We start from the raw sequence: 72089 nt of genomic DNA on the forward strand, positions 1-72089 counted from the left end.
AAGATGAGAGAGCGTCGTAATGAGCGCCGATTCAAACACCTCAAGGAGCTACTCAAGGGACACTTCAGGGACTCGGATACCCCGGACTCCACTTCTTTTACCAGTACAGGGAGCCATGATGGTCCTGACTGTAGAGATACTGCCACCAGCCCACCCCTGTTCCTGACAGACGGCACCGAGGACGGTGCAAAGCCTTAAGTGTGGGGAGGTCGGTCAAGACCTGACTTCCGGAGGTAATTTCTTTTCCCTAGCACCAATAATTAGGATATTTTAGTTAGATTTTCTTTCTTTTATAGAATAGAATAAATTGCATAGATTAGGATAGTTGCATGCATGTTCTACTTGATTGAAAAGACAATAAGTTTCTTTAAGACTCTATCTTTGGAACAAAATTTCACTAATTTTTCAAAATTTTATGATAAATTTGCTTGAGTTGTATTTGGAACATGACATTTGAGCTAAAGAACACACAACCTGTGAAAGATTTGAGCCTTTATGGTTACATTATTTAACCATAATTATTTCATTCTTGTGTGTTTACTTCTCTATAATTGTAATCTATATTTTGTTTTATCTTATATGTCCAATATTTATTATATTTGCATGTTTGCACATGATTGAGGCCATTATTTGTTTAAATTCACTTATCTAAATTAAGCCTACCCTTTTCAATTACCTTTGTTAACCACTTTGAGCCTTTAAATCCCATATGTTCTATATTTTACCACATTACTAACCTTAAGCTGAAAAACAATTGTATATCCCAAATTGAATCTTTGGTTAGCTTAAGATAGAATTGTGTGTGCTAGTTAAGTATGGAAAATTGTGGGAACAAAAGTTGTTAAGGGAATGTGTCATGAGAATTTAATGAGAATTTGGATACCTATAAGAATTAAAAATCTATGTGCATTGATAAGTTATATTTATTTTAATGTCAACAAAAAAAATATTTTATATAATAAGGGGACAAAAATTACCCCAATGTTAAATTCATAATTCAAAGATCAATGCACATATGATAGAATCAAATAAAAAGTTGATACATGAGTATGGATAGAAAAAGGGAGTTCTGGGTAGCTAGGTATGAACTTTAAGATTACATTAAAAATATATAGGTTGGGTTGAAGCTTGGGTTAATTAAAGATTCAATTTATTAGCTCACTTGACCAAATGTATACCCCTACCTGTACCTTAGCCCCATTACAACCTCGAAAAGACCTCATGATGTTTGCATTGGTATATTAACTGTTGTTGATTGGTTAGGAGAAGAACAAAAGTTAGAAAGCATGATTAGAGAAGGATAGAGTGATTACCCTATACACTAGAGATTAGAGCGTACATACATTATCAGTGAGGGTTCAATGCTTGAATTTTCATGTTCCCTGCTTTCATGAGCTATCTTCTTGCACTTTTATCTGTTTTATTGTATAATGATAGATTTAGTGGAATTTGATTTGTAATTGTTTTGAAGAGCTTATTTACTTTTGATCAAGTGGGCAAGAATCATATAGTTGCATTTATTTATATATATATAGGCTTGCATTGCATTTCATGAGTTTCTACATGTTCATACTTATTTCCTTATCTCCTTCAATTAAGCATAAGGACATGCTAATGTTTAAGTGTGGGGAGGTTGATAAACCACTATTTTATGGTTTATATTGTGTTTAATTGTGTGGTTTTATCATGATCCTTACCCACTTATTCATTAAATTAGCATGAAATCATAATTCCTTCCTGAAATTATAACATGTTTGAAAACTGTTTCCTAGAGACTTTAATTATGTAATTTTAATTCCCCTTTATTCCATTCGATGTCGTAATCTGTGTGTTGAGTGTTTCAGACTTTATAGGACATGAACGAGTTGGAGATTGGAAAGAAAGCTAGCAAAAATGGAAGGAACACAAGAATTTGAGGAGATAACCAGCGAGAAGTGACGCAGTCGCATGGCTCACACGACCGCGCAAAGGAGAGCAAATCGCAGTGACGCGGCCGCATGACTCACGCGGCCGCGCGGATTGGAAAAGATCAAACGACGCTGTAGCGTAGACGACGCGAACGCGTGGCAAGGAAAAGCGTGAATGACGCGTCCGCATGGATGACGTGATCGCGTGACATGTGCGATCTGCATAATCTGCAGATTTTGCTGGGGGCAATTTTGGACCTTATTTCGACCCAGTTTTCGGCCCGGAACAGCAGACTAGAGCCAGAGAATATACAGAAACAAAAGACAACATTCATTCTAGACAGTCAGAAGTTTTAGATCTAGTTTTACTCCCTTAGGTTTCTCTCTCTAGGTTTAAGAATTTTAATTTTCAATTGGTCTTAGCATTGGAACATTGAGAAGAGTTATTTCCTCATCAAGACTTCGTCATTCTAGTTCGTTCTCTTAACTTGGTTTTATTCTTCCATGTTCTTTACTTTGTTCAATTTTGTCATTTGAATACTTTCATGATTTTAACTTATTTCTTCCAATTTAATTTATTTTTCATTCCAATAATCATGTCTTCTTTTAATTCCCTTTCATGTGTTATGGATTTATTATTTACAATGAGTGAGTAGTTCCCTCACTTGATGGGGAGTTGATTGAAAGGAACTTTTGAGTTGGAAGGATCGAAAGAAAAATTGTAATTGGGTTAACTGTTGGATTGTTATCTAATCACTAACACCAATCCCTTTAAACTAAGTGGGTTGCAACTCGTGAACAGATCTAGCATTCCAACTTGTTTGACTTTCCTTTACCTAGTAAAGGATAACTAAACAGAAATACCATCAATTATAAATTAATCTTGAAGTCATCCCATCAATGATAGAGATTCCAACTAATCAACTCCCAGTCAAGGCTTTTATTCATATTATTTGAATTTTCTCAATTTAATTTTCCACCTACTTAACTCAACTTCTTGGAATATATGATTAATAAAATAGCACACTTTTCTGCAACTCGTTGGGAGATGACCTGGGACTTAAACTCCCAGTAATTTTTAATTTAACTCTCTGTGACATATTTCTAAATTGATAGGCAGATTTTTGATGAGTTAAGAACTATACTTGCAACGTAACTATTTTAATAATTTTTAATTCACCAACTTCTGCGTCTCATCAGGTTGCTAGCAGCCATGGATCTCTTGGAACCCTAAGAGCTCTGGATACCATAAAAGAGTAAAAAAAGAAAAAAAAATACATAGCAAGTGATGCAGAGGAAGCAATGTACTACCAATTGAGAAGAAAATGCCTTTCAATGAATTACTAAAAGTGAGTTTTGATACACTACAGTTACATTCCACTTGAAAGACTTATATAGAATGGTAAAAGTCTTTTCACAAGAACTATACACACAATACACAACTAGTTATCAGCTTTTAACAATTTCTTGAACTTTCTTGATCAGCCTATGACCTTGGGCTTTTTTACCTGCCTCAACAATTTTGACAATTATTGGTCATCAAAAATAATTTGTTAAAAAAATTTTGAGAATATATTTTTTGTAATACTTATTAACTGTCAAAAATATTATTTATTTTGACACTTATTGATCATAAAAAATATTTAAAAAAATTTACAATCATTAACTGTAAAATATACTATATATAATAGATATTTTTTAACAATTTTTTACCATAAAAAAATTCAATCATATTTTGTTTAAGGTTTCACCTATTATTAATTTTTTAAATGAAAATAACTATAACAATAGACAAAACGAAAATATAGTTTACACAAATAAATCTCACACTTTATCATATGTTAAGGAACACATTTAGTAAGATATGATGTAGAATTTACACAAATGAATCTCACACTTTATCAAATGGAAATACAAAAAAGATATATATCTCTCATATCCTTAAAATATATAGAGTGGAGTCATTATTTTACTTTGTAACTTATTGGACATCACCCTCTTAGCAAAAGTCATCATACCACAAACAAGTAGAACTCTAAACTTGTAAACTCTTCTATTGGTTTCGATGTGAGATTATTAACTAAATATTTAATGGTCATTATATAAATTAGTGATTATAAATAATTTAAACAAAAGTGTAATACTACTGATAAAATTAAAGCCTCAAAGTTGATGCCAATCGCAAATCATTTTGTTTTGTGAATAATCTTTTAAACTATGATTTGATTAAAGTAGAGTAAAGTGTGCAAACATGAATGCTTATTATTTTCTATTTTGAGAAATATTAAGAAAGAATAAGTAAGAAATGAAGTTTCAATTAGCAAATAAATGTGATTCAGTTTCTTTTAATGATAATGATGATGATCAGGTTCCTAGATAAAACGGCGATTGTTTCAGAAAAGCCAAAGGCACATACATGAAAAGTGTGCCCAGTACTTAGAAGAAGTGAAGATCCTAATAAGAATGCTACCAATATAGTTGATCAATTAAAATGCCACTAAACACAATGAAAATTTGCCAAATGTGATCATAAATATGCTCAAAATTCTTTAAGTTTAACAAAGAGTAAGCCTCAATAATAAAAAATATTTACCTCAATTAGTTGACCTTGTTTCTTTAACAGTATTTTAAAAGTTATTAATAAAATTGTTTGACGTATAATAAACAACCAAGCAAATAAGCAATAATCATTAATATAAATTAATATATTATAGAAATTCAGTATCTCATATATATATATATATATACAAAAACTCAAAATAAAGCTAGATATTCTATTTGATGTGAACTTTTGATTTAAAAAAAAAACAAACACTTAGTATACAAAAATTGAAAAAAATTTGAAAGATTAAAAGTCAAATTAGATAAAACATAAAATGAAGAAAACTCTGAAATAGAACAAACAATAGCCTTGTATCACCAAATTACAGAGTTATCTTTTTCTTATTTTTTTATTATGAATAAAAAATAAAAAATCAAACAGAAAAGAGCAAAAATTTTTTCAAAATTACCAACCAATTTACATAAATTAGATATGAGGAATAAATTCAAGAACAATTAGGTATGACAAATAAATAAAAAGCTACGTATTATAGAATAGATCAATAAGAAGTCAAATAAAAAATATAAATATTAAAAAATTATTTTAAATTTTTAATTTGTTTATGGACAATACATATATTAATTATAATCACAAATTATATTATTTCAAATTAAATGACTTATATAATAGTGATCTCATTTATTGTTATAAATGCTAAATTGAATAAATCATAATTACTTTTGATTTGGAATTAAATGAGAATAAAACCAGATATTATCTTTTGTTCCTTAGATAATTATCTTTTGAATTTTAGATATATTATCTTTTGGATTTTAGATACTATTTTATTTGGACTTTGGGGTTTAATAGGTACCATGCTCAAATATAAATAGTGTCTTCAGGGTTTGGTCTCCAATATACCAAAGCTGCCTTTGTCGTTCTTTCCGCATCAGAAGAGTTACAATTCAACTCTAGGGATAGAGAAGGCTTTGGTTGAGGAAGATCGAAAGAACTACAAGATACAAATTCTTCCATCAATTTTTGACTTTTATAAGTAAAAGTACGCTCTCGCATTATGATATATTTTTGGTGATTTAATATAGATGATCTAAATTATTAAAATAATTTATTCTAACAAATGATATCAGAATCATTCATAATTTAATCATCGAAAATACTCGATTTTATTTTATTGGATCAATATATATATATATGCGTTGTTTACGTTACATCCGAAATTGTTGCACGCTTAATGAAATTGTTTCCCTTATGTATGTGCATTAATATACGTATATATATATTTATTAAAAAAAAAGGGCAACACAAAGTCACAAACGACACTGTATATGTATATAACCTTTCACAGTATACAATACGAAATCACTTTAAAGGTTAATGTTGTATGAGTTGAAGTATTTTATATATATATATATAACGATGCTCATAAATTGATTATTTATATTCGGTCTCTACCTCTTGTTAAATTGATAGAATATTATTGAGTTATAATTGTTTCAGATTTAATTTTGTGTCTTTAATTTGGTATAAAATTAATTAATTATCTTTTTAGAATATAAGGATTAATATGTATATGTCACTTATGTGAATATTAATTGATCTAAAAGGAGATTTATATTTGACTAAATTATGTGTACATATTAATAAAAAAAATTAATTGTTACATAAGAAAATAGTAACAATTTAGATTATTATACACATCTATTTTATAAAGATTTGATTTTGTAATAAATTGATTGAACGTTATGCTACCAAATTAGCCTCTTTTGTGAAAATTGATTTATCCAAAAACATTAGGAATATGGTGATATATAATTCATGCGAATATTGGTCAGCCCAAAGGAAGGTCTATATTTGGCCGAATTATATACAAATATTGATGGTAAACACATGTTTGGGTAACTAATTAAGAATAAAGTAATGCTTATTATTTATGCAGACAATAATCGACCCAAAGGAAGTTTATTGTTTGGCCAAATAATAAGCATTGCACACTTTTGTTTATTTTCTATTAATTATGCGGTCAATAATCGGCCCAAAGGAAGGTTATTATTTGGCCAATTAATAGAAAATATATGCAGTAATAAATAGGTTGCGAAAATTAAGTTTCTATGTGCGCATTAAGTCGATCCAAAGAAATGCTTAATGTATGATAGGAGTTTTGACAATATTTGATTACTGCAATGATAGTATCACTTACAGTTAATTTTTCTATCCAAAGATTGAAAATTAATGTTGTTCTAGATATCTCAATATGGATTTTTCCCATTATTTAACTAATATTTACTGCATTGTTCTTTTTTGTTCTAATAAAAAAACTATGACTTCATCTACCAATGTTTCTACGCAATAACAGTATTCTTATGCTGAATAGTTCAAACTTTAAGGTTTGGAATGATATCGTGGAGATTGTCCTCGGTTATATGAATCTGGATATAGCTCTTCGAGAGGAGAAATCCACTTCCACTCCGGAAAATCTCAATGAGGTTAAAATAGAGAAGTGGGAGAGATCCAATCAAATGAGCATTATGATCATGAAGCGCTCAATTCCTGAGGCGTTTCGGGGCTCAATTACTGAGGATAAATATGCTAAATAATTTCTAAAAGATGTTGAAAAATTCTTTGTTAAGAATGAAAGGGCGGAGACAAGTAGACTTTTGAGCAAACTTGTCTCCATGAGGTATTAAGGTAAAGGAAATATAAGAGAGTACATTATGAAAATGTCTTATCTTGCTTCAAAATTGAAAGCACTAAAGTTAGAGTTGTCTGAAGACTTACTCGTGCATTTCATTTTGATCTCCCTTCCTGCACACTTTGGGCAATTTAAAGTGAGTTATAATACTCTGAAGGACACTTGGTCATTAAATGAGTTTATATCTCACTGTGTGGAAGAAGAAGAGAGACTATAGCAAGATAAGACTGAAAGTGCTCACATGGCTTCATCTTCTCAGTATAAAAGAAAGCTTGATACTACTGTGGATATGCCTTCTCAGTAGAAAAAAGGCTAAGAAACAGGATCAAGTTTCAACTTGTTTCTTCTGTAAGAAGGTGGGACACATGAAGAAGAATTGTACCAAATATGCCACTTGGTGTGTAAAGAAGGGGTTGCATGTGGAGCTGACTGCCAAGTGATGCTAAAAGATACATCTATATGGCAGACGGCAATATAGTTACAGTCGAAGCTATAGGAACCTTTAGATTATGTTTTATGAGTGGATTTTACTTGGATTTATTAGAGACATTTTATGTATCATCATTTAGACGGAATTTGGTTTATGTTTTTTGTTTGGACAAATCAGGTTATTTTTGTTCATTCGGAGACAATAAAGTCAGTCTCTTTTATAATTCGAATAATATTTGCTCTGGTCATTTGGTGAATAATCTATATAGGCTTGAATTAAATTCCTATAATAATGAAATACTGCAAATGGGTACAAAGCGAAAACTAAATGAGAATTCGGCATCATTATGGCACAAACGCCTAGGTCACATCTCTAAATAGAGAATTCAGAGGCCCGTGTCAGATGGAATTCTTGGACCCCTAAATTTTGCAGACTTTGAAGTCTGCATTGAGTGCATAAAGGGAAAAAGGACAAACGAAAGAAAATTAGGTACCAAGAGAGCTAAAGATGTCTTAGAACTAATACATACCGATATATGTGGCTCATTCCCTACTGTTTCTTGGAATTGACAACGGTATTTTATTATGTTCAGAGATGATTACTCTCGTTACAGGTATCTATATTTAATTCATGAAAAGTCGCAAGCCTTGGATGTTTTCAAGTCTTTCAAAGGTGAAGTTGAACCTCAACTTGGAAAGAAAATTAAAGCTGTCAAATCTAATCATGGTGGTAAATACTACAGAAAATATGACGGTTCAGGTGAGCAACATCCCGGTTCTTTTGCTCTTTTTCTAGAGGAGTGTGGTATTGTTCCGCAACACACCATGCCAGGCAAACCTAGCATGAATGGTGTTGCAAAGCGAAGGAACCAAACTCTTAGGAAATGGTGAGAAGTATGACACTACAAGGATTTTGCTCATTTGTGGCGGTTTTTTTTTTCTGTTTATGGCGGTTTCAAACCCCCACAAAAAGGATCGTGGCAGTTTCAAAAACTCCAAAAATTTGAGGTGCCACGAGCTTCTTTGTGGCGGTTTTTCACAACCCCCACAATTTCATTCAGTGGTGGTTTTCTATACCTTTTGTGGGGGTTCTGTGCTTGCGTTTTATGGCAATTCTTGGTTAATCATTGTGGCGGTTTAGAACCCCCATAAAAAATTTTTAATTTAAAAAAAATACATTAATGTGGGTTTCAACCTCCACAAACATGTCAATACTAGTCTGAAACAATTAATCTAGATACTAGAATTACATTATTATACTACTAATCAATTATTAGTCTGAAACAATATTAGTATGCAGCAAACTAACATTCTGCAGACCTCATTAGTTAATAAAATTATGCCTTTGAATCATCACATACAATTAAAAGATGTGAAAAAGAAGCAATAGGCAGACCTGTAGATTCATAGGACCTTTTAACATCTCACGACATTGGATGCTACAAGATTCAGGTCGATTTAGCATATTCTCAAACACCTCTATCTCTGGAAGATGAACTTGAAGATCCAAGATCTATTGAAACCATGAATTTCTTAATATGATATAAAGCTCAAAGTTAACATCATATTACTTTTCCTTGACTTATTAAGTTACCTTCCATCTTTTTTTTTTCTTTTTTTTTTTGGATGGGCCATAGAACGATAAACAAATTTAACAAAACCAGAGTAAGGTTTTTATTACCTCTGATTTTAACTTGTAAAGAATGTTAAACTCTAAGACAGTAGGATGTCTCGCAGAGATACACTTTCTAACACTGTTCAGCCATGTCTGTCAAGCCTCAAACAAACAAAAATAATATTAGTGTCTAAACAAACTTATCAGTAAAGTAATGAACAGAGATTAAACATGGGAAAATAAAAGTAATATGTGTCAAACTATCTGGTGGCAATGCCTACCTTAATCAAAGAAATCCTCCCTTATAATTTTCTACTCTCTTTCATGTAGATGGGCAAGCCACAAGCTCTGGAGTATAAAAGTTCCAACTTAGACATCTGGAATGAATAATATTAATCAAACTGAATGGAGTGGAAAGAAAAATTAATGTCATAATATGTTATTACAACTAGCAAAAACATGAGCTTTAAAGAGATACATTTATTGTCAATATGAAGTAATGAAGGCATATGAATAGTCTAGATTCTAGGACAAAGTACCTTTGAACACCTCGATAAAGCAGTATCAATATCCTGAACTAATAACCTCGCTTCTTCAGTGTATTCCTGCAAGAACAAAAGTTTTTATTGTACAAATCCAATTTACAGAAAGTTACAATAAACACCAAAAACACTATAGAGCTTCTCAGCCAAAAGATAGCATACAGCTTATTCAAGTGAAAAGGCACCTTCAATTTATGATAATTAGGCTCATTGCAAGGTGGAGGATTAAATCTCAATAACTCATCAATGAATTCTAAATGAACTTTCTTTACAGTTGAGTCTTGATACCAAAACTCAATTTTTGTTATGCAATCTCTTATCCCTTCTGCCCACTTCTGAGCTTCAATCAAGGTCTTCACCATATCTCGAACCTATATCCCAAAATAAAGCTGGACTTAGTTGTGTACAATGCATAATAATTTTGAAGTAATACATCATCAACAACAACGAGAACTCACAGAGTCCATCTCAGAACCAGCCCAAAGAAACTGCTTACCTTTCCTTAATGTAGTAACAAATGCATTGCTCAGAAATAGATTCTGAAGAATCGTACTAGATTGCAGAAGCCATTCTGTAGCAAGTTGATTTAAATTAACGGAGATACCTTTCACCTACATGCATTCGAGATCTCAGATTTAAAACAAGAAATATTATTTATGAATAACAAGACAAACATCATGTTGTCTAACTTTATTTAAGAAATGCAAAACTTTGTTGACAATCAACTAGGTGGTCGTTGTTAGGGAGGATAACAACATACCACTTTCAAGAGAACAGCTAAGTCAAAGGTATGGAAGTATAAAGACAGCATATCTTTTGATTACAGAAACATAACCAAATCTTACTCTTGCAAACTGGATTATAATTTAACAAGATTGAAAAAAAACTAAAAAAACTAAATATATAACCTTTTTGGTCAAAGCACCCTGAGAAGAAGATTGCCTTCTAACACTTCTACATTCAGCCTTGTCATCGGAATTAAATTCTTCCATGGAAAAGGCCAAGTCAAACAATTCTACAAGTGAATGACGGTAGAGAAGATACAGCTTCACAGTCTTACACTCACAAAGGTGTTCCGAGTGCTGCACAATAAAAACCGAATTTAGCCAATTGAAATGTCACCATCAGTGAGTTAACAAGGTGAAAGAATGGCTTCTCCAAAAAATACTTTTAGATTTTTCATCTAAGAGTACGAGCTAAGCTTTAGTATAAGTGTAATGCATGATTATTCCCCGCAGCCAGCAACCTGCAGAGCTGCCATAACTACCCCACCTACTATAACTAAATTAGCATGTTGATTACTATCAGATCTATGTGGCCAATGAGTCATGGCTATCTTGGTATTCCACCTCTGTGCTAGGTTTTGTTTTACCTTGTAAATTACAAATAAATTGATTTTTCAATGACTGGGACCCTTTTCAAAATATTGTCCATCTATCTTTACTTATCTTACATCTCTAGTTCCTGTAAAGCAAATAAATCATGTACCTACAACTACCATGTGCTTATAAATGTGAATAATTAGGTTCTACTAGATAATAGAATCAGATAAAGCTGGTTAATTCTTTTTGACAACTTTCAACATACAAGTGAAAGGATGGAAAAAGCAATAGAAGTTGAAGAGTAGAAGAAGTAATAACACAGTGAAATTCAAGAACCCCAAGGCATACCTTCTCAAATGCACTGGCTTAATTACCAGGAACACTGTACCAGCACTTTGGCTCTCCCCTAGAACAAAATTGAAATTAGGACCAGATTCGTAAGGAAAAAGTACATGATTTTCGGTAGAAACGTTTAAAAATGTCAAGGAATTACAACAATAGTAACAAAATGTTAAGGAATTGCTGCAATACTAACCAGATGTGTAGACTTCTAGGCATAAAGCCATACCAGTACTGTAGAATATATTACCCTCTTCTATGTATATATTATTCCCAGAAAGAAAGGGAAAAAAATAAAGTGTATGATAACTTTTCTATCAAAGAACTATTATATATAGAGATGCTTTTCAATTTATTGAGATTACAAGTCACAGACAATGAACATAAATATGTCAAGTCCGACAATCTTCTAGAGTTAACTTTATTAAGTTCTGAAACCAACCATTTGAAGGTGGATTGCTCCATATCTTGTGAATCTTGATTGAAAAAAACTTTAAGATTTCCAAGTTTGGAATTTCTACCTGTAGGAAAGAACCACACACAAACCTTGTTACTCTATTTGGAATCATAGGTCTTAAAATGATAAATACATATTATTTTAAGTTGGAAGAAAGCCATACATTTTCATTAAAGAGAGAAAATAAAGTTGTGGCATTTTGTCCATCCGTTGCTGGGACAATTTCCCTTCTAAAAAACAAGGTATTTTGGAAAGATTTGTTGAATGAACCTTGCCACCGCATAAGAATATTCACAAGTACAATGAAATCTCAACCATCTCCATAACAGCAACCAACTTTCACAACTCACAAGAAAATGAATTTCTTCTCTAAAAATCCCTAATAGAACTCGGTCATAAATCGCTGCAAGCCATCAAAATGTGTAAAACCCTCAATATAAAGAAATAAACGAGAAAGGAATAAGAGGCATAACCTGCTAACATAGAAGACAGAGACATGACGATGGCAGAGGAGAGACAGAGATCAGCCACAAAATGCAAACACACAAATTCTATTTATCATTTGAGGTATTTTCGGAATCAATTAGCAGGCATGCCATCATATCATAGAGAACAATCTAATCAATAATCACACTTACTAAAACAACTGAATGAAAAATAGAAAACACAAAGATTGAAGAATAGAAAATCACTAAAGTTTGAAAGAAAAATAAGAAGAAATAAAAGATCAATTCGAAGGGAATCGAAGATAACACATTTTCTAGTAGGCGAATCAGATCAGAGAACAAAGAAATCAAAAATAGAGAACAAAAAAAAACTTGAAAACAAATCTGATTTGAGAGAAAGAGCGTTTTTATTTACCTCTTTGAAAGAGCCTGAACTTCTTCCACTGTGAACTAGCCTCAATGCAAACAACAAAAAGCGATAATTAGAAAAAGAATTCGAAAAGAGAGAGAGAGAGAGAGAGAGAGAGAGAGTGTAGTGGATGAATGTGTGAACCTGGCCTTTATTCATAATTCCAGCGGGCGACGGTTGACGGAGGAAACTTGGCGGCAAGCCAGCAACGGCGGCAAGGAGATGAATGGCGGTGGCAATGGAATCGTGATTCTAGGGTTTCAGACTCTCCCTTGTTCTCTCTCTCGAATAACTCTTTCCATTTTTTTATTTTTGATATGGGCTTGGTAAATATTTGTTTGGGTTGGATTTTTTATAATTAATTGGGTTGAAAAGTGAAAACAAACCGTGGGAGTTTTTGTTAACTCTTTAAAATTGTTACAAATAAAATATATTGTGGAGGTTTTAATAACTCTCACTAAAAAACTTCCACAAACAAATAAAAATTTTGTAGTGTGATTAGTCATTCTTCCTTGCCTGAATTATTCTGGGGAGAAGTCTTAAAGACCGTAGTGTACATCTTTATTAGGGTGCCAAGCAAAATAGTTAATTAACAAAAACCCCATATGAAATTTGGACTGGGAAAAGGCCCAGTATAAAGCATTTGCATATTTTAATTTTCTAATTTTTTTGTGGACAATACATATATTAATTATAATTACAAATTATGCTATTTCAAATTAAATGACTTATATAATGGTGATCTCATTTATTGTTATAAATGTTAAATGGAATAAGTCATAATTACTTTTGATTTGGAATTAAATAATAATAAAATCAGATATTATCTTTTGTTTCTTAGATAATTATCTTTCGGATTTTAGATATATTATCTTTTGGACTTTAAATACTATTTTATTTGGGTTTTAGGGTTTAATAGGTGCCATACTCAAATATAAATAGTGCCTTCAGGGTTTCGGTCCCCAATATACTAAAGCCGCCTTTGTCGCTCTTTCCCCATCAAAAGAGTTATAATTCAGCCCTAGGGATACAGAAGGCTTTGGTTGAGGAAGATTGAAAGAACCAGATCTAATCTTCCATCAATTTCTGACTTTTATGAGTAAAGGTACGCTTTCACATTATGATATATTTTTTGGTGATTCAATATGGATGATCTGGATTATTAAAATAATGTATTCCAACAATAAATTAAGGAATAGATTTGAGAATACTTGCCTTAATACGTATTAGTAAGAAGCTTGAATAAAAAAAAATTTGAAATCTAAAACATCAAACAAAAATTAAATCAAAATTATGAAGGAATAAAAAATTTTGAGAGAGGAAGAAAAAATACCTAACTGGACGAAGTTAATTTTGGAGCTGAAGAATGAGATGAGGTCTTGAAACTGGAGAATAAACTGAGATTTTGAATATGAAGAATGAGTAGTGTGATCTTAAATTGAGATTTTAAATATGAAAAATGAGCAGTGTGATTTCAAACTGAAAGTAGTGTGATCCCAAAATTGACGGAGTTAAGTGAAAAAGAGAAATAGTAGAGTAAATTAAAATAAATAACCGTTAAAATTGAGGAGTAATTTTTTACGGTCAAATTATTTATTAAAAAAATAAAAAAATTAACATTTTTAATATTTATCAAAAATATATATTACTTTTTATATTTAACTATAATTATTAAAAAATATTAACATAGCTTTTTTTTTGTAATGAACTTTAAATACTTTTAAAAGTCTCTTCTAAAATATTTTAAATTATGAGATAGCTTTTAAGATCCTTGAAAGACTTCAGATTTAGATGAAAATATGAGGTATTTACATATTTGCGACAACGATAAGGATTGACCTCTTAATAACTATAATATATAATAAGCATGAAATATAAAGAGTTAAGAATTTAGAAGATAGATGTACACGATGATATATACTGGCTCAATTGAAATGCCTACATCTAGTCTTCATTAAGAAAACTCGAGAATTTTGCTATTAAAATAAAAAAAATATTAGATAAACAAGTTATTTTTGTAATTAAACTTAAATAAGTATTTTCTTTTTCTTTTTTTACGTGTTTTCTCCTACTTCTTCAATTGATTTTTATTGTGGCAATGAACTATTAAAACAACTTGATTACTAAAATGATTTGGTTATATAGTATCCTCGTAAAATAAGTATACATCCGAAATAAATAAAAAATTCTAGACTTGTTTTAAAATAGAATATTTATTTCATAATCTTTACCAAAATTATGAGCTAACACATACACACAACAATACATTATAGCAAACTTGTTTTTTTATATGAAAAAGTCTAGGGCCAGCAATTTTTTTAAATTCTGTCCAACATGTAGCTAGCAAAGAAAAATGAGCCATTTGATGAAATCTCACACCAATCTCACACCATTAAAATTATTATTAATTAATGGCTATTTGATGGCTATAAATTATAAGAGTTACTGGTCCTAACACTTCTCCTTTTATATAGAAGTTCATGACTTTTATTTAATACAGAAAGCATAGGCGTCAATGTGTCATCACATCCCTACTTCCTAGTTACCGTAAAAGTTTAAATGAAATACATTAATCGCTCAAATTTAGGTAATGAAGATATGGCTTCTATGGCACTGCCTAGTGGCCAGGTCGCATCTACTGAAGCATCTTCATATTCAATTTGCTTTGCAACTGTAATCTCTTGCCATGGATGTATTCCTGCCAAGAAATGAAATTATCAACAAATACTGGAAGATAAAATATATAATGTTTCGCACAATGGTAAATTATAGTAATATTTGCTTATGCTAAACATTTAAGTAATGTTAGAAAACCAATACTATAATAGCCAATTTCAACAATACAATAGTGTGTTATTAAATAAGTTTATTATGAAGTTCACTAAAGATGAGTTTTTGTTGAGTTTGAATTTTAGATTTTTTATTTTTTTTGAGTTTCGCATGTTTTTATTTTTAAAAGTTTTAGATGTTTTTTGTGTTGAGTATTAGCTGTAATATTAATTGTGTAATGTTAGTTGTATAATATTAGCTCTCAAAATTTTCTCCAGACATTATTAAATAGAATAAATGGTTAAATTTGTCTTTAAAGAATCACTCGTTTTTTAAATTGGTTTTCGAAAAATTTCTTTTAATTAAATTCATCTTTCAAAGATTTTTAGTTAATCACATTAGTCCTTTTGTCATTTTCTTTATTGACGACGTCAAAATTTGTTGATGTAGTATATTAAGTGATACTACAACACAACACCTAAGAATTCTAATTGACTGTTAATATATAAGTTTATGAAATTAGATCAAATTAAAACCTAATTGAAGAGGGACCTTGAGGCATTAAAATTTTTTTATTTGATCTAATTTCATAAATTTATCATGTTAACTGCTAATTAGAACTACCGTATGTATATATTGTGGTGTTACTTAATGTTTCATATCAGCAAACATATAATTAGCAACAAAAGTAGCATAAAACTAAGGAATAATATGACTAATTAACTTAAAAAAATTTTAATGATAAATTTAATTAAAAAAATTTTAAAAATTAATTTAAAAAATAAATAATCTTTTAAAAATTAATTTTATCATTTATTCTTATTAAATATGAGACACCTTCATTTAAAATGTGCATTGGCTAATTAACTTAGATCACTTTGCTGACATGTGGCGAAGCCTCCTACCACTAATAGATCAATATAAAAGTCAAAAGCACTTAAAAATATAGAGAATTTTATAATATTTATTATTTGGTGTCTAATTTTTATTTATTTTTATATTTTTAAAATTAAATATTAACTTTTTTAGTAAGTTAGACACTATTTTTTAAGTACTATAACAATTACCTAAAAATATTTTGAGATTCTAATATAAAGCATTAATGATATAAATGGAGTAATCGAATTCGGTCAGAGTTATTAGTTGCTTGTCGGTTTTCTAGCTTAGTTACACAGAATCTAGTAACCATATTAATTAACAACCAAAATAATATATATAACTCACCAAATCCCTCAACGAGCAATGTATATTGGTAGGTGAGATCCATGCAGACATAGGGAAGTTTGGCAATGGTCGTAATAGGATAAATAGATGCAGCATCTTCATATTTTGTATTACATGCTCTCTTAGCTGCAACTTTGTAATCCACCGGAATAACTTTCGAATTGGATTTATTCGGATCAACTATACCCGTCTACAAAAATGATAATGTAATGTTTGCATATGATAATCAACAATAAATGAGATATTTATGTAGATGAGAGTATTTAGACAATTGAGGGAGAAATGAAGACCGATAAACTAATAGAATTGAAGTTTTATCCAACATAAGAAGATGACATTAGTTTTTATTTTTATTTTGCTGAGAAAATATTTGCATTGGTCTCCAATAAACTTCAAATAGATCGAACACTTTGATTTTTAATAAATTTTTATTACTATAAAAAATACCAAAAATTACTCTCATTTTTAAAGAGAAATTGTAATATGCGTGATAGATGAATAAATAAATTCTTAACCCAATTTTATGATAAGATAATTAAATAAAAAATATCATTATAAAAAAAGTCAAAGCGATTTTTTTTTTACCTACCTCTGATGCCGTATAAAAGAAAGACGTAGCAACATAGAGATTTTTTTGTCCATTGCCACCTCCACCATTCCATATTCCACCAAAAGTGCAATCTTTATTATATGGACATGCTGCTTCTAATTTGAGGGCCTCACGAACTATATGCCTACATTTTTCAAAGCTGGACCCTGAACTTGGTGCATATGCCCTATACTCATTTTCTGAGTATGTGTATGTCCCTTCAAAATAATAATTTGTTGCATATCATTACACTAAACAAATAATAATAATAATAATAATAATAATAATAATAATAATAATAATAATAATAATAATAAGGGTTAAGGTGATTGGTTAAGATTTTAAAATTGGAAAGTTTAAAGCATTTTTAATTTGAAAAAATATCTATTATCTATTATCTATTTCTAATTTTACAACCAAAATGTGTCACATTCTACTTTCTCATTGTAATTGGAATCAAATATTTCCTTCCAAAATTAAAGAATTCTCCTCTACTCCTTACTAATTTTACAACCAAAATGTGCCATATGTCATTCTCTCATTGTAATTGAAATTAAATCTTTTCTTTTAAAATTAAGGAAATTTCTTCTCTTCGTTATACTAATTTTACAACCAAAATGTGCCATATGTATGTCACTCCCTCATTGCAATTGAAATCAAATCTTTCCCTCCAAAATTAAAGATGTCTCCTCTCTTCTTTTCTCTATCTCTCTCATTTCTTCAACCACTCTATCTATTTTATATATCAATATCAATATCAATGACTAATTACTAATTTGACAATTAAAATGTGCAACATGACATTCTTTAATTGCATTAAAATTAAAATTGAAATATTAAAATTGAAATTGAAATATACCTATATAATGTATCATATATTACTATCTAATTTAATAATCAAATATGTCACATGACACTCTCTTATTAAAATTGAAAGAAAATATTTTTCTCCAAAATTAATAAACTCCCTCCTAAATTCTCTCATCCACCTCTCTCCATTTTTCTATTTCTCTCTACCATTTTCACTCTATATATAATTTATATTTTATATTAGTAATTTGACAAATCAAAATATGTCATCCGATATTTTTTTATTACAATTAAAATAAAAAAAATTTTCTTTCAAAATTAACAAACTCTCACTCTCACTCTCATTCTTCATCTTTATCTTTCTCTCTCTTTTCTCTCATTCTCTATTTTTTCTATTTTTTTATTTTATAGAAAACAAAATTAACAACATAATATAATTCAAATAAAAAATTAGACTTTTTCATATAAAAATAATAACTAAAAATTTTGTTATTTGATTTTTTATCTACATAGACCTTGATTTTTTTAGTCAGAGACTTTTGTCAACCTACGATTTTTTTTTATAAAAGTAGTTTAATTCTATAAATCTTATGTGCCATGCATAATCTATACAGTGAGAACAAAATGGATCGTAATTTTAAAAAATTTATATTCCCATAATATTATTACGGATAAAAATACTAGTTTCTACTATTTGAAAGTAGTAGCTAGAATAATACAAATTTTGCTAAGGCTAGACACTGAACAAAAAATTTTGCTAAGACAAGACAGATTTTTTCAAACAATACATTATTTGTTTTAGGTCACATTTTAAAATTATATTCATAGATAAAAAAAAAAAAAACTGTGATCTTTGATATAATTACTGCTTTTGAACAAATGTCATAGTTTTCACTTTTCAGCCGTAGTCAACACCAATATGACCATAGCTCAATAGTCACGATTTTTTAAACAAAGATTACGGTTCTTCTTTTCTTACAAAATAAAAAATCTAATCATTGATCAAGGACCACGGCTTATAACCATTTCCTTAGCTTGGTTATAGGTTAGAGTAAAAGTGCACATGATAAGCTAGAAAGTTGTATATATACAATAATATATTACCATCAAAGCCCGCTAAAACGCAAGGGTTAGCAGAATTATGAGTGATATTCAGAATCTCTGCACGAGCAGCATCACTACCATAGCGCAAGTAGCTGAAATTAAAGAAATATTTTTAAACCAATAAATGCATTAGCCACAATATTACAAACTAAAAAAATCTTATATTTGAAAATATTTTTCTCAATATACAAAGAGAGATTTTCATTTTCTCTTAATCAATTTGAATTAGTCATGTGGTTAACTCACTCGTTGGTTTAAATAAATGTCACATACAGTAATATATTGGTAGTCTTTCACCTGCCGAGCCAAAAATAAGAAGAAAACATGCCTGTGAACATAGAGGTTATATTCGGTTTCTTTAAGAATGACATTTTTAATGTATGGGTCCTGTCCATCTGGTGGTAATGGTGCATTTTGAGCTGCGTCCTTTGAAACAGCATATGCCATTTGAATTGATGCACCTCCAAGATCAACCACTCCCACCGTTCTTGAATACTCGTTTCCCAAGTTTTCCAATAGATAGTTAAGTGTCACCTATACATACATCAAAAGTTAGATTCAAATCTTATCTTTTATTGATAAATTTAAAATATAGAATTTAATACAACATTTTAAAATAATAAAAAAAATAATAAATAACCATTTTGCTATTCGAAAAATTCTAATTTTAATAAAATAGATTTTTATATTTATTTTTAACAAAATAATTTTTTAAATATTTATTTTGTTTGACAAAATAATTTAATTATTCAAAATAATAAATTGATGATTAAGTCATTTTGTCAAACATAGTAGATATTAAAAGGTTCATTTTGTGAAAAAAATAAATATAAAAAATTATTTTATCAGAATTAGAATCTTTTAAATATTAAAATAATTATTTACTTTAATAGAAATTTATTCATCATAATTGATCTTGAATAGTGCATTATACATGTAATTGTATATCTAAGTATCTAACCACACCGACTTAAAAGAGTGTGGCAATATGCATATTAGCATATATTTTTAGGGAAAGTATGAGAAGCCAATGTAATATTTATACAATGTGTATAATAGAGATTTAGGGAGTATTAGAGATATAATCATTAGTGTTACTTTTTTTTCATCAGCTAAAGTTTTTGGGATGAATGGTATCATGACATTGTATTAGAGCGCTAGATTCAAAAGGTCAAGAGTTCGATACATTTTGAAAAGATGTTTATTATCGCTAGTACTTGTATGGTTATTCTAGATAATATGAAAAATGTTCATTTGTAATTCAATAGTCTATTATACACATTATACAAATAGTCTATTGTCTCCCTGGCGGAATCTATATTTTTATTATGGTATAACATTGAATATCCTATAATACAACACTATTATCTTCCACTAAAAGGAAGTGAAGCTCACCCGAAGAGATAAAGAAGGGTCAAACTAGAAATTCAACAAAAACTTATACGACATCGATGTAATCAATTATTTATATATATTTGGGAAAGGATACATGATTTTTTTTTCAAGTATTGTTGTCTTTTTCTCTCAAATATCAAATTATCCTCTCCCCGCACTTGGCCTTGTTTGGTAATGAGTTGAGATTTTTTTTCCCCTCAAATATCTCTATATATATATATATATATCATACCCATTAACAAATGTTTTATATAGTATTTTTTTATTACAAACATTCCATAAAAATAAAAACTAACAAAAAATTTAGGTATTATATATTTATTGAACAATTTATATAAATAAAATAAATAAATCTCAAAATTACATGAATACAATCATTAAAAATAAGTCTTTTGAATTCGATGCTGGTTGCCGCAATTTATAAACAGATAGAACTAATATGTATATCAATTGAAGTTGATTGTCAAGTAGAGTGACAAATTCATAATAAATAAAAAAATTTAAATATAAAATAAAAAATTTTATGATTATTTTTTATTTTTTTATTTTTGTTAATTTTTTTATGATATTGTATCATTTTATCATTATTATTATTATTATTATTATTATTATTATTATTATTATTATTATTATTATTATTATTATCTTTTTACAATATCAATTATTGATCCATTAATAAGTAGAACAAATTAAACAAAAAACCTAACTATAAGTAATAATAATAATAATAATAATAATAATAATAATAATAATAATAATAATAATAATAATAAATTATAGTATACTAAAGAAGATAACTTTTGTTAAGTGTAAACTATAGTAAAAATATAGCCATTTACATAAATACATAATTGCACATACATGTAATAGATTCTCAATATATAGTTATATTTATCTAATTTTAATATCTACTTATTTTATTTATATGAATTATTTTATATTTATATAAATCAAATTATATTTTTAATAAAATAATTAATTATAAAAATAAATAATTTTTTATAGGATAATTAAAATGTCATATCAAAATAATTAATCTTTTCTATATTTAATATAGTAATCAAACTTTTTATATATATTAAATTTGTAGTTTTATTATAACTAATTTAACAATAAACTAACGTATTTATTGTCAACTAACAATAACTCAAATGACATAATCTTTTCATTTTTACCTAAATGTGTACATATAAAAAAGACTTGGGTCCATTGGCATTATCGGTATTAACTACATTACTGTGTTTATCTTTAATTTATGACCTCTAAAATATCTTTTTTTTTTTTTCAAAAGTTGTAACCATTTAATTGGGTAAAATAGAATAAAAATTATTTTTATTAATAATAATAATAATAATAATAATAATAATAATAATAATAATAATAATAATAAAAGTATTTCTAAATTTAAAATGGCTAAATAAACATCAATATAAAATAAATTAAAAATTATTCAAATATAAATTTATATTAGATTTTCAATTTTTAAAATATAATTAAGCTAATTAATTTGAAAAACCAAAAATAAAAGCACAAGAATTTTTTGATTATTTACCAAATATAAAGTAGTGTTAGCTCGCTTGTTCATGCTTTTGATAAAAAAAAAAAAAGTAGAAACCTCCTCTTTTAATGAATATTAATTACCATAACTACCCTTATTATTACCTGAGTTAAATTAAACGAACAACATATTATTAAGAAAGGGTAAACTACCATTTCTATCCATAAAAGTTGAAAACGCTGACATATCTATCTATAGAAAATGAAAATTACCATTTGTACCTATAAAAAATAGTTTTTACAAGAAAAATTATTCAAACCCTAAAAAATTAAATAAAATTTATAAACTACCCTTCTCTTCACCACTACCACTATCATCTCCTCCCCCCTCCTCTCTCTCTCTCAATATTCTGAGCGACCCAATCCCAACATCAACCACATTACCGCTCAATACCACCGTCTCACCCTCCTCCTCAACCATCACCCTAACCCTTTCGGCCGCACACTCCTCATCGATGTCGATCGTGACTCAACAGCACCACTACCATCACCATCAGCCATCACTGCTGTTAACTTCACCACCTGAATGGATTGGGTTTTTTCTGTACACACATTCAAAGGCTGCGACTTTTTTAAGGGTTAATCGAAAACACTCATCAGCAAAGTTAAGATCTATGACTCTAACCTTGAATCCTCCAAGCTTTCGCCATTGATTTCATTGTCTCCCTCAAGAACTCTAGTGTCGCCAACATCAGCTCCGACATCTCCACTGCACACTCCTTGCTCTCCATCCGCATCCTCCCCTTCCTACCCGCCATCTCCGTCGTCGCCATCACCGTCGGCAATACCTCACCACCACCGTTGACACGAGTATGGCAACGCCGGCGCTAACGGAACATTTGAGTGGCTGCGCGAAGTGAGGATCGTCGATGGGGTCTATGAAGGCGCACTTGCGTTTGAGGGTGGAGTTCCAGTGGTTCTTAATGGCATTATTGGTTCTGTCGAAAAGGAGTCGGACTATGGTGGCCCACTTGTTGCCGAACCGAGCGTGAATTCTGATTATGGTGTCATCCTCTTTGAGAGTGAAAGCCAGATGCTCCACTTATGGGGAGAGCTGGCTACACCATCAGAGCCTGTAAGATTTGTCCTAGCGGAACATTGAGAGAGAGAGAGAGAGGAGGGGAGAGGAGATGATAGTGGTAATGGTGGAGAGAAGGGTAGTTTAGGGATTTTATTTAATTTTTTAAGATTTGAATAATTTTGCTTGTAAAAATTATTTTTTATAGGTACAAATGATAATTTTCGTTTTTTATGGGTAGATATGTCAGCGTTTTCAACTTTTGTGAATAAAAATAATAGTTTACTCGTTAAGAAAAATAAACTTGGCATGAAACAAAACTTCAAATATATATATAGTTTGGTAGCTAGTAATCTTCAAATATATATATAGTTTGGTAGCTAGTAATTAAGTAATCATACCCACATATAAGAACCTTCTTGGGTTCCATCAATAACAGTTACTGCATCAGATTGAACGTTCAGGTTACTTCTTGTCCTGAACATATCCCTAACCTTCAAGACATACATGAATATGAAGGTTAAATTAATTAAAATTCGAAGATTTAATTAATTAATTAATTATAATTGTATTGTACTGATAACGAAGAACTCGTGATGCTTAGTTACCGCTTGCAATATTCTTTCAGCAGTATCACCCTCCAACAACCTTAAACCTGCAGTTGCCTTTATTTGCAACATAAAAAAAAAAAAAAAATTGAGAAGGCATGGTATAATATTTTTTAAATTATAATAACCCCTCAGATAACATATTTTAATAACGTAACCTAATCTCTTTGTTAATAATTGGATCATATATACTATTATATTCACCAATTATTTTGACGTCTTTTAATTATATTATCGGTCCCGCTACGTTACCAACAGTATTTCTGCCAATTTCTACCAACTCTTATTTATAGTTGTGTTTAATGGAAGTGTCTTTGTAAATGTATCTAATAAAAATATCTTTTTATGGCTGTGTTTAATAGAAGTATCTTTATAGATATATTTTCTGGATGTATTTCTTTATATATGTGTTTAAAATATAATAATTAATTATTGTTAGTAATAAATTGACAGATAATATGTTGGTACCCTATACTTTTCCTAGTACTATTTATTAAATTAGGTAATCATCTACTGATTTAATTTTTAGCCAAAAATTCGTTTCAACATTATGGTTGGCCGTGTAGCAAATTCTTGCCTACTTTTATTTTAATCTTTAATCTAGTATGCATAAGATATACCTTTGGCATGATCAATTAGATTTCAAATTAAGAGAGTCTATTTTGAGATCCAAGATGCAAAAATTATTTAAAAAAAAAAAAGAGTAGAAATTGATACCCCAAGCCTAAGGGGTGTTTTGGGTTGGAGTTGCAGTGGAATAATATCTTGTGCTTCGTCTAAAAGTGGAATCAGAGATTCTGCAGCTTCTTCTGGATTATCTGCATATGCACTCAAACCGGGTTTGATCTACACCACACAGTACGATGTTTATTAATTCATAAAGTAATTAGAGAAATCAATACTATACTAATCAAATTCAACTAATATTATAGCAGACGGTTAAACAAGTTTCTTTCAATTGAGTTTCGAATATTGTTGTTTTTAAGAATCTTGAATATTTTTTCCTTGTGAATGCATACTACAACATTAGCTTTGCAATGTTAACTTTTAAGACTTTCTCTTACTTTTATATATTTATTTGATTTACTATCATGGTGAAAAATTGTTATGTTTCATTTTTCAAGCAGTAAAAATAAGATTCTAAAAACTGAATCAATCATTTAACTGTTAGAAATAAAATTTAAAATTTAAAGATTCAATCAAAGTTTAATAGAGATTAAATTAAATATAATAAAATAATATATTTATATATATAATATATATTTTTTTAAAATGATTTTTTATATTTTATTATTTTGAATTGACTAACCATTAAAAATCATCGCACCGATTTTTTTGACTGATTATTTAGATTTTTAACTAGTTTTTTATCAATTAGTTTTTTATTCAGAACTATGAGGGGAAGATACATAGATAGATATAGAGAGAAAGAAAGAGAGCGCGTGAGAGAGAAAAAAATTATTATTATTATTTTTTTTTTACCAAAGATAGGAGACTCGAACCCGCAACCTCTTAATTGAGTATGGAGAGACTATGCCATTTGAGCTATTACTCATCGGCAAAATTTGGAAAGATAGGAGACTCGAACCCGCAACCTTTTAATTGAATATGAGGAGTCTATGCCATTTGAGGAGAAAAAAAAATATCTTATTGTTTAGGAAAATGGTCTTTGTATCTTATGTGCACTTCTTTTCTTTTGTATATCAATTATTTCAATATAAAATAAGAACATACAAAAAAATACATAAGAAAACAGAGCATATAATATTACTTAGGGATAAGTATTGTTTTGGTCCCTCACGTTGAGGGTCGGAATCGAATCCGTCCCCAATCTAATTTTCGATTTAAAATCACCCTTAACGTTTTTTTTTCGTATTAAAATCGTCCTTTTTAATTTTTATTTCTAAACTACCCTTCCTTTTTAATAAAATTTAAAAAATTAAAAATAAAAAAAAAATAAAACACGGTTGGGGTGGGGGAAGGGGAGACAAGAAGGGTGAGACCAGGGGTGGGGTGGGGGTGGCGGGAAGGGAAGACAGGGAGGGGGAGATCGGGGGTGGGGGTGGGGGTGGATGGTGGTGGGAAGGGGAGACCGGAGGGTGGGGGAGGGGGGAAGGGGAGATCGGGGGTGGGGGTGGGGGTGGCGGGAAGGGGAGACGGGGAGGGGGAGACCAGGGGTGAGGTGGGGGTGGATGGTGGTGGGAAGGGGAGACCGGAGGGGTGGGGGAGGGGGGAAGGGGAGACCAGGGGTGGGGGTGGCGGGAAGGGGAGACGGGGAGGGGGAGACTGGGGGTGAGGTGGGGGTGGGATAGGAGTGGATGGTGGTGGGAAGGGGAGACCGGAGGGGTGTGGGAGGGGGGAAGGGGAGACCGGAGGGTGGGGGAGGGGGAAGGGGAGACGGGGAGGGGGAGACCGGGGGTGGGGTGGGGGTGGATGGAGGGGGAAGGGGAGACCGGAGGGTGGGGGAGGGGGAAGGGGAGACCGGAGGGGTGGGGAGGGGGAGAAGGGAAGGGGTTTTATTTTTTTTTTTAATTTTTTAAATTTTATTAAAAAGGAAGGGTAGTTTAGGAATAAAAATTAAAAATGACGATTTTAATACGAAAAAAAAACGTTAAGGATGATTCTAAATCGAAAATTAAATCGGGAACGGGTTCGATTCCCACCCTCAACGTGAGGGACCAAAATAATACTTATCCCTATTACTTACTACATATTAATACTTATGTAATATGACTGTTATTATTACTCAACTTACCCCAACAAAATAGTGTAATAAATTTCTTAATTTTAAACTTTGGGAGAAGAAAAAAGAGAAAGAAGAAAAACACAATGAAATTTAGTCATCACTACCTTCTTATAAAACTCAATTTCATTGCCAATATGAAGGAGGTTGAGATTCTGGTCAAAATGGAAGACATGAACACGAGATCCAGAGCTACCAGCATCAAAGATGACAGCATAAGAAGTAACATTACCATCATTATTATCATTGGATTTCTGTTTTGGTAGTATCTTACGATTAGTAAAGAAAATGTTGTTAATCCTCAGGGATTGAGAGGAACAGAATGATGGCATCAATAAGAATAAAAATGTGAAGAGGCTTTTGAGATCCATCATTGATGAAATATAATTTCAATTTGCACTCTCATGGGGTAGTCTCTACTCTCTACCTCTATATATATAGCTCGAGTAACTTAGCTTCCACGTGCGAATATATATACTGGTGCCATTGTTCTATATTAAATAAGAGGGAATAATAATAATTACAAAAAAAGTTGATCATGTAAATCTAAAGTTTAGATGTATAATTTGTAATCTTTTAAAATATTTTTTATTTTATTATTTTAAATCAATTAACTGCTAAAAATTAAATCATATAAATTAATTTATCAATTTTTGATCAATTTGTTTATATGTATAGTCAACTCATAAACTAATTAATTGAGATTTTTTAAGTTTAACCTCAACTTATTTATGAATAATGTTAAATTCGACTCACAAACTCATAGATTCAGTTTGTCAAATTATTAATAAATTGATTTTAAACTAACTTAACTCATTTCAAACTCTACGCTTAATATCTAATAATTTTTTTATCTTGTGAAATATTGATGTTTCTTATAAGTAAAAGTTACTCTTCAATATGTTTACGTTCATTATATATCTGTTTTAGATTTTAAGAGTAATTTCATCAAATAATATTTATATGACTTATGTTTATTAAAAATATTTAATTTATTTAACAAACAGATCTTGTTTATTTTAGATAAAATATATTCTAATAAGTGCCCAGGCCAGTTACAAATAATAAAATATAATGAATAAAAACAAAATACTAAAAGCTAATATATATATATATATATATATATATATATATAAATGGAGGATGATTATACTCAGATTTTGTTTTTATTTTATATAAATTATTACAGGTATAGAATTTTACCGATTTGTACATAAACCGCTGTTGAGTGTTGTGGATTATGTAAAAAATGAATCATAATATAAACTGTGACAGAATGTAGTAATTTATGGAAAAACAAAATTAACTTGTAAATCATGTCAGGATGCAGGAATTTATGCATAAAATTTAATCCGTGATTGATTGTAATGGTTTATGAATGAAAATTGTTTTATAAATACGGGTTCAACTTAAATTATGAGGATAAGTCACATGAACAATATAAATGGCTTCTAATATTATATTAATTTCCTAAATCTATTATAAAATATAAGTTATATATATAAATACCATTAAAATATTGGATGTACATTAAAGTGGATTAATGACAAAACAAAAAATATAAATTATATAAATTCTTTTAATTTAATAATCTAATAATATATTTTAAGTCTATATATTTAAATATTATTAGTTAATTAATAACAAAAAATAATAAATTTTTACTTACTTTTTAATATTTTTGTATATATAAACCACTAAGAGATAAAAAAATATTAAATTTTTTTAATTAATAAATACTCATTAAAAAAATTTAGTAAATCTTTTTAATTAACGAATACTCATTAACAGATTTGATTAACAAGTATTCATTAAATCTTTTTAATAATTAACGAGTGTTTATATATAATATGCTTGCTCAAAAAATTTAAGAATAAAAATTTTGGATTGGCTTTCATTTTTTTATCTTTTAATAGTTCACATATATTGAAAAATATTAGAAGATAAGTAAATTTTTTTATTTTTTATTATTAATTAGTTAATAATATTAAAAAGTGTGGACTTAAAATATATTATTAGATTATTAGATTAAAAGAATATATATATATCTTATATTTTTTTTGGGTCATTGTGAGTCCCACCACTCTAATAAACACTCAAAGTTTTGATGGTATTTATATAGTTTATATTCTATGGTAAATGGAATTAGATGAATTTGATTTATGAAATTAGTTTAGCATCGTCAATTTACTTTGACTTTATCAAATCTCTAAATCGAAGTAACTAGCTTCGAATTATATTACGGATACTCTTTATTGATAAATCGAATTTAAGTTATTTTAATTTATCGCTGCACATACTATAGATTCGATTTACATAGAATAAATGTAAATCGAATTTATTTGCTTCGATTTACATAATTATATGACAAAATGAGACATGCATATAAATTTTTTGGATTTAGAATATTAGAATAATATTAAAAGTCATTTATTTTGTTCATGTGAATTACCCCAATTATGATGTAGAGTGGTCAAATAGCGCAAGTAAATTTTTTTTATAAATAAAATAAATCACATTTTTATATTTTATTGCATATTTTTTTATATTGCAAACGAAATAGGTAATATGTGCAAATGCGATTTTTATTTATTTTGTTTTCAAATGAAATATAAAAAATCGTTATTTATTTTGTTTACACAGTATAATTTTTTATTCCTACTATAAAAAAATGTGTAATATAGCATAAAAATATAAATACTTCTATCTTTACATATATTAGTAATTATTATAATCCCGACAAGCAAGGACCAGTTTAGGTATGGAAGTAGTGTAATTGAATTCAGTCCATACCGATAAGCATCATATCTTCCATTATTGGATCACATAAATCAATCTTTTCAGCAACATATATTTATTACATTATTTTTATGTTTCTTCCATATTCCCAAATTGTAACTCAATGTAAATTATGCAAATTTTCATAGAGCTTCAATCACTTATATGGTGATTTGTTCATGTTCCCACGAATATATAAATGCCAATAGTAATATAGCACCAGATCATGCATTATTTAGGGTCAGTTTAGAAGGTTTTTAAGTAATTTTTTTTTAATTTTTAACTTATAAAAAATCATATTATTAATATTTAGTGTAATTTTTAAAATTAAATTATAAATTTTTAAAAAATTATTTTAAGTATTCATGAAAAAGTTAAAAAAAATTATAATAAAATTTTTTTATTATTCTTTTAAATAAATATTTTTAAAATTAAAAAATTAAATACAAAATAATTTATTTATAAGTTACTTTTAATATAAATATTTATTATTTAAATTTTTTTAAAAAAAAACTTAATTAAACTGTTTATTCAAACTAAACTTTAATCACATTATTATAAATACACCAAATCATGAAAGAAACATTGCATTAGAGTCACATACACATACAAATCATAGTGCAAAACAATCTCATGCATCACATATATCTCACCTTAGAAGATCTGATAGAGAGAGAAAAAGACCTGTATACCTAAATGATTATTATTGCATGTGCAAACTAGCACTATATCACTGTATCAATCATCTAACAAATATCCTATCTCAAATCATGTTTCTTACTCATGAGGTTATGAACCACACACAAAGCTTTCTTTCTAGCATTCTTAGAGTTGCATGAACTTAAGTACTATGATGAGACCATAGCACATTTTCATTAGAGAGATGCGATCAAAGTTGAGTTAGACACAGCAGAGAAAGCATACTATTGGTTGCAGGTAGATCTTTAAGATTAAATTCAAATTGGATGGTACGGTCGAGAGACATAAAGCACGTTTAACTGCTAAATGATTCATTCATATACTATTTTTTCAGATATTTCTTTTCGATTAAATGAATATTTCTTTCACAGGATATCTGATGTTTCTTTAGTAAATAAATGATTTTTTTAATGGATTATTGAATATATTTTTCTATGTTTTGAGGTTTTTTTTTTTTTTTTCCGGAAGAAGGCGGTGCATTTTTTTAAATTTAAATATTTTTTAAAATTTAAAAAATTAGTTAAATTAACTAGTACCATAGTTAATTATCTAACAAAATTATTATATTAATTATTTAAAAGATTAAGTGTACGTCTATGCAAATACACGCCACAAACATATAGCACCACATTAAAGGCTTAGATAAAATACATTAGTTTCTCAAATTTAGGCATTGATGACACAGCTTCAATGACTGTACCTAGGGGCTATGCAGCTTCCACTAGAGAATCCTCATACTTAATTTGCTTAACCAATGTAATCTCGCGTGAGGGATTTATGCCTGAAAAGACCAAAAAAATATGGAATTCAAATCATAATGAGTGCTTGAATATGATATGAATCAAGTGGATGAATATGATATGAATCTCACAGTGGCAAGCCAAACCTAAAAGACAGATTTATCTATTTTTTTATGAGTAAAAAATTAAACTCCTTTGGCTCATTTTATATTTTTTTTTGTTATTTAAAAAAATAACTAAAAGTAATACTATATAATTTTAATATATTTTGTATCTAACACTGATATATATATGAAAAAAGTTTATTATACGCTTATATATTTTCATACTTAATTAAATAAAATTAAAAACTTAAGTAAGAAATTAAAATTACAATATTAATATATACTGTTTATATGTTTTTTTATTAAAAAATTATCAACCAATCTAACTCGATTTCGCTTGATTCGAACTTGCTTAACTTGTAATTTATCCAAGTTGTTTTGGACCCGATCTCCCGGTCCTTTCTCGGAACGGTCACCGAATCTGACAATCCTAAGATTGGACCATCCTCACGGTCCAAAAACGGATCAATAGCTTCCAATATCTTAAACCAACATCGAATTCAAATACCTCCCTTATCTTAGCCAGATAAGATAAGATGATGATGGCCCAAATCGGCCCTATAATCTCTAACCAAAATTCGAATTCCCTCCCTTATCTTAGTCAGATAAGATAAGATGAGATAACTACTACCAACTATATGCTACATAGGATGATTGGAGAGGCTGTTAGAAACGGTCGTATATCTCCGTTGTCGGTTGGGAGAGATCATATAGAGTTGTTGTATCTTCAGTTTGCAGATGATACAATTTTGTTCTGCCCACCTGAGGAAGAGACCATCAAGAATTACAGGAGGCTGCTTTGGTACTTTGAGTTGATGTCGGGCTTAAGTATTAATTTTGATAAATCTAGCTTGATTCCTATTAACTGTAACGAGCAGTGGATACAACGTATGTGTAGGGTGTTGGGATGCAAGGAAGCCAATCTTCTAGTAAAATATCTAGGTATCTCGCTAGGAGCTAACTCGAGGTTGGTTAAGATGTGAAAGCCAATAATAGACAAAGTGGAGGAAAAGCTTAGCCTTTGGAAGGCTAAGGCCCTCAATAAAATCGGTAAGTTGGTGCTTATCAAATATGTATTGAATAGCCTTCCGGTTTATTATTTGAGCTTATATAAGATGTCTAAGGCTGTTGCAGAGAAGTTGATTTCTTTGCAGAGAATATTCCTTTGGAGTAAAGAGGATGGGAGGAATGGCATGACTATGGTTAAGTGGAAAGTGGTGCAGGCTCCTAAAAGGATAGGCGGATTGGGAGTTGGAGATGCTTTGGTTTGCAACACAGCTCTTCTGTTTGAATGGTGGTGGCACTTTTTGAAGGAGGAGTGTCCGTTGTGGAAGAAGGTGGTTTGTTCCTGCAATAACCTGGATCTAAATGTGCCTCTAGCCAACCAAGAATTACCTGCTCGGGAGGGGGGCGTGGAGGTATATTTGTCAGTTACAGTTCAAGAATCAAGAAGTGAGGCAGAAGATTATTATTGGATTGTTTATGGAGGTGGGGGATGAGAGAGGTACTCGTTTTTGGGAGGATGTCTGGCTTATTGGAGGTTCGTTGAAAGATCGCTTTCCAGGACTCTTCTCTGTTTCAAATAAAAAAGGATTAGTGATAGGGGATTGTTGGTTTTGGGATGGGTTAGAGTGGATATGAAACTTCTAATAGAGACGACAACTGTTCCAATGGGAGTTAGATCTAGTGAACCAGCTACACGATGCATTAAGGCTGGTCAGACTTGCACACGACAGAGAGGATAGAGTTGTGTGGAAATATGATAAACATGGTATTTATTCAACTAACTCATTTGTGCAGGTAATGCAGGCGGAAATGGTTCCGAAGGATATCACAAGCTATAGCTTTACTAAAACTATTTGAAAAGGACTAGTTCCACCACGAGTGGAGTTGTTCGTTTAGTTTGTTTTGACTGGTAGGGTTAGTACAAAGGAGAGATTGAGTCGGTTTGGGGCTATTAACCAACAAGATACCTTGTGTATTTTATGTAACAAAAGTGTTGAGTTTGGTCATCACTTGTTTCTTGACTGTAGTTTTTCTTGGCAGGTTCGGTGTGCATGGTTATCGTATGTTGGTAGACAATGGTCTTGCCCAGGTACGTTGAAGGAGAATTTCTTAAGTTGGATGAGATATCACAAAGGAAGGCAGAGTGCAAGAAATGGATGGTGTGCTTTGTACGATTACCTGGAACTTATGGCTGGAAAGGAACATGAGAATCTTCCAGAATAAAGGAAAAGGAGTTGAGGAGATTATCAACATGTCCTTTCTGAGCTACAAGGAGTGGTTAGGTGTGGATCTCTTTTATTGTTGATGGCAATGCCGGAGATAAAAAAGGGATATATGCTACTGTTCATTGCTGGGTTTGTCTTTTTGTCTAGTTTGTCTTACCGATGTGTGTTCTCTGTGCTCCACTTTATGTGTTAAGCTCCTCTTTTAAAAAAAAAGAACTACCACCAAATATATAAAGGGGAGCCAGAGGCCCCCTCAGGTACTCACTCATTCCACACACCTTATACCTCTCAGATCTATTTTGACTTGGGTTTCGGAGTGTCTTTGCAGGTACCATCCCCCACCGCTCCAAGAAGACGATCCGACAGTCACCTCGACTCGTAAGTCCTCGATCCATCACACAACCCATACCAGAGACTTATAGTACATTGGCGCCGTCTGTGGGGACTGCCAAATGTAGCGACATGACGGAGAATCTCAAGGAGCAATCCTAAAGCCATCACCACGACTCAGACACGCAAAGTCCAACACCCGAACTCTAGGATAGCATTCCTCTCACCCACGGGAGGATAAGAAGCACTGTACACCGCCAATCGACCCCGATCCGACAGCAACCAAAGAAAGACAACCAGCCGCCCATTGAAGCCCGAGCCCCTGACGGCCAAGGAGAAAAAGTAATCCAAATAAATAATAATCCAAGAGCTTTGCTTTAGAGTGCAAAACCTCGAGGGCTGAGTTACTTCCAAGGAGTGATACCATCTCGAACACGCAAGCCAAGCAACCTGCAAAACTCAGTCACATCGAGAGGCCAGACACGAACGATCACCCAAAGAACGACATGGGAAACGGTGCGATCAGAGCGAATCCATAGATCCGGAGCGCCGATGCAACGAGGATGACCGAAGGCACCGTCGAGAGGCAAAGCGAACAAGAAATGAGCACATGATAATAGGAGCTACTCTAGTCTCCAAGAAAATCCTGAAAGCCAAACTCCCTAAAGGTTTTGACAAATCTACCGACATGAAGTATGATGGCACCAAGGATCCCCAGGACACCTAACGGCCTTTAAGGCTAGGATGAACCTGGAAGGAGCTGCCAATACGATCTGATGTAGAGTCTTTCTGGTAACCTTAGCTGGCACTGTGATCAAATGGTTCAATGGCCTCCCGAACGGTTTGATAGCTAGTTTCGACGACGTCTCCAGAAAGTTTATGGCCCAGTTTACCACCAGAATCACTAAAGCAAAGCACCCGATTAGCCTACTCAGAATCACCCAAAGGCAAGATGAATCCACAAAGAAATATCTCGACAGGTTCAACAATAAGTGCCTAACGGTCGACGGACTCACGGACTCGGTTGTTAGTCTTTGTCTGACTAATGGCCTCATGAATGAAGACTTCCGAAAGCACCTCACCACCAATCTAGTATGGACCATGCACGAAATCCAAAGCATAGCGAGAGAATACATAAACGACGAAGAGGTAAGCCAAGTCATGGCTGCCAATAAATGGCAACACGGCAACACAGCACCCCGTAGTAACCCACCACCAAAAGATACCTCGAAAGAACACCCAGACCCGCTGCCCCCCAACCGACCACCCAGGGTAGGAAAGTTCATGAACTACACCCTTGCCCATTTCCATCACAGAAATCTATCACTAAATAGCAGAGCAAAGCATCCTTCCGAAGGTGCGACAATTGAAGGAATGGACAGGCGGAAACAAGAGCCTATACTGCGATTACTATCGAGGATACGGACATAAAACCCAAGATTATTTAATCTAAATGATGCTCTCGAACAAGCCATCCGATATGGAAAACTTCTCGAGTTCGCCAAAATCATTTGAGAACCTAGGAGAACTGAAAGAGAAAGATCACCAGAATGCGAAGGACGCAACCCGAGGACGATATGACAGGCACCCCAAGAAAGTCTGGAAATTCACCCCACCATATTCGTAAACGTCATCACCAAATGCGCCGAAAAAGTCAAAATCAGCACTAAAAAATGATCTCAAAGTCTTAGCCGTAAGAAACCAAGCACCAATCTCCTCAGTCCAGCGGCGATCATATTTTTCCCCGATGACTGCCAACACGGCACCTCAGTGGAAGATGCCCCATTCGTCATCTCGGCAAAAGTCGGAACTGATTCCAACATCCTCTTCAGAGGAGCCCTCGACAAGCTGGGTCTCCGAAACAAAAATCTACAAATCCACCACAACGACCTACCCTCCGCCATCTTCACCAAGTTCTTAATCATGAAGTTTCAGGCCGATAACAGCACCATCAAAACGATACACGAGGATCGAAAAGTCGTGGTAGGGTGCGACAACACCAGCTTGGCCCTTCACAAGAGATCCCGAGACGCGGCAGACATCTTCCTCGCCGACCTCGATGCATGCCAAGACCCCAGCCTGCGCAGAACCGTGGGAGGAAACGACGAAGGAGCAGAGCAGGACCTTGCAAACGAGGTCTAGAGCATAGTACACCCATGGGAGCTAACCCTAAAACAGAGAATAAGCCTAAGGTACAATTGCAGAATGGTACGACGAGACTTCGGACCAGGAGATCTCATCTTATGACGAAACGACATCAGTCCCCTCACTCCTGGAGAAGGGAAGCTCACGCACAACTGGGAGGGTCTCTACCGAATCAAGATGGTAATAAAAAAAGGAGCCTACATGCTCGAAAGACTAGACGGGACCGAGCTCCTGAGATCCTGGAATGCCACCAACTTATGGCGCTACTATACGTAGAAACATCCTTCCAAATCAACAAGATCGAGGTCGTTTAGGACTATCTCTTTACCCTTTATTTTTTTTCTTTCTTTTTTCACTTTTATTTGTTGCTTAAGTTGTTTAATCGTATATTTTCTTACCAGACACTCTTTCCTACCCACATCAGGAGGTTTTAACGAGGCCCAAACCTCAAATGAAATTCATTTTTTTCAAAAGCATTGTCCCGTTCGACGGCACGAACTAAATGCGGCTACCCCCAGAGATCGATCACGCCGAGGCCAACAAAACGGATATCAAAATAACAAAATGGCTACCTGAGAATCAATCACCTTGAGGCCAACAAAACGAATATCCAAATAACAAAAAATAACGTCCCGAGGATCGATCACACCAAAGCCAATAAAACAGATATCCAAATAAAGTAAACGGCTACCTGGGGATCGATCATCCCGAGGTCAACAAAACGGATATCCAAATAACAAAACGGATATCCAAATAAGTAAACGGCTACCCGAGAATCAATCACCCCGAGGCTAACAAAACGGATATCCAAATAACAGAAAATGGCGGCCTGGGGATCGATCACCCCGAGGCCAACAGAACGGATATCCAAATAACAAAAAACGGCGGCCCAAGGATCAGTCCCCTCGAGGCCAACAAAACGGATATCCAAATAAGTAAACGGCTACCTGGGGAACGATCACCCCGAGGCCAACAAAACGGATATCCAAATAAATAAATGACTACCCGGAAATCAATCACCCCGAGGCTAACAAAATAGATATCCAAATAATAGAAAACGACGGCACGAGGATCGATCACCCCAAGGCTGACAGAACGAAAATCTAAATAACAATATTCAAATAATAAAAAATGGCGGCCTGGGATCGATCACCCCAAGGCTAACAGAATGAATATCCAAATAAATTGGATATCCAAATATCAAAAAATGTGACCCGGGGATCGATCACTCATGAAGCCAACAAAGCGGACATCCAAATAAGTTAAACGACTACTCTCAGAAACCGATCACCTCCGAGGTCAACAAAACAGATATTCAAATAAGCTAAATAAGAAAAGTATTGAAATCGACTCACCACGAGGCCTAAAATAAGTTCACAATAACGGCCCAAAAAGGGCACACAAAATAAGCATGAGCTGACGGTCTTCCAACTTACAGAAAGCCGAACTCACCAACATCCTGCCAATCGGCGCAGGATGACGTCACGTCCTTTTCAAGTCCCGCACGCCATCCCGATAATAGAAACCAAACTCGTCAACAAAAGCGGCGTTAAGGTCTAAGCTAATGACTTTCCAACTCGCGGAAAGTGGAACTCACCAACATCCTGCCAATTGGCGCAGGATGACGTCACGTCCTTTCCAAGCCCCTTACAGTCTCCTGAACTATAGAGGACCGGACTCCCCAACAACTCAGCATTCGTGCTCTCATGCTCCAAAGGCAATTGTTCTGGACCCGATCTCCGGGTCGTTCCTCGAAACGGTCACCGAATCTAGCAATCCCAAGATTGGGCCATCCTCATCACGGCCTAAAGACGGATCAATAATTTCCGATATCCTGAACCAACATCGGATTTAAATACCTCTCTTATCTTAGCCCGATAAGATAAGATGATGACGACCCAAACCGGCCCTACAATCTCTAACCAACATTCGAATTCAAATACCCCTTATCTTAGTCAGATAAGATAAGATGGGATAACTACCACCAGCTATATAAAGGGGAGTCAGAGGCCCCTCAAGTACTCACTCATTCCACACACCTTATATCTCTTAGATCCATTCTGACTTGGGTGTTGGAGTGTCTTTGCAAGTACCACCCCCGCCGCTCCAAGAAGATGATCCGACAACTACCTCAATTCGCAAATCCATGATCCATCTTACAACCCATACAAAAGACTTCTAGTACACAAGTCAAATCAAAATGCATGATTAGATTATAAACGATTCGACTCGTAAATCACAAATACTTTTTACGGGTCTAGATATGATTTTTGGTTAGGAAAAAGAATGACTAAAATGGTTGTCAATTACAAATCCGTAATTAAATAAATTAATTTGAACGTGAATAGAAAATCATACCACATCTGTCAACAAGCAATGTGTACTCATATGGGTTAATAGTCAAATTCGTTTCTAAAAGATCACTTATTCTTTAAATTAGTTCTCAAATGATTTTTTTAGTCATATTAGTCCTTAAAAAATAAAACATAAGTCAAATTGGTCATTCTTTTAGTTAGATGATGATATGTCACGTTAGTGCCACGTGTCACCAGATGATTAGTTGACGTGTTAGGCCAGTGACACCTAGCACACCACATGTCACTTGACATGTAAAAAAATTATTTATAATCAAAATAGTTCTTGAAAGTTCAAACGTAAGTCATTTTCATCCCTAAAATTTTAAAAATTAATCAAATTAATCCTTTTTTATTTTTTCTTCATAATATTATTTTTAGACCTTAATAAACAAAATTCTCTTTATATAAAATAATAAAAATAATTAAATTATTATAAAGTTATACTGTCATTTGTATTTTAAAATTTTACCTTTTCAAATTGTAACTTTTTTATAGTGAAATTTTTTATTCAAACGTATTTATCAAATTATCGTTGATTATATATTTAAAAATTTAATATTTTAAATCTCACTAAATAATATAGTAGTTATTTTAAAATTTAAATCTTTTAAAATTTTATAATTATAATTTTTATTATTGTTTAATTTATATGGTAGAACTCAATACTTAAAAAACTGATTTGTCAAATCACTTGTTGAATCTTAATATTTTAATATAAAATATTTATATGATAGAACTCAAATTATTGTTGAATTTTAATAACTAGTATATAACCAGTACATACTAAAAGTTTTAATATTTTGAATTTCACTAAATAAATATAGTAGTTATTTTAAATATTTTAATCTTTTATTCAACAAGTGATCCTACAAAATCGGTTTTTAAATTATTGAGTTCTATCATATAAATGTAACAATAATATAAATTATAATTTTAAAAAATTTAAAAGATTCAAATTTTAAAATAAATACTATATTATTTAGTGAGATTTAAAATATAAAAATTTTAAATATTTAGTCAACAATAATTTGATAAATTAATTTTAATAATAAAATTTTATTATAAAAAAACTTATAATTTAATCATGTAAAATTTTAAAATACAAATGACAAAATAATTTTATAATAATTTAATTATTTTTATTATTTTATATAAAGAGAATTTTATTTATTAAGATCTAAAAATAATATTAAAATTAGTACTATCAAAAAATATTCTAAATTTAATATTATAAAAAAAATAAAAAAGGACTAATTTAATTAATTTTTAAAATTTTAGAGATGAAAATGACTTACGTTTAGACTTTCAGAGACTATTTTGATTATAAATAACTTTTTTACATATCAAGTGACACGTGACACTTAACGTGATACATCATCATGGCACGTGGCACTTAACGTGATACATCATCATCTAACTAACAGAATGACTAATTTGACTTACGTTTTATCTTATAAAGACTAATATGACTAAAAAATCATTTGAGGACTAATTTAAAAAATCAGTAATCTTTCAGGACGAATTAGACTATTAAACCATACTCATACGCAGGATCCAAACACATATAAAGAGTGTCTGCATCCTTGAAACGAGGGAAAGTTGATTTCGCATTTTTAAATTCCGTTTCACAGGCTATCTTTGCTGCATTTGCAAAATCTATGGGACGAACTTTTGCATTAGGTTCATCTGGGTCAACAAAACCTGCCTGTGGCACGAACAAACTACGTTTCTTGAGTAATGCTTGACTAAGAATATAATAATGTGTTGCAAAATGGTGAACATTAATAATAGATGTTATCACGATGAATATATACACCTTTTATTTTTTTTTATCTTGGGTTAACAATAATATTTTTTCGGAATATGAGCTATTGAAGTGTTAATTTTAAATTTAGTATCATTTGATTCGGGATACAGGAATCAGATCAATTCTAAAAAAGTAAAAAATTTGAGATATATACAACTCTCTAATTTTAGTTCTTTGTACAATTTTACAAAACACAAAAAAATACAATGTTAGAATGTATCACAATTCACACAACTAATTTTCATAAAAAAAAATAGATAATTATATAATAAAGTAAAAAAAAATACTATGTGATCGTTATTTTTATAACCAAGTTTAATTTTATTTTTTGTCTTTTTTTAATTAATTTTTATTATGCTAATAAGTTATATCAATTTAATTGAATTTGATTACTAAAATAATTTAGTTATATAAGATCACCGAATCAAGTATTACAGAAATTTTATTACAACTCTGATATGGTTTAGAATCTAATGTTCATCAGTACAAGATTTATAGGATTAAATATTTGTTGATAGTTCAATCAATAACAAATATAAAATAAATTTTAATACTACTCTAAACTTAAGAAAAAGTAGTTTAATAAATAAGATAAGAAGAAGTAGTTATCAGTTATAAAAATGATGATAATCATATTTCCAAACAAGGTGAAATTTACATAAAAAGGAAAAATAAAGGGAGGTAAATAGGTAAGATATATGTACCTCATGAGGTAGTTCATAGAAAATGACGCTACAAAGTTGTTGTTTTCGCTATCTCCCTCTGGCCCTATATTCCACTCCTCCATATCATGTTAAAATGGGCTCATGTATATTAGGTAGTGTTTGTTTTTGGGGCAGGACACGGAGACATGGACAACATTTGTTTAAAAAGTGTTTGGAAGCAGAGACATGGACAGTGGACATATTGTCTTCGAGACGGTTTTTTATAATTTTGTGTCCACTCTTTCACGAAGGACAACGATGGACACGAGAATTGAAAGAGTGGACACGGACAATTTTATAAATTTTGTTTTCTTTTTTTACACTGTTACCCCTTCTTATTTTTCCTATTGCGTTGTTCAGAGATACTTTTTTTTTCCTGTTCTTCCTCTATCTCTTTCTTTTCTTTTCCAGGTACTCTCTCCTTTCTGTAGAATTTTTTATTGGGGTAGATAATTCTTTTCTTTTTATCGTTTTATTTCAATACCATTTTAACTTTATATTATATTATTTGATTTGTAATAAAAATAATAACAAAAATAATTAATCTTAAAACTTTTGAAAGATAAATATTAGCAAAAGTAAAATTAATCTTTTAAAATGTTAAAAAATAATTTATAAATTGTAATTGATTTTATATAATTTAAAGAAAAATAAGTTTTTTATAAAGAAAAATCAGTTTTTAGATAAAAAAAATTAGTTTTTTTTTAAATAAAAATAGATTTTTATATGCAAAAACTAATTATTTTTTCATGTAAAAATGGATTTTTTTAAAATTAATTTTTTATTTAAAATTAATTTGGCTTATTAACTTAAATAAAATTTTTTATTAATCAAACTTAAATTTATCTTTTTGTTAATCTTAAGCATATGTATTCCTACATATTAATAATAAATTTTAAAATAAAATAATTATATTTATAAATTTTATTTTAATATAAATATTAATATATTTTTTTATTAAAATTTTTTGGCTCTTCAAATATTTTTTTTAAGTTCTGTCTGTACTCCTGCGTACTCTCATTTTTTATTAAATTAATTTGTATTGATGTAGAAAATTTGGAATCATAGGGCTATTTTAGTCATTTCATATAATATTTTAGTCTTGTCCATGTGTATCCAAACATAATACTAGACATTACATTAGTGTCTTGTCCATCGTATCCAAACACAATACACCAAAAATAATTTTTAGTGTCTCTGTCCTATTGTCTCCGTTTCAGTGTAATGTTCTATCCTGTCTCTGAAAACAAACACAGCCTTATTGTACAATAGTATAAATTGTTAAAGAACAATGTTAGAAAGTTATTTTTTTACTGAAGCACTAAGCATCCCTAAGAAACTGCATATGCCATGTGAACAGATCCACCTCCAAGATCAACTACCGCAACCGTTTTCGAATAGGCCAATGCTACTGTGCTAAAGGAAATTTTTTTCCTCAGCTGCTGAAATCATGTGGTTACGTTAAGGGATTGACGCCTGTTGTGATACTGCCAATCATTTTGTAAAGTGCTGCTCCATACATAGAATTTGTAGAAATTGTCCACCGAATTGTCAGTAGTATTAATGGACGATTAATTGGTAATCCTATGAGTAATTTTTTGGGCTTTTTTGTTTAGTGTTTTGAAGAAATTTTTTGGTCTATGGAGGCTTTAGTTTTATTGGTATGGTCTAAATATTGTGTGATCAAAACGATATGATGTCAATAATGTTATGCACCAAGAATAAAATATGATATGGTCTTGAGGAATAATAATAACAATAACAGAAAAAAAAAAAGAGTAAAAAAACACGAGAAGCAAGTGTGTGGTAAGATATGAACTATGATGCCAGTGAATTGGGTTGGGTGGGATGGCCGGATGGGTATTAATTGTTTTTGTTTTTATTTTTTAAGTAATGTAACTTTTTTTTAAGTAATTTTCATTTATAGAAAATTTAATTTAAAGTTTAAATAGATGTAATTTAAGTCAACAATTTTATTTAATTTGGATAAATTAATCTTTTAAATTAAAAAATAAGTATATTTTTATTATTTTTAAATTAAAGATGTTCGAAAAATGAAGATGTCCACCAAAAAAAATGAAGAAGAAAACACCTTCTATGAAAAATTAATAATAATAAAAGAAGAAAGTACATTTTGAACTATACAATTATTGTAATGGAGAAATTTTCTTTTCAGATTTTCAACTCTTCCTAATTTTGGACAAAAATTTTGACAACTAAAATAATAACGGCCTAAGTGTCTAATAAAAAATGCTTCATTAATTCATTTAAAAATTAAAAATAAATATTGTATTATGTATGCAGTGAAAAATATATCCAATAAATAAATAAATAAATAATATATAAATATAATACGATGATATTATATAATTGAGTCATTTTAATTAGTAACTAAGTTCAATTAAATTAATTTAATGAGAGACATAAAAAAATAATAATTAAATTTAATTATAAAAATAATTTATATATATATATATATATATATATATATATAAATGACACAATAAATATAACGTTAATTATTTAGTCGGTGTCAGAAATATTAAAAATTTTTTATCTGATAAAATTCTTTTATTTAAGAATAACAATAATTAAAGGAACCGTTATTCTATATATTTTAATATTAAAAATAAATTTTTGAAGATTTTTAATGATCGTTCTTTTGTAAAACTAGATTTCTTTGAATCTTGAATCTGAGATCCTAAACATTCAATCGGAATTATTAAATTTTTTTACTTTAAATCTAAAATTCTTAACCTTTTAACCTAAAATCCAAATCCTAACACCGTAAATGCTAAATCTGCTCTACATCTGCGTATTTGATTTGCGAATCTGCAGATCTACACAGTAATAATTAAAAAATAAATAAATATATGTATGTTTGGTATTATATTTACTTGTTTGTATGTTTTAGTTAGTAATTATTATTCATATATTGTAGTATTTTATTTTTGTTATTTATGAAAAGTTGGTTTACAAAAATTTTAGGAATAAATAAGTTTAAAAGTGTGAAAGAAATATTTTTATTGAATTTTTTATATAGAAATATGATTAAAAAGAGAAGGTTCAATTATGGATATATCGTTAAGTTTTATTCTGTTTCAATTTTGTCCTAAAAATTTTCGATTGGCATCAAATATACCCGTGACAACTAATTTTGTAAAAAATTTAAGACCAATTCAACAACAATTTCATAAGAACAACCTTTAACACAAGCAAACAAAGCATAATTTTCATACATTATTATTAGATTGGTCTTAAACTTGTTCAAATTTTAGCTATTGATGGTATATATTTGATGCAAAATGAAAACTTTTGGGACAAAATTGAAATAAAATAAAATGTAGGGATATTTTTAAAATTTTTGTCAAACTTCAGGGACAAGAAATATACTTTATCTTTAGAAAAATTATTAAATATTTAAAAACAAATAATTTTAAATTTTAAATTTTTTAATTTTAAAACTATTAAAAAATAAAGGTTGCAGAAACATATTAAAATAATTTTATTTAGCACGACCCAATTTTTTCCGCACATGTGCCGAATATTTATTTAGATATATAATTTTTCAAGTTTAATAAATTTTAATTTTTAAATTAAATGAATTGAAAATGTTAAATAGTAGTATTTTGAGTTTAAATATAACTGTTGAAAGTTTATGTTAAATCGAAAAACTATGTTTAAATTAAAATTTTTTTAAAAATAAGTTTTTTTATGAATTTATTTAATTAGATATAATTCAAGTTATAAAATTATAAATTTTGATATTTGCATTAAAGAATTTGTTTAATAATTTAGATGGGATATTATCTAATTTTCAATTAAGTAATATTTAATTAATTATTACTTTGTTTTAAGAATAAATAATAGTTTGTGAATAATGGTTAGCGTTAAGCTCACCTAGTTATAGAAAGAAATTTTTGAACTCCTTTTAAGTTGTTCTTTTTGTTGTTTAACACCGATAGGACGGGAAGTGAATGTTTGTGAGCTGAGGTTGATCAAGTTCAGGCTCGCCTCATGAAAATTGAGCTTGGCTGACAGCTGGAGTCGTTAACAATGAAGCCGAATTCTTAAGCTGAAGGTCGACCCACCGAAAGCTCAGGAGCTGACTCGAGTTCACGAGCTGGCTCAAATATATATTAGGAAGTTAACCGACAATTCTATATCAAGAAATTATAAGTTATATATTTTAAAGACATTTAAAAAAGAATAATTTTATATATTATTTATCTTATGGAGCAAGCTTGGCTAATAAGCCCACGAGTTTAGGTTATGGAGCTATTAACGAGTCAAGTTCGAGGTACTCATGAGCTGGCTTGAGTCACTTCCAGCCCTAAAAATCGGTGGAGAGAATCCAAAGAATGACAGCTATCTGCTCCGTTATGGGGAGTTGTAATGGAAAAGCTTTTTGACAAATGAGGCCTAAAATAGTTAATAATTTTTTCATAAAGCTTTATCATTCAAGCACTATATTTTTCGATTCCACATGTGTCCAAAGAATGTCATGTTTGTGTGTAAGTTGTTTTGAAGTACTTTTTTTCAGCGTTTTTTATTTCTCTCGTTCACTACAATATGCAGTAATAAATTTTTGTAAAACTACCTTTTGCATCCTAAATCCTAAAAAATTTCGTTTCAGCCCCGTAGTATCGATGTAGTTTATATGGACATTTTCTATTGTTACATGATACTATAGTAGGGTTTCTCCTAAGGCCAATACTCTGGTGCTGAAAGGGAATTTTTTTTCTGCATGTAATAAAATTAGATGGCCGTAGGGGAGTGCGACGCATGTTGGTGAGCAAGATCCGCACGGAGACTACTTCTGCTGCAGTAGTGGGTGGAGCGGAGGTTGATTTGCTGCGATATGTGTTTATGTGACTCTGTTAGATGTTGCTAAAAAATAATTAAGGTAATGGGCTGAGAGATTTGTGTTGGATAAAGTGTTTGTCGGTCCCGATTGTTGGCTTTTTGTTATCAACGGTTTCCGTCTGTCCTACATGAAAATCAGTTGGGGATATGAGATAAGCTTCATGCAACCATAGTTGGATGGATACGGAATAGGATTTGAACTGGCAGGAACTGAGTAATAGTAATGACGGGGGCATAGTTGTTAGAACCGAACCGAAAATTGAACCGGTCAGATTATTTGGTCACTGGTTCGTTGGTTTAACCGGCAGCTCATTGGTTGGAGCCGTTGACTCGGTACTACATAACTAAAACTAAAAAATAATAAAAAAATATAAAATTAAACTGTGAAGTACATATTTTGAGTAATTTTTTAAAAATATCGAGTTATTTTAAGATAATATAGACCAGAAATAATAAGTATGTTGTTATTTTTACTATATTTTAAATATTTTTTATGTTTTATATTAAAATAAGAATCATTTATAAATTTCAATGATTTATTAATTCAGATATATAAATCACAGTATTATATATTATACGTATTTATCAAAAAATAATACTAATAGATATTATGTAATGATGAAGTGGAAAGAAATAGTGAATTTATAATTGTTGTTTAACAAAAATATAATTAATTTATTTTGGAATGACAAAATAAAAACATAATTAATGTAATAATGAGAGAAATTATAACTAAAATTAAAATAAATTAGAGTCAAGTAAAGTATTCGATAAAAGATATCTATGTATATGTTATAATTTGCAGATATATTAATAAGAATGATGACAGGCTGGTGGCTTTGAATGGTTGTATTTTTATAGAGGGCAGGGATTCGAACAGGTTTTCTTTAGTTCATTTTGTATTTGAGTGGTTCACACCGGTTTTTTATTTTATGCCGTCCAAATATCAGACCGGAGCGGTGTAAGGTTCGATTTACAGGTTTTTTAGTCGAACTGACTAATCCGGTCCTATTTTAATAACACTGTGATAGGGCACTTGGCCGCTGTGTTTTTAAGTTTTCGTTTCTCCAATAAAAAATAGTTTTATATTAAATGTGTACTCGCCTCAAACTTTAAATGACTCCGTTGGAAATCAATATCATTCAATCGGACAAAGTTTCAAATTTACGACTATTATTTAAACTAATAGAATTTAATTTTGGTGTCGTCACTTATTTATTTCCTTGAAATCTCTAATTTTTACGTTTTCAACCTTTTGTTTTTATTCTTTGTCTAGTAGTAATCTTCCTTTCTTCTAATTTCTGAAGGTAAATTCCAAGTTCACCACATTTGTTTACTTAGCTCAGTATAACTCAGTATATCTTCCAATTTCATTGTTTCTTCTTTTTATTTTTTTGATTACAAATTTTAATTCAAACAGTCTTTAGTTACTTATAAATCTAATGCTTTACTCTCTCGATGACTTTGTGTGTTTTATTCTATTCTGAAATAATTCATACTTATTACTTGTTTTTTAGTTTTTGTTATATTATATGTAACTATGTTGCATATAAAATTTTAAAATGAGTTGATTAATTTACTAATTTAGAATATATTTTATATTTTTGGAAATAGTAATCACAGAAGATTTTAATTACAACACATAGTTAAATAAACCGTTAACCACAAAAAATGCCCCCAAATTATTCAAACGCTGGCTGAAACGCACCTGAATTTTACCCTCGACATAAATGCGTTTAAATAATTTGAAAACACAACAACAATACCAACGGTCATGATATATATTTTTTTAAAAATGCCTCAGAGATTGAACATTGATGTAATTTTTTACAACCATATACCAAAAAAATGAGATACTGTTTTTTTTTTAATTTGTTAATTTGTTTCTGAGTATATAGTTTCTTGTGGTTTGTTAAAACTGTTATTAATTGTTAACAAAAAAAATAAAAAAAAAAATATGTACTCCACGAAAAATGACCAAATTTTATGAACAATAATATTTTTTTTGTAGAAATACATACTTAAATCTCGAACACGTGTTCAAAAGATTTAAAAAATTCAGAGTACACAAATTAGATGGTCAATTCACTTTATAATTGCGTCGTACACTAATTTTTTTTTCATATCTACATTAAAAAGTCTCTATTGGTGGTTGGTTAGGTTTTATTTATTAAAGTTAGCTGCATCTAATAAATCAAATTATTACTCTTAAAAAAATTTTTTCCATACAAAGGCTAACATGTTTGCTCCATGGTCATGTGGGCTAAACTCTTCATATGCTTGTTTAGATATAGAAAGATAAGAAATTTAATAATATATACTTTAATAAATAATAACTTATTTTAATAATAAATTTAGTGGAATTCATTTCAGGTGATGCCAGGGGAGTCTGAACCGTATAAAGGTCCTCCTTTTTCTTGAAACCAAGTCTGGACCAAGGTTGAAATACGTTCACAAGAGGATGGAGTCAGGAAGGCACCGTTTTTATGCTGTACGGCAGGGACGAATTCCTAGGATATACACGACGTGGGCAGATTGTAAACGGCAGGTCAATGGGTTCAGGGACTGTGAGTTCAAGGGGTTCGCTAATGCTGATGAGGCAGAGAGTTGGCTCCATGCTGGGGCTGTGTTGTTGGCACCGCCACCCCCACCCCCACCCCCATCGGAACCCCCATCACCCCCTCCACTGTCACCACCACGGTTGGGTCTGCTAGGAAGCTTAGAGATTGTGGGTGGTAGCTCTTTGTCGACTCAGCTGAATACAATGCAGGTGCGTTCTTCTCATCGTACACGGTTGGAAGCAGGCGGGGTTCGTTCAAAACACGAAGCATCACTCAAAGGTAGATTCAATCCCTGGGTAACACTTTGATTAGGCTGCTGATGTTCATTTCTTTTGGTAATGTGCATGTCTGTTCTCGATGTTTCTGAGTGATCTACTGTTGTCCCTTTTGTGGCATTTCAGGTAAGGCGGGTGAAGGAGATACATTGGGTACTGATTTCATTATCACCGAAGACATGGATGTGTATCTTATTCGGGTTTGTTGTCAGTTACGTCTTGATTACCCGGTGTCCACGAGGCGCGAGTCATACTCTCAAAACGGCGAGCATTTACATGGTTATTGGGTTGTGCTTCAGTCTACGGAACATGGTCTCAACTGGGTAGTGAACGGATGTTTCTCAGAGGATGAGGCGGAAGCAAGGCAAGATGCTGCCTTTCAAATGCTGGAGAAGGTTTTAACAATGACGGGAAGGAAAATTTGTGATTACAACTTCAGAAAGGTGGAAACTTTGCAGCGGCGCGTTGAGGACCTCGGAGGTCAGATTTCTACCCCTCCGTATCACAGAATTCGGGAGCTCCAGGAAGAGAACGTAAGGATGTGGTCTGAGCTGGAAAAGTTTCACAAGATCTTCGATGAGTAATCGTTGGACATAGCTTAGGTTAGTTTACTTTGGATTGGATTCGGCTGCTTTGGTTTATGTTCTTAAGTACGTTTTAGTTGACTTATTTGAGGTTGTTTGGTGTTTCATTTTGAAGTCGGGTGTGTTGTATAATTCATGTTTAAAGTCTAATTATGATTAAGTGAAGCTGATGTAAATTTGGGGATGACCTTCTGTTCATTTCGTTTGATATTTAAATATTTGTCATATCATCATTAGAATTCAAAGCTGAGCTGAATTGATGCAGAGACGTTTTGCCTCAATTACTTTTTCCGAGGATTTCACTTCAGTAGCCCTGTTGCTCTCTTTTTGATCTTTTTAAAATAGCTTGTACTATTAGTTTAATCTCTTAGCTAAACTGGGGGATAGTAGACACCATGATTCTGGCATGGATCCTTCGTGTATTTGGATGAGAAGGGGTTTTTTTTTTCATGATAAAATCTTGGGTCCATCAGTTCTCTAACCCCTAAGAGGTAGGCCAAACTTATCGAGACATTGAGTGCGGCGTACATTTGCAGTGACTAGTCTTATCACCTTTCAACTCAGTTTTGATTAGAACGCTTGTTGATTACGGTGCCATTTTTCTTGTTTGGGTTAATTGATTTTAGGATGCAAATCCTAAAATTTTTAGTTTTAGCTTATAATAGAACGAGTTTGGCATAGGCAGTTAGATTTCGGATTTTCAGTTAAATTTTTGGTGTTCCTGGTTGAGAGTGCTGTTCTTTACTAAATTTTTTTGCGTTCCCACAAACAACATGGCTTTAGTCCTTCGGTTGTTGAATAGGAATAATAAAATTACAAACATGAGGTTAGAAAATGCACTTGATGGTTGTTTCCTACAGCATGTGGGTTGGGCTTTTTTTTTCTTCTGGGCTAGGATATGTAAATGGGCCACGCAATGATCTACCAAAGCTATACGGTGCCATCTTGTACAATGTCTTAACGCACTGCACCAATGTAGTTCACTCACTAAAACTCCATTCATTAACTTAATCAAGTTAAGGGCTATGTTTATATTCTTTATGTGTTTGTTAACCGTTTAATACGTCCGTAAGTAACTTTTACACTTGTAGGATATCACACTAGGCCATCCTCGGTGACACTATTGTTGGGCCCACTTGCATTTCTTTCTACGAAATTTTGACTTACGAATGCTGAGATTATTTGACATCTTGGTCATGGTAACTACGTGAGTCACGTGCCCACACGTGTGTGCTAGTGAAGATGGGGTTGCTCTATAAATAAGAAGCTTTCTCGGCACGCGTGCTGTGTTACGTTAAGTTTATCTACTCCTGCATAATAGTGTCAACGGTGAAAATATTAGCCATGGAGGAAACAAAGCATGGCGAGCACTGACAAACAAGGTCTGCACACTCCATCGCATGAGTCGTAGCAGCATTCGATGCCGACGGAGGAGCCCCTCAGTGGTGTGGACAACCAGATCAAGGTGGAGTTCATGACAGTGAGAACGGTTAGTCCGCACTTAGTAGATGAAAGTGCTACCAATATACCGTGTTGCATGGTTTGTTTCATTTTATTGTTGTGATAACATGTCTTGATGGATTTGTCGTTCTAATGTCTTCATCCTTTGGTGTACAAGATCTAGTACGTCGCGATGAGACCATGCTAGACATTCTGCACGGCCATGCGAAGCAGATCCAGGCCATTACAGACCTTCTTGCCGAGCACAATCGAGTCATTGGGTTTCTCACCGATCGCATCGCACAGGGAGACAGCAACGGCAAAGGTAACGTGGTTACTTCCAGACCAGGTCCCATTGAACAAGCTGGTGGAGCTGCTCATGCACCTGGTGTGGCATTCGTTGGTTCCCAGTACAAAGACTCGACAAACGGCTTCGGTGCCGAGCCAAAAAATATGAACAACTCAAAGGGAGCTATGCAGTACGGATCCCAAAAGCTAGGGGTTGGTCGAACTGGTCGGAAAGTTGTTTCCAAACACGTAAAGAAGGAAGGTGAACCTGGTGCACCCAAGGTAGGCATTTTATGTTCTCAGTTCTGATTTCGAATATTTCATTGTGAAGTCCTTAGTGTCATACCATGTGGACCTGCTTTTGTACCTGACGCATTTTTTAACCCCATGTTTCAGAGAAAGCTGGAGTTCTGTGAGGAAAAAGATTCTGACTTTGGAGAGTTGAGGAATATACAGCAGCGAGGACTCGAATCTCCCTTCACGTTCTACACACACCGGTTGGCAGATGACGTCAGAAGATATGCCCACGGCAAGATGTATGAAGCATCCCTAGTAACTTGTTATAGGAATATTAGGCGATGTAAATTTTTTGTTTTCCGACCGGCACCACTTTCCCACATTGACTGCTCGTCTGCATAAAAACATTTTCCTTCTTTAACCAACAACGATTTGCAGCGAAGTGGTTCTTTTCATGGTAAACAAATGTCTTTGTTGTAGCTTGAATGTGATTATGTTGTTCCAAATAGGGTGTGATGGCCCTCGAATAAAAAGTTGATATCTGCCGTGTGTGCAATATTCATGGTAAACAAATGTCTTTTCATTTTACGATGACTAAGTTGGCATGAACCAGCAACGAATGATTTTTTTACTGGCCATGCAGTGCATGGATATCTATTTCTGGCCCCCTCCGGGGATGCAATTCTTTAGCCATGAACTTGCCGTGGCTGCATATGTGTTCGCTGAAGACTTAGAACAAAGGTGCAGCCAGCCACGTCTCTGAATAATTGCAAAATTTATTGCTCAACTATTTTCATCCTTTTTTACTGAAACTATTCTACTATATGCTTAACATGTTTCCCTCATTTGTAGCGAGCTGCTTGTCCAAAATGACCACTGTGTCGGCAACAGAGAGGCTTTGTGGATACTGAGACCCGGAGAAGAAGTGATGGATGATGTAATCAACCTTGTAGTTGCGACGTTAACGGCGGGGAAGGACCAGCATAGATGGTGGCTTCTGACGACCTTTTCGGTAAGTTCTCGTTCATTTCATGATATACATTTCCCAAATGGAAAACATGTACTGAATGCCTCACTCCTACTCGTGACAGCAAATTGTATTAAACCCATCTTTTCATTGCAAATCTACGCTGGATTACATAAAAGCCAAATATATGGGGCTGGCAGACAACCTCCTAAAGGTACCCCCCTTTCAACTAATCATTTTTTGTGAGCTGTGTTGCCGAATTGGATTGTAAGGTTGTTGCTTGACTGTACATGTCGTTGTTTCATTAACTTTTGAAAATTAGATATACGTTCCCCTTTATAGTGGCCGTCATTAGTACTTGATGATAGTCGACATGTGTGAGGAGAAGCTGGTGTACCTTGATTCGCTTAAGCGTAGCTCGAAACGAGAAGGAAAGATCAACCAAATGCTGGACGTGGAGAGTTATATCCGCCACTTATGTGCTTACTGCAACATTTTCGACTTCATTCATCGTACAATAATAGCTGCAAATTACTACATACAGGCCAGTTTATCGACCACATACTTGCTGACAAGAGTTGCTATGAAAAGTAAAATATCACCCCTAAGAAAGTGTCTAACTTTAAGGTCTTTGAGCCATTGGTCTCCCAGCAAGCTGAGGACTTGTAAGTTGCAAATGATGTTGAAACACGACTTGAAGAAATTTTGATGATCTGATTTTAGTTTTAATTTTTTTTTGCTGTATCTATTTGGGAATGAAAAATCGAAACAAAAAACAGGAAACAATCATGGTGAAGGACAAGGTATAAGCAACTGTTCAATTAAAGGATGTGAATTTTTTTTCCTTACGTTACTAACAACGGTGGTTCATGAGACTGATGTTGAAACATGATTTAAAACAACTGCTACTCTAGTTTGTTGATAGAATTTAATATCTGAAACAGGATGGATTGTGGAGTGTGGGTATCACAATGGATGATCCTCTCCCATCTGTGGGCATCTTATGAGTTGGAGGTAAGGGTTATCTCATGGCTAGTATGTTCACGTTGATTGAGCCTGTTGTAGTCCTACATTGCCTAATTTTATGAGGAAATTATTGCTTCAGGAGGTTAACGACAGTACCCAGATGACATTGGCCATAGACCTTGTCATGGGCAGTCACAACCCTATTGTTGAGGAAGTGGCAGAAAAGGCAAGGAGGTATTAGGATAGGTCAAATAGGGCATCCTACAAGAAGGAAAAGAGACAAGGGAAGAAGGCTAAATCCCCTACGGGTCCCTTGAACCCCTCAATCTGAAGGCTTGAGTAGCTGCCACCGAGCCTCGTGTGGTGGTGTTTGCATTTTTTTTGGAGTATAGTTGTAGCTGCTACTGACCTTCTTTTGATTGCTTTTTGGTTTGCCTAACTCTAGCGGACGCATTTCGCCTTATTTAACTTCTTGAAGAATTTTTTGCATGTAATAGTTTACCCTGCATCAGTACTACTTAGGAACATTTGTTAGCGGTCAACAATGGTATGCGTTACCCACATTTTGATGGCGGTTGAAGAAATTACTTGTACCCCTGGAATTTGATTATCCATGCTTTGTTTGGGGACATTCATGTATTAGTTTTTAAACAAGTAATCATGAATGCAACAAACAAGGGAGACTCATTTACAAACACTTGAGCTTGTCACCTGTGTTAATATTCATGCCTAACTTTGTTATCGTAAGTAGGTTCAAAATATTATCCTTTGCTAGTTGACGACAGTATTTACAACATTCAAAAGGAAAATTTGTGCCACTTCAACTTTATCTATTGCACTAAGATGTCCCAATTCCTTATGAGAAACGAACTTCCTTCCATGTAGTTGCAACTTTACAAATGGCATGGAAATGTCACATTCTCTTATGAGATACTATCTAATTACTACATAGCTCCCAACACTAGGTTTTTCTTACTTTACATGTTCAGATGTGGACTATTTTTGGCCCTGTGTTAGCACATTATATTTAGGTATGCTGAAAAATGATTATAGTTTAGATGGAAGGATTGGGTGGCTTGTTCTCCTGATCTAGTTACTCCTTTCAAATTGTGTATTTCATGTTTGCTGTATGGGAAAACAAATTACATGGTCTTCAATAGAATCAAATCAAATGATTATTCACTTACTGTGATAATTTCACTTGGCACCACTGCTACGGAACAAAGAATTCCGGTAATTTTGGATACACATCTTAGGGAATGACCATGTAAATTGTAGCAACAAGAAAATTAAATTTAAATTGATGACACTGAATATAGGAGAACAAACACGAATTTGGCACCACATGACAATTTGGCCAATGCAAAAAAATAACCTAGAATAAATTCAAGTGACGTACAATATTTTCAGCTTGGAGTACCGTGGCACATAACTCAAAGAGGTCAGTCACTGCAATATTTTCACTGAGAAAGCAAAGGCTTCTCTACGAGGGGTTTGACGCCTTTTTAGCTACCACTACAACATAGTCATTCCACATGGAGGATACAAGTTATCATGATTCGTCCACTGTATACTAAATATAACCACGGACGACATAATGCAACTGGTATAGCTTAATTGTCTACGACAAGCAAATTGAAAAAAATGTAACATAACATTACATGTTGCCCAAAACCTAACCATTCATTCGTTGAATGGTTAGTCTCAAACTTGTCTCGGATTACTTGCAAGCCTCTCAGTAACCCTGATTATGTCATGCATCATCTGTATCGACAACATGTACATGTCAATTAGTTGTACACACCTGATGAAACAAATTTGAATATTCCAAAATAACAATCGTACCTCTACAATCTTTACACAGTTGTCGTCGTTAAAGCACATTGGGAGTACAGAATCCCAACTTTTGATACGGATATGCCTAGTCTGACCCCCTCGTTTGGCCGGAACCCGGATTCTTCCACGTCCGAGTCAGCAACCACTTCTCCCGCTTTAGGTGGAAGCACTTTCGACACGTCACATCGACCCTAACATAAACAAACATGTCATTGGTGAATCCAAATAAACCTGAAACCATGTCACCAGTTATTTCGGCAAACATATACAATTATAAAATAAATTTTGACACAAAGACTTAAAGGCCGCCCCTTGCTAACTGTTACACTACGTGATATGAAAACGGCACCTAACATGGTTGTTATAACATCCACGGAAATACTTAACAGCAACACCCTAAACCCTATTACTACTAACATAGACAACTTACGATTCCTAGTAACTGTGATAAATAAATCTTTGCATTTTCTGTTGGCGAGGAACCTTCCGACCCTAAGTCTACTGCTTTCCCATCCACCTGTGGATCTGTCTGCATATTCACTCCCCGCTTTCCGGTGCAGTGTCGCTTTGTGTGTCCTGCTTTTCAACACATGCTACATCGCCTCTTCTTACCACTCATTTTCTTAATCCGAGGAGCCCTTTTGGTCTTAACCAACACGAGATCCTTCATACTGGGAGTATCTCTTCCCTTTGCCGACGGACACTTCTGATCACATGCAGTCTCGATTTGTTTGCATAAAGCTCGTATGTCACTCATAACTGTGTTAAACAAACCCGAGCTACATGCAGCTACGAACGAAAACCACTGCGATGCAGAGTGCAATGCACCCTGACGTAATAGAAATCCCCTCTCTTTGCACTCATCAGCTCTTCCTTCACCATAGTTCTCCAATGATTTAGCGTCCTTACGCCACCTCTTCAGCACCAACCTTGATGGAATTTCCCTCGCATGCTCATGCTTCAAAACGAAAAACATGTGTCGACACGGGTAACCCTTTCGCAACCAAAATTGGCAAGGACACTGAACCCTATTCACAACCCTATCATACAGTAACGTTAGTGGCCTACCCGGAATGCCATAGTCTTCAACTGTGTACACCGTAGTCGTGGATCGGTGAACCTTTGCGACAAAGTTAACTGCACCAACACCTACAATTTCCCTCCTCATGTCCAAGAATAACTCTCGTGTGTAAACATCGGCAGCAAACTGCTCGAGTGGGTCCACGCAAGTCGTGATCACTGGGCCTCTAACTCGTTATTCCAATACTTTCGTACCATCAACTCAACATTCTGCACAAACTCAAGAAGACTGTGCCTTGTATTAAGAAACTTTTTGACATTCGCATTAATCCCTTCACATCGAGAAGTAGTACGAAACCCGGCACAGAATTTGTCTTTTAAGTACGCATTTGCCCACATTTTCCGCTTATCATAGGTTTCCTTCGCCCAAAAACTATCATGAAGTCGATATTCAACAACAACTACGTCCCACTCTGCCTCAAACTCTTCTATCTCCATATTTGAGTACAGCCACCTAGTAAAAAGTTGTCTTAAGCCTTCATCCTTCACATTCGAAGTCACGTTCTTCTCCACATGCTAAGCACACAGCCTATGTGTGGCCTCTAGAAAAACCGCCCTGATTGCTGCCCTCATTGAGTCACACCTGTCTGTCACAATCACCGATGGCTTTTTGTTGCACATTATCTCCAACAAATTTTCAAGCAACCACGTGTATGACCCAATGCTTTCATCCAACACCAAACCAAACCCAAATATGGTTGTTTTCTTATGATTGTTCGAACCAGAAAAGATTACCAAAGGTCTCCTATATTTGTTTTTCATGAAAGTCGAATCGAAGGAAAGCACATGACCAAAGTGTTGGTAATCAACCCGGGTCCCACCATCAGCCCAGAACAAGTTCGCTAACATATTGTTGTCCGTCAAATTGTACCTAGCCATGCACATCGGATCCGACAATGCTTTTCTCTCTAAATCAATTATTGCGGCGTTAGCGTCTCCATCAACAATATTCTCCCGCTTGGTCTTCTCGATGTAGTTATAGGCATCCTTTTTCGTGAAACCCATCAGAGAATACCCCCCGGCTTGTCCTGCTATATAACCTAGGATATTCGACGTCGGGACACCGTGTCCCTACATGCCATTAATCTGTGCCTTAGCTGAACAATCCATGTCTCTAAAGCTATTGATCATATGAACCATCCTCATAGGAGTTAAATCATGGTTGTGATCTAGTATAACTTTTCTAACCCTCCAAATTTTGCTGACATCATCCCATAAGATTGATAGCTTTGTGTCACAGTTTGTGCGCATCTCCGATCTGTGGTCCCTCTTCCTGTCAAGTCTTTCGTAATGTTTGCACTGCCTCAGCCCTGCTTTGTTGCAAAAAAACCTCCTCCTAATCACCCTTCCCTTATCATTCTTTCCTGAGTCACCCTTGCGAATACCGAACCCATGGCATTTGCCGTATCTCTTGTAAAACTCATAGGCGGCTTCGTCCGTGCAGAACACCTTCCTCATCATATCGGCTTCGGTGAATATTAGCACGTCTCGATATTCAGTGGCTTCTCCCTCTACCCATTCATCACAAGTATCAGTTTTACCGTCTCCAATCGGTGTCTCGTTTGTTTCAGACTGTGTTCCACCGCTACGATCCTCTTGAATTCCAGCACCTCGGTTAACTCCATCATCTAGTTTAGCCTGCATCCGCACAACTACACCACTGGCACAAATCACCTTTACTTGCTCAAATCAAATGCCAAAGTCAACATACTCAAAACCCATTAACATCAACTACACATCGTTCTTTACAACATCAAATAAAACACATTAACTGCACCAAGTAACACGGTTCTCTAGTTTTTTACTGTTGTAATAACGAAACCAAAAATATATTCTGTAGAATTTATTAACTAGATAAAACAAAAACAAACTGAAGAAAACAAACAAATAGAATTCAAATGACTTAAAACTTAAAGCAACTCATAAAACAGAAGAAATTGGAAGCAAGTTCTTCATAAACTTAAAGCAAGTTCTTCCTTAATTTATTAAGGTTTACTTTATTTTTATGAATCTTATTTTTATTTTTATTTTGTTTTAGTTTGTGTTGATGGATACAAATTTACACATACTTGTATTTTCATTTTTCAATTCAATTGAAATTTCTAGTTCAACGCATCCTCCTCTTATAACTTGTACACATCAACACAACCATGAAAATCACAATGGTCTTCCATCCAAATAGATCAACATGCTTGAAAACTAAGACGAGAATACTATTATTACAAAATCCCTTGTAAAATTCATAAGCATATACTATATATGCGTACAATCATAGGTACATACATGTATGTGACAAAGTATCACCACTACTTAAAAGGATAGCTTAGAAGCATGTATACACATATGCACGCCCTATGCATTCACATGTGTAATAACACTAATTTAAATTACGGGATTATATTAAAGTTTATACATGATTAGATTAAATTAAACAAGCTAGGTGAACATGCTAGAGAGTGATGGAAGCTTGACCTCTCCATTGTGAGAGAGAGGAATAGTGAAGTTTTCAATGACTGAAAATTAAAAAAAATTAAAGAAAACAAACAAACAGAATATATTTTCGGTTTCCAACTCCCATAAAAACTGTTTTGCAGAAGCTAAATTTCCGTAATTTTAATCCTACTAACCAGACTCATCTATCCAAACTAACTACGTATACAACATTCCCCAACGAACAATTAACCATCTAAATCATGCATGCATAATTATTACTAAAATCAGCACGATCACTATAACAAAAACAAAGCCAAAAACAACTACGTTTAACAATTTTAGACTTCTGTCATTTATTATTAAACTATCTTGCATAAATATGAACAACACAGTTCAACAAATCCATCAGAATATACTCTTTCATAAGCTCCGATTCACCTCTGCTAACGACTTCATGTATACATGTATCAAATTCGAAATAAACTTCACCCTTTAGCCTTCTAGTGGATTTTCACCACAACAAAAAAGAGTAAATATCACCATGTTACCCCAGAAAATTAAAATAATTAAAAAAATGCATACCAAACTATCATTTTCTGTCCTAAATACTTACCGATTACTGCCTAATGTGTTTCCCAGGGTGCAAACTCCCTTGCAACTTCTCACGTTCTCGCTGGAACCGTCAACCTTGGACTGCCCCCAGATCTTTGGCAATACAAAAAACCACCAGCTCCCAGCACGTGTCGTTGCTTTTAGCTTCTTTTTACCCCCTCTTTGTTTCATCTGCCTTTAACCAACAAGTTGTTATTATTATTATCCATATAATTTTAATTTTATTTCTCGGTCCAAAAGGAAAAATAAAACAACATTACAATTGTAAGAATTTTTGTTTTTGACAATTCAATCAGACCTAAATGAAATATAAATCAACAATTCATTCAACCTAGATACATATTCAATCAGTTATAAGTTCATATTTTCTTCTTTTATCAATCACAATCTAAGCACGATTTCTTCTACATCAGCGTGAAATGTATTAAGAAATTCTAACACGAACAACGTCTAATTACCTTAAGTTTATCTTCCTTTCCCATGGAACATCGACATAACCTCTAGAGACCTGAAAGTATATCAAGAGTTAGGAACAAATTAAAAATAATATAAAACCGAAAAAACTGTTTTATAATAACATAATATAAAATAAAAATAAACACAATAAAACATAATTATAGTCTAATATAATTATTATTCCTAGGTAATTCTTGGTTGATACTATCATCCATACTTAAAAATTACCAGCAATCCAATTACAATACAATCCAACAACTAATCAACTAATCAATGCCTCAACAGCAACTTTTAGCTCCCAACAACTAATCAATTATCAAGGTTTCAACAATAAACTATAAGAATTAATCATGCTTCAAGCAATCAGCTTCAACAATTAATCGTTTAACAATGCTTCAAGCAATCAGCACCAAAAAATTCATCACTTAAAGATATATCTTAGTACATTTATATATATATATAGTTTTAGATGCAAAAAACCATCTTGTTGTATGAAAGACCTGTTTTTTCACTTTTATGAATACCCCATCTTTGGTCACCAGGCATGCATTTTTCTGATAGAACAAACTCATCCTCTGCTAAGTGCAAAAAGAACCTAGCTAAATTATATATATATTAAGGCACTACTATAATAATTAATCATGCTTCAAGCAATCAGCTTCAATAATTAATTATTTAACAATGCTTCAAGCAGTCAGAACCAAAAAATTAATCATTTAATCATGCTTCAAGAAATTAGTTTCAACAATTAATCACTTAATAGTTAATAATGCTTTAAACAATCAGCAGCAAAGAATTAATCTACAACCAGCACCAAAGAATTAATCAACGCTCTTGAACAATATTTGTTTAAATATACCGAATTTATCTATATTGAACAGATTAGCAAATACTACCACATCGTTGTCTACCACAGCCATAACGGGGAGAGAAATACTGATTCCTGGGATCCACCATAAAACTCTGCAGTCCAACTATCTGCAGCTATCACAGCCTGTGCTCGGATTCATGCTTCAAACAACCAATAGCAACGTTTAACACCAACAATTAATCATGCTTCAACAATTATTATTACAACAAATTAGATTTATACCTAGGGTTAGTAGAAGACAAGGAAGAATGCAGACCTGGCAGCGACAAAGCCAGCGGCTGGGGTGGAAGGGTCAAACAGGGCTGGCACCGGTGGGAACACAGTGCGCGACAACAAGGAGTGGTGGCGGTGGCTACGATTTCCACGAATGACTTCGCGACGGGAAGGGCTACTCGAATCTCCAACCTTGTTCCAGGAACTTGCAATGGTGAGTGACTTCCACGGAAGGTGGCTTCGAAGGTTGCGATGCCTGCTACGCAATGGAGGCTTCATAGGTTGCGCGATGGAGGCTTCGAATATTGTGATGACTGCTGCGCGATGAAGGCAAAGTGAGCGAGCACGAGGCGGTGGCTATCGGAAGGAACGACGACGGCGGCGGCACGAGACGATGGCTTCAGATTGAGCTTGATGAAATTGAGACTTGAGATGCAACCTTCCTCCCTGGACTGTGTGTGTGAGAGACGGAGAGGAAATCGATGAGGACCTAGGGCTTGTGCGATTGAGTAAGATCAGGGATTGCAGGTTCGGTGAGTGAAAAACGGTGACGTTTACCTTATTTTTGTTCCATAACATAACAAAAAATAATGAGATCAAACATATATTGGGTCCTCAAAAATAGGCCCAGTACCATAACTGGCATCATTAACAAAAGATTATTATCCTCTAACCCCATTTTTTAGCATACATCACCATCAACCTTGTCGCAGAAATTGTCGGCACTTTGGAGGCAGCAGTACCACGCGTCCCCTCTAGGGGTGGCAACGGGGCGGGTAGAAGCGGGTTTTTGCTCTACCCGACCCCGCCCCGCCATACAACAACCCGCATAGAATCCGCCCCACTTCTACTAGCCGGGTAGTAAAAAGTTGAACCCTAACCTGCCCCTGTGGGTACCCATCCCCCTAAAATTATTAAAATCCAATAAATAAAATTAAATTTTAAATTTTATATAACTATCATCACATACATAACATAAATTAAAATAAAAATTTGAATATGATACAATATTATTAATCATTTACTAATTATTTTACATATATTATACATATTATATATATAGCGGGGCGGGTAGAGGCAGGTATTATCTAAACCCGACCCCGCCCCCCTTCCCAAGAACCCGTCCCGCTAAAAACCCGCCTCGGTGCGGGGCGGGTAAATTACCCGCCCTAAGCGGGTAAGGACGGGGTAGGTACTCGCGAGTTCGGATGGTATTGTCATCCCTAATCCCTCCTTCACCATGCCACACAATTTCAGTACCGACAGAAAAAATTTGTTTTCAGCACCATAGGATGACCCTTCTGCATAATGCTTTCCCAAGTTTCCCAATAGATAGTTGATAGTCACCTAATTATTAAATTACAAAAAACAAACATAAGCTATAATAAGACTGAATTCTATGTACTTATATAATTGTAATGCTCTGTTATATGTTTGTATTAGGCTCTTTTTTGGGCACTTGTGTACTCACTCCTATTATCAATGAAAGAACACCACAAATATAATTAAGATTAATTTTATGATGTTTTTTATTTGGTGTTTGAATTTTATATGTCTAACTTATTTTTATAGCAAATTTTAAATATTTAAAAATTATTTAATTTTATATTTTTTAAATTAAATATTAATATTAAATTTTTTTAACAAATTAGACATCACCTTTTAGACATCATAGTAATTACCTATAATCAAATTCAAATCTGAAACATATACAAATTCAAAATTCCATTACATAAACAATTTTCTTTGAATCTCTGTTACTTGCAATTTGAAAAATATAGTTTAGCTTAATTTAGTAAAATTTTTATTCTTTTTATAAGTAGTTTATTTAAGTTGAACTTTGAAAAATAACATTTCTAACTTTTCAAACACAAACACCTCTAAATAAAAAAAAAAAAATTGTTTTTGAGATACACAAACACAATGACGTCCAAATCACCTTAAATTACACATAAAAAATTAGAATAACCAAAATAAAATAAATTCCTATTTTTTTTTCTTTGTCGTTTTTATCTCCTTCACTTAAATTCAAAATCAATTAAGTTACTTTCATTATTCTATTATCAAATTGTTTTTTTAATATATATAAAATTGAGGTTACAAAATTCAAACTTAGATGTTTTTTAGAAGTAAGAAAATATTTATCCTAAATTGTTCCTTACTCAAATTTAAATTTTTATCAAAATAAAAAAAAATCTATCTAGCGTTATGTTCTTCTCCTCCAGCGATTGTGCATGTTCATGATTCCGAGCTCCTCCTCTCCCATTGCCAACCTCTGTCAAATCCTTGGGTTTCGTTTTCACCCTTCCAGGTAAGATTTCTTCAATTTACAATTCTTGATGCAAATCTTGAATATATTACACCCATGTACACAACACACTCATACACACTACATAAATATACTATTAATATGGATTCTATATTCTTCACTGAAGATTCGAATCCGGGTACAGCTCCAGCGAGGCAGGTGATGCTGCCATTGAACCAAGGCCTCGGCTGCTTTTTGGTCTTGTTTACTCGACTTAAATGTATAGATTTTTGTGTCTAAGACTAGACTCGTAAAAAAATGTTAAACAAATTTCACCTGATCAATCTGAAAACTAACAGATTTTTGTCTGTTTAAGTTTTGACCCGCCACACAGCAAAACTTTGTCTGTTTAAGTTTTGGGCTCAACAATGGATTTTTGTCCTATTTTTTGGCCTAACATTGGCCTTTTGTACATTTTTTCTAAAATATAAACGGGTCAATTCTTATGATCTTTCCTATTAACCATAACTTATTCGGATTTAAAAATTGAGACAAATAAGCGCTTAAGACACATAAGTTGGTGAACATTATTGGTTATTTAATCCTACTAAAGTATCGGCGTTATGCTAATATATGTATTCTTGAGACATATTTTAAGAGCATCATAAAAAAAATATTTTTCATTAAAATTATTAAAAAGATATTTTTTTTACATTTCTATTACATTAAATACAATCAAAAGTTTTAAAATTTTTTTATTATTCTACTATTAAAATATAATTTTGGAACACAAAATAGCTAAATCTAACGTATTAATATTCTATGAATTTGAATCCTCTAAATTTTGAATTTTACTTTAGAAGGTAAAATATGATCTATTATCATTTATTTTATAAGTAAGACTAAAAAAAAATAAAAAAAAATATTCAATAATAAAAAATCTTATTTTATCTTCTAAAATAAACATCTAAAATTTAGAGGATCCAAATTCATATTCTATAATCTTATAAAGTGGTGTAGTAAATTTCTATTAAGTAATCTCCTGGATCTAGAAATCAACTTGAGTTGCTAAAATAGTTAAATTATTTGTATCATTAAATAAGTGTTGGAAAATTAAACTAATCTGGCCACACATGATAAGCTGTTCATGAAACATGCATATTCATGCTCATACTCATACCATTGTTAAGCCCCATCTTGGTTTCGGTCAACACGGTCACAGCATCTGGCTCCACCTTTACACATTATTTAGATATGTGATGGAAAATAAAAAAAAAATGGAAGGAAAAAAAAAAAGAAAATAAAAAATTTATTTATGTGTTATTTGGATAAAAAATAAAAAATAAAAAATAAAAAAATATAAAATTTTTTTTGTTTAAATAAAAAAATAAAAAAAAATTATAATAGAATAAAGTTATATTAATATTTTTATTTATATTATATATAAATTATAATTTATTAATATATTTAAATTATTATTTTAAAAAAATAATCATCCAAATTAGTTTTTAAAATTTTACTATATTTTTTTAACAATAATTTTTTTAAAACTAAAAAATAAAAGAGATGTGTTTTGAGATTTTAAAGAGAATGAATTTAACAATTTTACTATCTCTATTAAATAAAGGTCAAAATTGTAATTTTGATATTATCGACATATTTTTCATCCATTTTTATTTTATGTATAAAGAAAAAATAATTAAATGGGCCTCACATCATTTTTTTTTTCCTCTCTTAAACCAAACAATAAAAATTTTAATTTTTTATCTATTTATTTTGCTACATTTTTTTTCCACTCATATTCCTTCAAACCAAACAATGTGTAAGTGTACTTCGATTATTCGGTATTTCTCTAACCTTCAAGATACATAATACATGAAAGTAGCAAAAGAAAGGCCAAAAATTAGTGTCGGTTGATTTCTAAAGCATTATTTGAACATTTGGAAAAAAATAAACTATTTATAGATAATTATTATATATGGTGTTACCGCTTGCAAGATTCTCTCAGAAGCATCCCCTTTTAATTGCCTCAATCCTGCGGTTGCCTGAATTACCATCATATAATAAATTAATTAAGAAGCAAAATTTCAACAACAGTAGATTATTTTCTTCGGATGATGTTTCATATCCAATTTGGCATCTATTTGAGATTTGAGATGTTTATTAAATATAAGAATAAAGGAAAAAAAAAATAGAAAAGTATGACAGACCATATAATCTAATTAATTACGGACTATAAATTAAGTGTCCGAAATTTAGGGGTGGCAAAGCGGGCCGGCCCGCCCCAACTCGCGTCACCCTGTCTAGGCCCGTCCCACTAACTAAAATGGGTTTAAAATGCTAATCCGCTTTGTTTTTTGGCGGATTGGCGGGTCGGCGAGTCAATAGGCTAGCCCGCTTGACTCTTTTTTTTTTTAAATAAAATTCATTAAAGTTAACCAAAAATAATAATTAAAAAATCAAATACAAATAAAAAATAGTCAAATTATAATATAATTTTTTTATTATATATATTTTTTTTAATTTTTAACTTTAATAAAATTGTTTAAAATAATATTTGTTAATAAAATTATCTTTATTTTAAAAAATAAGTCACATAATTTGAGCAAATATACGAAATTGTAAAATAAAATAAATAAAGTTAATAACTAAAAAAAGAATAAAAATAAAAACAAAAAAAAGTGTTTGAAAATTCTATAATTATTAATTTTATAATAGTAATTACTCTTTTATTTAATAAAAAAAAGAAAAAAAAATCTTAGACCTGACGGACCGGCCCGCCCGTCCAGCCAAAACCCGCCAATTTGGCGGTGCGAGTTTAGCAGATTTTTTTAATTTGGCGGGTTCCAAATCCTAGCCCGACCTACCTTTTTTAGTGGATTTAGCGGATCGACCCGACGGATTCAACCCGTTTTGTCACTCCTACCGAAAATCATATAACACTACATAAATAAGATTAAACAATATATATATATATATAGACTCTGATGCTTAAGTTAGCAAGCATATTAAACAGATTTTTTAGTAGAATTAGAGTATGAATTATACCTGGGTGCTCCAGTGTATTTATAATGGTTATATATATATATATATATATATAGGCCTATAAAAAATAAGAGTAAAAGGTTTTCCAAATGGAAGATTTTATTTTTGGTGAATAAAGTAAAATTTGTAGATTTTAAATTAACAATATAAAACAATTTTATTTTAATTTAGAAAAATATAGGAAAGTAATGAAATTTTATTAATAATCAACCAACATGAATTGTAGAGGTGTAATTTTTATATTGTACATATATATGTTGATTTTAGATTTATAGATGTTCGAAATATTTTTGTTAGTTGATTAATTTTATTTCCGTATGAAAACCGATTCAATATATTGATCCAATAATAAACCCATATACTTACATTTTAAAGTGAAATCCATATTTTATCTTAGGTTTATTTATTCTATTAATTTTTATAGTTTCATCAAAATTTTAATTAAATTCTTATGATTTAAAATTTTGTAATTAAATTCTTATATTAAATAAAAAACTTTTAATTAGATCTTTTTTAACTATTCTTTTATTGAAAAATAAAAATTATTTTAAAAATATTTACTTTTGCATTTTATGTAGGATAAATTATAAAATATTTAAAAAAATTAGAATTAGTATGTTTTTTTCTAAAAAAAAAACTTTTAAGAATTTAATTATAAATTTTTGCCTAATAGAAAGATCCAATTATAAATTATAAAGCGTAAAAATCTAATTAAAAATTAATAAGATTATAATAACTAACCAAATAATTAAACCAATATCATAATATATTTATGTAGTAATACGTAATTAGTTGAGAAAAACTACTGAGTCCAACTTTAAGTGGGGTTGTGGAGTGAAGCTCTTGAGGAACAACATTTTCAGCTTCCTCTAAGGGTGGAACAGGAGATTCTGCGGCTGCTTCTGGATCCTCTGCATATGCACCCAAACTTGGTACTGAGCTTTATTTAAGAGTTTGTCGTTAGTCAATGGATTGCTGCATGTACAAGGCAGGATTCAAATTTTTGACACTTACACTACCAAAAAGAAGGGGTTTAGCCATGGAAAAATCCGTGGCTAAACTCCAAAAAAACTGTGGCAATTATGCTTTTGCAACAAATGAACATCTGTGGCTAGGGAGGGCGACGCGTTTTTAGTTAGCCACGCTTTTTACTCCAATAGCCACGGCTTTAACACCCGTGGAGACATTTGGTTAGCCACAACTTTAGCACGTTTAGACACACTCCTCTTTTCCGTGGCAAAATAAAACATTTACCTGTGACAAAATTGACCAGGCCGGGCTTTTTTGCCATACTTTTTTCCGTGGCTAATGATAGAAGTTAAATTAAAAAAAAATATCATAATAAAAATGCTCTTTAATATAAAATTACATCATATAATATTAAAAAAATTAATCACATTCCTATACGTATTATCCATAGTATAAAAATATAAAATTAACAAATACTTAGTATTGAAAAGCAAATATCCTAGATTAATGGATTTAATGTTAAAAAAATATTCAAATAAAACTATTACAAAATAAATATCAAATTTTGCTAAAATGATACAAATCTTGAAAGTATCAAAATAATGAATTTATCAAGCTCTCCATATAAAAAATACACATAACTTCGGCCACTAAATTATACACGACTGAATTATACACCCTGTCGTCGATACTCCAGTTGTTTTGTGTACTCCAATAAAATCTGTTAAGCAAAATAGAGATCAAGAATTAAGCTAAAAAATTAATAGGTCATGATTTGACTCCTTCGAAGATGATAAAAAATTAAGGTACAATACTTACTTTTCGGATGTAATTTGCAGCTGCTTTGCGGCCTTCAATTGTCAGTTGCATAACATCTTTCAAAATGTCAATTGGTGATTTAGAATCTATCTACAACCAGTAACAAAAGAAAGAATGCATATTGGAATAAAAAAAAAAAAAGTCTAAAATTAACTTTCATTGTTGACTAAAAGAAATATAAAAAACAAAATGATGTCATGAAAATCTTCTTCGCGATTCGAGTTTACATATAGAATTCTGATTCCACCGATTTTGCTTGCTTCTTCGGCGACTCAAACTGACGGTACTCGAACTGCAAATCATGGTCCCTGCTCTTTCACAGAACGTCTTGAGTGAATTGCTCTGAAGGTTAGCTGAATTGATCTGAGTGCAGGAGTTAAGAAATTACGATCGGGGAGAAAATGTTATTAACGAAAGGATTGGCTGCATGTTATCAAACTTGAATCAATTGCAGGAGCTAACAAATAGGAATTTTGGAAATAGTGGAAGGAAGTTATTGTTAAGACCGGGTGAGTGGGCTACTTAATAAAAGTTGCGCTTAACGCTCAAAATTTCATTCATCTTATTATAGATGTTAATTTGAATTTTGTTTAGTGAACTAACTATAACTTTTTAATTTAGAGTAAAATTTAATTTTAATAAAAAAATCAAATTGTAAAATTTACAACTTTAAATTATATTCAAAAATTTCACATATTAATTAGAATTTAAAATTTTTACTCGTTGAATTTAAAAAAAATGGCATCAGTAAAAATTAAAATAAATAAACTTAAAACTTAAGAATTTGATACCTTTAAATTGAAGAAAAAAAAATTTTGTACATAATTAAAAAATGAACTCCCATAAAAATAATTTTAATTTGTTTTTTAAATTAAATTAATAAAATATAGGTATAAAACTAATATTCTAAATTTTAAAAGTTAAAATTCTGTTTATTAATGTTGTCATAAATTAAGAGTGAGTAATTAAATAATGAATAATTAAATTAGTTATTATTTCAATAAAATCATAGTTAGTATCTTTTACTTTCTAAAATTAGTTAGAACTATTTTATCAAAAATAAATATGTACTCTTTTTATAAGTACTCTTTTTTATAATTTTAACATTTATTTTTAATTGAATCATTTTATTCTATCACCAAAGTCTCTAAATAATGCATACGGTAAAATTGGACACTAAAACTGCATTTGACCAAAAAGAACACGCGCAAAAAATGTAACAACTAAAATATAAATATTGAAATTGTATGTATATAATTTAGTCTTTTTCGTTACATTACAATCTGATTTAGTAACAAGTAATGAATAATACAACCACGTTAAAAAACTATAGTTAAATCAAAAAGAAAAAATTAATCAAATCAGCGCATAGCTAATACTAAGTAAAAAAATACATGATTCAGAGATATGGCCAAATTCAAGAATCATACGAAGTGAGAAAATTGTACATCATCAACATCTAAAATCAAACCATTAGCATACTTTATTAATTTTTCATGGCAGCACTCAAAAGGAGGGAGAAGAATTCAACAATTGAAGAATTGGAAAAGCCTGCACATGATAAATCGAATTTACCTTTAAGTTACGGTTTAAATTTTGAAAAAGTAAAAACTGCATAAAAATATTTTGAGAGGGATGGAGGACAAAACCAAATTAAACGCGGAATTTAAAAGTGAAAATCGTTCGATTTTGCCACGGTAATCATTGAGTCTGTGGTCATTGAGAGAACTCATCTCAAGTTAGCCACGAACAAACAAAATCGTCGAAAAATTTCACAAAATTTGGCCACGAAAATACAAGACGTTGCAAGTGATTATCACGATCATATAAATTTGCCACTCTTTTTAGTTCGTGGGTATCTTTCTGTTGGTAATGTCCGTATTTCTGGTAGTGTTACTTAAGCGGACTAGTGAGCTAACCACTAGACCAACCTAACTTAGTTATCAAATCAGTTTTCACTTTAGTTGCCTAGCTATCAATTATCATATTGAATTACCTGATATTACCCAAATTCAATTTCGAAACACAAAAAATTGACAGTTAAATGCCCAAAATGTTATGATCGAAAAAAAAGTCCAAAATGTGACAGTTACAGTTGTACCCATGATTGTGACCATAGTTTTTTTTTTTTTTTTTTTACATTTTTAGTTGAGCAATGGATTGTTGTACGTATAAAGTAGGAATCAAACTCAACACTTGTTTAAGCAAACTAGTGAACTGATCATTAGATCATTCTAAACTAATCACTCTGACCACAATTTAAAACCAAGGCAATGACAAAGAAAGAAGAACAGAGAAAATGTGATGTGACCTTCACAAAAAGCTCAAGATCATTGCCAATGTAGAAGAGATCTAAGTGCTGGTTGAACCGATAAATATGAACACGGCTTCCAGTGCTGCCAGCATCAAAGATTACTGCATAGGATTCTTTATTTGTGAGTTTATATGTGGAATGGTATAACACCCTACCACACAGAGTCTTATGCTTAAGTCATAAGATAGAGGTGGCGAGGTATTACGACTTCTAAAAATAAAATTTAGTACATATAGTATTGTGAAGAATGTTTATAATTAGGAGCCTTTGAAAGAAAAGGGGTAAATCAAAACCTCAACTCGAAAAACGCAACATTTCGATCGCTAACGTAACGAAACAGATAAAGGATAAGCTAACGCAAGAGTATATCCAAAGAGTGCCAAAAACACAAATATCCAAATCCCAAAATCCGGTTGCGAAGAAAACCGGTCCGAGCATAGAAGTATATACAAATATATTTAAAGTAAGAACCTAAAGGAAACCCAAAGGGCGAATACCAAAACCTAGTCTCTAAAACATCCTCTAAGAGGAGTCAAAACAGTATATTTTTATACATTATTTAGTGGAGATAAAAGCATCTAAGTGAAAACACAAAACCAAAGATAAAGTCCCGAGAACAAGGATCTTCGCTAAATTCAGAAGTCTCCAGCATGCCTCAGCGAGAAGCCTCACGTCCTGCGTCTGAAAACCACAAAATCCACATGGGTGAGAACCAGAGGTTCTCAGTATGGTAACAGTATCCACATATCTAACATGTAATGTCCTGGGAAAGTCAAAGGCAATCTTAGAACTTCCACCAGATAAATTCAAAGCTTATAAACAGACTAAACCATCAAAAGGCAACTGACTAAAGATTTTCAGTCTAACTAATACTTCCCTTTCCAATTCCTGCAGACCTCCCAACCACCAACAGTAATATAATATGGCAAATGCAATTATATCAGACAAGAAAATATACAGATAGGTAGCAGGTATGACATTTAGACAATTAGCAGGTAGTCAATTAGGTAATTCCAAACAATTCACATAGTATGCATATGATGAATGCCTCTTCTAATGGCTGATGAGTCTCATCTGTCGGTTATAAAGCCAACCCGACAAGTCCTGGTAGCTAACCATTGGACTGTCCCTCTGTCGTGCATCCCCAACTCGAGTTTCACTCAATCATAAATCATAATTCATATCCAACACCCTCACTGGTGTATATTCACGGGGGCGAGCTCATTCGGAACTTTCATAGTGTCCGGCTACACTTACGACATAGGGTCAGCAGAGTATCGAGTCTCTACTTGGAGCACATGGTGGCTAGCCATTGCTTTCACCCAGGGAAACTCGTATCTCAGATAGTGGAAGTGCAACATTCACATTTCATTTAATACGCATATATGCAATCATACTCGGCCATAATCAATAATGGCTCCGCCGTAACTCGGCAATAACTCAGCCATCCGGCTCATAGTTCAATCTAGAACCAGCCAATTTATTAACAAATACATCCCTTCAACTCATGGCACATACAACACTTCCACCGCCATCCTCCGTATCTCGTATAATCATCTTTGATCATAAATTTTCCCCTTTCTTCATTCACAAGCTACCACATTTCCTAGCTTCTCACCATTGCTAGGATTATCATAATGATTTAAGACATAAAGGGGGAGATCGGAGGCTTAGAAGTATGAAATTTGGCTTTGAAAACTAAAAAATCATCTTTGGAATGAAAACAGGGTCACGCGTGCGCGTCGCCCACGTGCACGCGTGGAATGCCTCAAAACACAGCAACACGTACGCGTCCCTCCACGCGCCCGCGTGGGTGTGAGAAAAACCAAGTGACGCCTACGCGTCAGTCATGCATACGCGTGGGTGCGTTTTGTGCCCCAGGCACAAAACTGGCACAACTCAGGCACAACTCTCGGGAATTTTGGCTGGGCAACTATTTTGGCTCATCGACGCGTACGCGTGGGTCACGCGCACGCTTGGGTAGTTAAACTTTGAAAACAACGTGTGCGCGTCGGCCACGCCTACGCGTGGGAGTGCTTTCTGCTAAAAATTTTTCTAACTTAAAAAGCTGCAGAATTCACAATTTTAAACGCCAATCTTCTGACGGGCATAACTTCTTCGTTTCAAATCATTTTTCACCCGTTCTTCGAACGACATAAACATCTCGGATCCAATTTCATTTCTAAATAAAGTTTGCACAAATTGAGGATCGGGAGTCCAAGTTATGCCTCGTCAAAGTATGCCCAAAAACCACATTTTCATACAAAACCACAAAGTGTCATTTTCAAAACAAGCCAATTTCAACCCTTTTTAAAATCAACCAAAACATGCCAAAAATTCACTTCAAGCCTCCTCACCTCATACATTGATATTTCTATCAAATCACAACCCACCAAATTCATTATTTTAACCAATTTCACTCAAGAAATCCAACTTTAAACACAGTACCATATAATACATAATTTTCATCCCAATTTTCAACATTACCATTTCCAATCAACCATCAATATACACAATCAATATCACCCTCACCATCAATATGACTTCACCCATAATTCAACCTCAATCAATCATTAGTC

General features: G+C 32.2%; 2 protein-coding genes and 1 long non-coding RNA gene across 3 annotated transcripts; all 3 read right to left on the reverse strand.

Annotated features, from left to right (window-relative positions):
• Nucleotides 1-8808: 8808 nt before the first annotated feature.
• LOC140179850 (uncharacterized) lies at nucleotides 8809-9350 on the reverse strand. Its single transcript, XR_011873678.1, has 2 exons — nucleotides 9270-9350; nucleotides 8809-9101 (listed from the first exon to the last, which is right to left on the reverse strand). It is a non-coding gene; the product is annotated as an uncharacterized lncRNA (long non-coding RNA).
• Nucleotides 9351-9505: 155 nt separating this feature from the next.
• Nucleotides 9506-10836, reverse strand: LOC112759043 (lysine-specific demethylase JMJ17-like). Its single transcript, XM_072220662.1, has 5 exons — nucleotides 10654-10836; nucleotides 10204-10356; nucleotides 9931-10116; nucleotides 9743-9808; nucleotides 9506-9580 (listed from the first exon to the last, which is right to left on the reverse strand). Exons 1-5 carry the CDS (start codon nucleotides 10735-10737, stop codon nucleotides 9506-9508), a joined length of 564 nt encoding a protein of 187 aa, XP_072076763.1. The 5' UTR covers nucleotides 10738-10836.
• A 4315-nt stretch (nucleotides 10837-15151) lies between these two features.
• On the reverse strand, nucleotides 15152-26961 carry LOC112754913 (nucleoside-triphosphatase). Its single transcript, XM_025802735.3, has 9 exons — nucleotides 26643-26961; nucleotides 24510-24638; nucleotides 23793-23849; nucleotides 23586-23678; nucleotides 19543-19748; nucleotides 19215-19306; nucleotides 17301-17518; nucleotides 16712-16901; nucleotides 15152-15416 (listed from the first exon to the last, which is right to left on the reverse strand). Exons 1-9 carry the CDS (start codon nucleotides 26907-26909, stop codon nucleotides 15274-15276), a joined length of 1395 nt encoding a protein of 464 aa, XP_025658520.1. The 5' UTR covers nucleotides 26910-26961; the 3' UTR covers nucleotides 15152-15273.
• Nucleotides 26962-72089: the final 45128 nt, after the last annotated feature.

The sequence above is a fragment of the Arachis hypogaea genome, chromosome 16 (assembly GCF_003086295.3).
Source record: "Arachis hypogaea cultivar Tifrunner chromosome 16, arahy.Tifrunner.gnm2.J5K5, whole genome shotgun sequence".
NCBI lineage: Eukaryota > Viridiplantae > Streptophyta > Magnoliopsida > Fabales > Fabaceae > Arachis > Arachis hypogaea.

Coding starts and splice junctions, on each gene's coding strand:
- LOC112754913 (XM_025802735.3), bottom strand. CDS start 26,909: ATGATGGATCTCAAAAGCCTCTTCACATTTTTATTCTTATTGATGCCA. Junction 23,679..23,792: donor CTGAAAGAATATTGCAAGCG/GTAACTAAGCAT, acceptor TATGTCTTGAAG/GTTAGGGATATGTTCAGGAC. Junction 19,749..23,585: donor AAGAAGGTTCTTATATGTGG/GTATGATTACTT, acceptor ATGTATGTATAG/GTGACACTTAACTATCTATT.
- LOC112759043 (XM_072220662.1), bottom strand. CDS start 10,737: ATGGAAGAATTTAATTCCGATGACAAGGCTGAATGTAGAAGTGTTAGA. Junction 10,117..10,203: donor CTGGTTCTGAGATGGACTCT/GTGAGTTCTCGT, acceptor TTTGGGATATAG/GTTCGAGATATGGTGAAGAC. Junction 9,581..9,742: donor CTTTATCGAGGTGTTCAAAG/GTACTTTGTCCT, acceptor TATTCATTCCAG/ATGTCTAAGTTGGAACTTTT.